General features: G+C 43.7%; 1 protein-coding gene and 1 long non-coding RNA gene across 3 annotated transcripts; one reads left to right on the forward strand and one right to left on the reverse strand.

Annotated features, from left to right (window-relative positions):
* Window positions 1–5,733: 5,733 nt before the first annotated feature.
* On the reverse strand, window positions 5,734–41,833 carry LOC140496632 (uncharacterized). Of its 2 annotated transcripts, none has more exons than XM_072596653.1 (6): window positions 41,703–41,833; window positions 40,858–41,011; window positions 40,683–40,765; window positions 17,689–17,815; window positions 17,177–17,272; window positions 5,734–12,573 (listed from the first exon to the last, which is right to left on the reverse strand). In XM_072596653.1, the coding sequence occupies exons 2-6, from the start codon at window positions 40,940–40,942 to the stop codon at window positions 9,173–9,175; spliced, it is 3,792 nt and encodes a 1,263-aa protein (XP_072452754.1). In that variant the 5' UTR covers window positions 40,943–41,011; window positions 41,703–41,833; the 3' UTR covers window positions 5,734–9,172. The 2 variants fall into 2 exon arrangements, with proteins under 2 accessions (XP_072452754.1, XP_072452755.1); XM_072596654.1 differs by lacking the exon at window positions 41,703–41,833 and adding an exon at window positions 41,611–41,633.
* A 215-nt stretch (window positions 41,834–42,048) lies between these two features.
* Window positions 42,049–49,463, forward strand: LOC140496633 (uncharacterized). The gene is made up of 2 exons (XR_011964353.1): window positions 42,049–42,423; window positions 44,583–49,463. It is a non-coding gene; the product is annotated as an uncharacterized lncRNA (long non-coding RNA).
* Window positions 49,464–59,568: the final 10,105 nt, after the last annotated feature.

Raw genomic sequence — 59,568 nt, forward strand, 5'->3', positions numbered from 1 at the left:
CTTCTCCTGCTCACTTTACAGATGAGGAAACTGAGGCAAACAGGGTGAAGTGACTTGTCCAGGGACACACAGCTAGGAAGTGTCTGAGGATAGATTTCAACTCAGATCTTCCTGACTCCAGGCCCAGCACTCTATCCGCTGCCCAGTTAGTGATTAAAAATGGGCCACAAGCAGTGTGGTGAAATCACTAGCTCGTTAGAAGTTCAAGGAAACTCTGGATTAATTTATGCATTTGATTATTTCTGGACCAGTTTTTTCATAGATGAGATGACTAAACCATGAGAATTAGGGCTAAGAAATCAGAGGGCCTCCCCCCATTCTGATTCAATCTTGGTGGGGGAGGGGGAAGGGGGAGAGTGGGAGTTGTGACCCTGGCTCAGCCCCCCACTCTTGAACCAGCTGTGGCACCTGAGACACATCATTCAAGCCTGTGACTCCAAGCCTGCTCCACAGCAACATGGCCTGAGCAGAAAGGAGGGTCAGCTGGTCCCAAGGGTCCTTACTTTCAGCAAGGCTTCACTCCTGGGAGGTCCACACTTGAAGTCTCCTAAGCTACTAGCTCTAAGCCTCCTCACTCAACTGCTGAGCCATGTGGTCAACCTCATTAAGTACTCCAGACTGGGGTGGGAGGGAATGGGCCTGAGGACAGGAAGGACATGTGTTCTGGAGCAGACCCTGGTCCAGCCAGAGTATTGGGCTTGGTTCAGGGTCTTTTGATTAGGGAAAGACATTGATTAGCTGGAAATCATTCATGAGCTGGCAACCAGATGGCCTTGGGCTGGGGACATATAAGGCAGGGTTGAGGGGCAGGGGCTGGTTCTTTGTTTATTAGTGGGAGTCAAGGGCTGGGTGGGGCCACAAGTGAGGCCCCTGACAGCCAAGAGGCAGCAGGAAGGCCCCGGGGCCAGGACAGAAGAGAGTAACAGAAGGTTAGCTGGGGAAACACTGCTCTGGTATTGAAGTGTGGCAGAGACTCTATTTTACACTAGGTCAGATGTACTCCCAGGCCTTCAGCTGAAACCTGACAAGCGTTATTGCCTCCCCTGGGAGCCTTGAGTGCCAAAATCACTGCAGTGACTTCTTGCTCATTCCTTCACCTCCCTGCCTCATAAATTATTCTATTTAGTGACCTTGGATTCTGCACCTGTGTCCATACTGTAATTAGCAAATCAAACAACTGATGGAAAAGCATGTTTGGAAACTTCAGAGTGTCCCTCATGGGAGGACAGGCAGGACTGCTCTCGGGGGGAGCAGGATGGGATTTGGGGGCTCTCCTTCCCTTCTAATGTCAATGAGCTCTCTGGGGTTGCTACATCTAGAGGTGGCAGCTGGCAGGGAGTCCCTTGACTTCAACTCTTAGAGCATGGAAAGCCAAATCTCAGGAGAATTCTGAGGAGTCCCAGAGAGCAGTGCCAGACTTCACTGGCTTCATGGAACAAAGGAGAGTCCATGTTTCTGTTCTCCCTGGTGATCTCTGGTAGAAGCAATACCAGCCAGCCCACACTGAAGTCCAATACTGCTGTCAGTCGAGTGTGCCCTGTCAGTCACACACCAAACCTCACAGAGCCCAGCAGCTGCCAAGAAAGGTGATTTGTGACAACCAGATTTTTTTCTGACATCCATTATGTTGTATTTGTCATTAGGCAGAGGGAGGCAGCAGGGCACTGAAAGGGAGTTACAAAAGCCTGTGACAAAATCCTCTCTCAGACACTTCCTAGCTGTGTGACCTTGAGAGAGTCACTTCCCCTCTGCCTGCCTCAGTTTCCTCACAACGCTGCTATGATGCAGGAGTTACTACACAGTTCCTCTCTGGGCTGGGCTTGGAGGACCAAGAGGTAACCGAGGCATCCCCGAGAAGGGAACAACTCTCTGGCAAAAAGGGGGAGGTGAAAATGTCTAACCAGCCACCACAGAAGGCAGAGGGAAGTCAGGATTTGGTATCTTCTTGCACCCCCCAATGGGTCCCAGAGAGGGGAGGTTATGGCTAGTGGGCCAGAGGACACAGGGTTGGAGGTACTGGTCTGAAATGAGGATCAATTCTACAGGAAATGTCCTCATCTGTGTTGTAGCTGTGGACTAAATCTCCACCTGACCCCACATACAAAAGGAAAGAAACCTGGTGAGTCCTGAACACTCAGCTGACCCTGCAGCTGGGGGCAGCTACCAGGTCCAGGGTGAGGGGCTACTGGGTCATGAGATTTGGGGCTGGAAGGGACCTTGGAGGTCACCCAGGATCACACAGCAAGGTCAGCTAGCTTAGCCCCATCACTTTATGGAGGGTGCGGGGAGTTGAGACTCATGATGATTAAATCCCTTGCCTAGGGTCCCATAGCTAAGCTAATTCAGGTCCTCTGACTGCAAACACACAATGCATTTGGTACACTGGAAGGACAGACAAGCCGACTGCCCCATCTTGGGGATGTGGACTCCAGGCCTCTGATCAGCAAGGGTCCTTTCCTGAATTCTGTCATCTGTGATCATGCAGGGTCCCAAAAATGGAATCTGGGGCTGCTGTTTCCCAAGAAAGAACCCACAGGGCCCAAGACCTGCTCTGTGGATGATCCATGAGGATGTAGTTTTGGGCCAGACATGCAGATATACCATGCCACATTGGCCCAAGTCTGTGGGCATCACCATAGTGCACATTCCCCACACCTGGAGACTAGCACCAATATTTGGTTCTCTTTGTCCAGAGTGATGCGGGCTGCTCCAGGAGGCTGACATCTCCCCACTCCCTGTGGGTGCCCAGGCTAACCCTGTGGGTGGATCAGGGGACTCCTGGAGGCCCCAGCCTCATCTCAGAGAGGCCATGAATCAGCCCATGCTCCCCTCTATCAGCATGGATAGATGGGCTTTGGTCTTGTTTGTTGTAAGGATAGTACCAGTTGTACATCCAAACCACAGTGCCCATCCTCAGCTGCAGGGTTCTGACAAGGTCACTGAAGGGTGACTCACCTAGGCATGAACATCTTCATCAGGCCTCAAGCTCTGAAAATGGAGGGCCTTCATTTACTAGCACTTCCAGGTTGCAAAGTGCCATCCATGTATTACTTCATTTCATTCTCCTAAAATACAACCCTATGCAGTAGGTGTAATTATTAAGCCTGTTTTACAGATGAGGAAACTGAGGCAAACAGAGGTGAAGTGACTTTCCCAGCGTCAGTTAATAAATGTCTGAGGCAGGATTTGAATTCAGGTCTTCCTGGCTCCATGTTCAGCACCCTAGTTATTGAGTAATTAATTGTCTAGGGCCCCAAAGGATGAGTCCCACCAAAGAGGAATTTTCTTACACTCTAATAACAAGCTCCAATATTTTCCCTTTTGTGAAGGGTCTCATCCAGGGTAATACTATAAGTCTGGTTAAATGTACAGGTCTTTGGTGAAGGAAGAGATACCAGATAGAGAAGGGACCTTAACTTGGATGTTTATACAATCACCTGCATCCTTTGTGCTCTTTGATGGGTTATAAAAACCCCATCTGGTGTTCGATATCTTGTCAGCCTCATCTCTTTTACTTCTCAGCAAGAGTGAGTGTAAAACCTACCTGGTCACTATTAGCCAGCTAGCCATCAGCCTTGCCTCTACCTTCCTTCTCCTCAGCCTCAGGTCCAGAGATGATGCCTTCCTCCCTCTGCCTAGGACTGGAGCTGTCTGGAGTTTGATGAGTGGGTGAAAGCAAAGCCACTCAAGCCACTATGATCCAACTAGCTCAAGACTAGGTTTCATCTCCACCCACATGAACATCTTGTCATCTGCCTTGTGACACACCTCCACTTCCCTTTGTTATCTCCTGTCACTCAAACAGAACTTCTTATGATCTTGTAGGGTTTTTGAATTTCTGTCCTGGGTGCCTTGCACATAGTAGATGCTTAATGTTTGTTATACTGAATACAGGCCCATAAACTCTGGGATTCTAGGAAGTGGAGTGTATCCCCTAAATGTGAGTGTCCCCCAAGGTTTTCCTGGACTCACATCTTTCTCACTTGGCATCTCATCAGCTCCCATAAGTTCAATGATCACCTCTATGCAGATGATTCTCAGATCCATTTATCCAGTCCTAACCTCTCTCCTCATCTCCAGCCTCCAATCACCAACAGCCTTTTAGACATCTTAGACTCACTCCACATATCTAGTCTGCTGTTATCTTGAGGATTCTACCATCACATATCTCCTGTTCTAGCCAGTCCTTTCCCTCCATTGACACAGATCTCATCATATCTCACCTGGTTTACTGTCCTAGACTTCTCAATGGTCTCCTTTGTCTCCCTCTCCCTCCCTTCCTATCCCCCCCATCTTCCAATCCACCACCACTCAGATGCCAGTGATTTTCCTAAAGCTCAGATCTGACCATATCACACTATTTCCCTCTTATTCAATAAACTCTGATGGCTCCTGATTATGTCTCTAGGACTGAATACACAATCCTCTGGTTTCTAAAGTCTTACAGTTCGACCCCTCCCTACATTTTCAGTCTCTTTACAAACTGTACAATTCAACTATACTGGTGACTTGCAGCTCCTGGCCCCCAACACTGTCTCCTGACTAGCTGCCCTCTATACCTGGAATGGTTCATTACCCCCTCTCCATTTCTTTCACTTCTCAGGCTTCCTTCAAGAGACTGCTTAAATCCCACCCTCTGCAGGTCATTTCTGGCACCTTACCTCTGAGATTAGCTTTTAGTCACACTGAACATCTCTCAGATGTGAATTAGGATGAGGGTTTCATGTCTCTGACACTAAAACATGAACTTCCGGAAGGCAGTTTTTGTCTTTCTCTGCACCCCCAGCACTTGGTACTCTGCCTGGCATGTTGTAAGCACCTAATAATAAATGCCTTTTGACCAACTAGTCCAATGTATTTAATCCTTTGAAACAATGGAGCAGGGGCAGTAAGGAAGGAATTGGCTGATAGTAAGTATCTAAACTCTGATGAACCCTGTCTTCTCAACCACTTCTAATGAGAGAACAGCCTGGGGAGGTCATTTTGTAGTTTCCTTCGGGTTGGTTGCTGAACTTCATTCTCGAAGAGGACCAACAAGATATCACCATGATAAAGTGAAGTCTCAGTGTGTCCTGCTGTGGCTGATCAGACCAATAAGAGCTCAGAATGCTCTACCAAAGATTGGGCACAGATAGTCCATGCGAATATTTGGGGTGATTATTCCAAAAGGAATATATATATATATATATATATACATATATATATATATGTGTGTGTGTGTGTGTGTGTGTGTGTATGTATGTATGTATGTGTGTGTGTACGTATGTATATGGAAGGAAAGGAGTATAATATATAAGGAAGATAAACTCCCAACTCTCTAAGTATAGGTACTGGTCCTTCCAAAACACTGATGATCAGTACCACCTGAAGATGTTCCTGGATTCCACATGAAGAATTGAGGCTTTTGATGCTATGCTGCTCTGAAGACATTGTGGAAGCCTACACATTCTCCCTGTAACTCAGAATCATTTACTGAGGCACCTTTGTTTATTCAGTCGTTGAAGTAAGCAAAATGAGTTGACTTTTTGCTTAGGGGTGACATTCTTAATCTTCCGTAGATCTACAGAGAACTGAAAGTAGAGGGCATCTCTCTAGTGCCCAACCCTGCTCCTTCCCCACACTCCCTGAGAATTCCAGATCAGTTTATATGAGAGTGTATTCTCTCAGGAAAGCAAGGAAGACATTCCCATTTCAAAACTTACAAGTTTCCTACAAGAACTAGACAAGCTAGTATATCCTTAAAGCAACAGGCCATTTATTACAGCACGTTAACTCTTTTGAGATGTCCAGAGGTAGGGGACAACAAGGGAAAAGTATAACCAAGGCAGCATGCTAACACCTCCACTTGGGTGCCAGGGAAGGGGTGACTAGGGCAGCTCAATAACATGGGCATGATCCAACTGTGCTTTATCCAGTGGAAACAGGTCCTTCCTGTATGGATCTGTGAGAAGCCACAATTCCTTTCCCCACCTACTATAAGAAGGTACAAATGAGTCCACTCATTTTGTCAACAGCTGCCAGGGCTGTTCTCCCACATCTTAGGAGATAGTTTCTGAGCCCTTTCACTTACTCTGCTTGCTTCTCATATGTATTCAGATGAGTATTGTGGAAAGAGGGATAGGTTTGTTGTCAGATATGGTACTTAACTTCCAGTCTCAGGCTTCCTTGTCTGCAAAAGGAGGAGGTTGAACCACATGCACATGGCCTCTGTGGCTCTTTATGTTTCTTTGCCTTTGTCCTTCCTCTTCTCTTCAGAGGCCAAGGGGTTGGTGTCAAATACTAGTGTTTCCATGGGTCCAGTACAAAGAATTTCCAGGTATCCACCTTCATGTGCTCTCCCCATTGGAAGGTAGGGGAGAAGGGAAAGGAATAAGCATCTACTATGTGCCAGGCATGTTAGCATGCTGTGCCAAGTGCATTTGATCCTCAAAACCATGGGAGGGAAGGTGCTCTTATTATCTCTGTTGAGCAAACATGCTAAGTGACTTGTTCAGGGTCACAAATCTCGTAAATGTCTGAGGCTGGATTTAAATTCAGGTCTTCTTGACTCCAGGTCCAGCACTCACTGCACCATTTGGCTGCTCTGAAGCATACTACAAAGCTGCCTAAGGTAGATGAGAAAGAGGCAGCTGGGACCCACTTTAATTACCACCCAGGTGCTCAGGGTAGGAATGACACCTGTCACTTCCATTCAACTCCTCCATTTAGCAGTCATATCTGGGCCACTCAGAGGTGGCTCAGCAGCACTAGACCTGGGTTTAGGTCATGACCCTACCTGGTCTGTATCAGCTGTCACCTGGATGGAGCCTATCAGCTCTCTGAGGGAGCCCATTTCCTCACCTGTAAAATGGAGATAACATCTGTAGTACTTTCCAGAAGTATGGGGCCCTGCAAACACCAAAATATGCACAGTAGCCCTTTTTATAGTAGCAAAAAAGATGAAAACAAAGAAGGTACCTGATTGGGGAAGAGCTAAACACACCATGGCATAGGAATGCAAGGGAATAGTATTGTGCTCTAAGAAACTCAAAATACATGGAATATAGAAATGTAATTGTTATGAATGGACTAAGGGGAAAGGAAGCAAAATCAAAGGAATAAAGCATATGGTGATAATCATAATGTAAATTTAAAAAACAAACCTAAAAGGCAAACTCTGAAAAATCACAACCAACCTCTTCCATTTCAGTAGAAAGGCACCTGCCAGGCATGGAATGTCTCTGTGTATACTGTTTGTGTATGTGTGTAAGTGTATATATGTATATGTCTATACATATACACATATGTATATATGCACACATATATACACACATACATATATGTATACAAATATGTCAAACATACTGTTTGAGCTATCATTGATCTCGTGATTTTCTTTGTTTGAAGAGCTTAATTGGGGTTTGGAAATGACTGTAGACTGAGAAAACAAAAGACATTCATAAAACCAATGAAAGTCAGACTCACAGGAGTTATACTCTTCAGCCTGGAGTCTTCAGTGGATTCAGATGTTGTGCATACTGCCTCTGAATTCCCTAGAAGTCAACAGTGCTACTGCTTTCTGGCTGTCCAATTACTCTGCCCCCTCCTGCAAAGGACTACTCTCCCTGGAAAGCACCCCATGCTAGAAAAATGACCTTCCCTGAGGTACTCTCCTCCATTAAACATTCCTTGGTGTCAGTGGGTGCCCATAGTAACAAAGTCTGAGAAACTTCCAGAGGACATCTAAGGGCTACTAGTCCTGTCCTTATCACCCAAAGTTGCTTCAGCCAGAGCCAGAGAGATATCAGACCTGTGTGATGGAGCAGCCTGAGCCTAAAGCTCTAGCAAAGATGGGGTAGTGGAGCAGTGATCCCACTGTGAGAGTTGGAAAGAATATTTGACCCTCCCTTTCACTGTGTCTCCCACAAGTTTCCCATGCTCCCACCTGCCTATTGGTTCTCTCATTTCTGCCACACCTCTAACAATTCTCCTCTTGCTGTCTCAGGCAGTGTCCCTAAAGGGACCCGAGGAAAGCACCCTACGCTTCTCCACTGCTGTTTGATTCTCTTTTATATAGGTGGTACTACAATTTAAATTAAAGACCTTAAACTCAAAATATCTCCCCTGCAAGCCTGAAATCTGAGGTGGAATCCAAAACATCACCAATGACAGATTCCTTCAACCCAACTGATTCACTGCCTGGAGAGATATGAGGCATGTCCCAATTTCATAGTTACTCTAACTGAGAAGGCAAATTAACTATGTCAATACATTCTAAGATGTAGTGAAGAAGGGGATAGGGAGATCAAGATGTAATTTGAAAGCCTAGAGCAGGGAAGGATTCTGGGGATAACTATGCATAAGGGCACCAAAAACTTTGGGATGGAGAGTGCCCCAGGAACCCAGAATGACTTTCTGTCTCATTGGTTTTCTCTCAGCAATCACTGTTAAGTAACTGTCAGAAAACTTCATTTTCATGAAGAGGCAGGCAGACAAACACCACTGACCCTTGAGGAAACCAGGTTCTGTGCTTCTGGAACAACTTCCCACCACCCTCCCTCTACATACTCCCAAATTATAAGATCCACATTCACACGCATCCCCAATATTCTTTTAGACCTTAATGAACAACCTGTCAATCAGGTCTCATGAGGACAGGCCATTGAGAATTGTCAGATGCACATCAATAAAAACTATGTGAAGGAGTGCTCACAATTAATAGAGCTGCTTATAAATATCTCAGTGGAAATTCTGGCTATCAACATCTTTCTATTTGCTCTGTCCCCTCATTAAAATGTTTTAAGGAGCATATTTTTTTTTTCTGTCCTAGAAAGCTCAGACGCTAAGAACTGCTAGGCCTCACACCTGTGAACCTCTTACTTGGACTTATGTAAGTATAATGCCCCCAGGTGTGTTGTAGAAAAGACGCAAATGTTCGGGAAAATCTTTTTTTCCTCTCAACTCCCAAATGAATAACTAGTTAACACAACACTTAGATACACAAGTTAACAAGTCTCCAGCTTCCTGGCATTAATCCCAACAGTTGATCTCTTCTGAGATGTCTCTGATGCCTGGACTAATCCAAAAGGCCCTTCTATATGCATCTTATTTGTAATATCTCTGTTAAGCATGACTTTTCAGATGCTAAATAGTTTTCCCATTAGGGGAAGGTTATACCATAAGCACTGAACTTCTAGAGTCTCTTTTCAGTATGAATTCTCTGATGCTGAAGAAGCCCTCTTCCCTCATTGAAAGCCTTTCCACATTCACTACATTTGTAGGGTTTCTCTCCAGTATGAATTCTCTGATGAACAGTAAAGGATGACCTGTGAGTGAAGGCTTTTCCACATTCAAGACATCTATGGGGCTTCTCCCCAGTGTGAGTTCTTTTATGTCTTGCAAGCGATGAGCTGGAGCTGAAAGATTTTCCACATTCACTACAGTTATAAGGTTTCTCTCCAGTATGAATTCTCTGATGATTTGTAAGGCTTCCCTGTGCACTAAAGACTTTCCCACATCCATTACATCTATATGGCTTTTCTCCAGAATGAATTCTCTGATGTACAATAAGGGATGAGCTTTCACTGAAAGCTTTGGAACACTCACTACATTTATAGGGTTTCTCCCCAGTATGAGTTCTCATGTGTCGAGTGAGTTGCATACTATAAATGAAAGATTTCCCACATTCATTACACTTATATGGTTTCTCTCCATTATGAATTTTTTGATGCTGAGCAAGACTTCCCTGCTGACTAAAGGCTTTCCCACATTCATTACATTTATAGGGCTTGTCTACAGTATGAATTCTCTGATGTAGATCAAGGGATGAGTTGTTGCTAAAGATTTTCCCACATTCATTACATATGTAGCATTTTTCTTCAGTATGAATTCTCTGATGTAGATTAAGAGATGAGTGATCAATAAAAATTTTTCCACAGTCATTACATTTATAGGGTTTCTCTTCCACATGTATTTGCTGATGTAGGTTAAGTGATGAGCTGTTACTGAAGGTTTTTCCACATTCACTACATTTATAGAGTTTCTCCCTAGAATGAATTATTTGATGTTGTGTAAGGCCTGAAGATTGGGTGAAGGCCTTACCACATATGTTACATTTATAAGGTTTAACTCCAGTATGAATTCTCTGATGCTGAGTAAGGTACATTCTCCGGCTGAAGGCTTTTCCACATTCACTACATTTATAGGGTTTCTCTCCATTATGAATTTTTTGATGTTCAGTAAGATGTCCTCTCTGACTGAAGGCTTTTTCACATGTGTTACATTTGTAGGGTTTCTCTCCTGTATGAATTCTCAGATGTACAATAAGCCCTGCACGACTGCTGAAAGGCTTCCCACATTCATAACATTCATAGAATTTCTTTCTACTATGACTTTTAGGATGTGGAATATGAGATGAGTTATTATTGAAGGCTTCTGAATAGTCACTAGACGTGGAAGGTACCTCTCTAGAATGAATTGTTTGATGCTGAATAAGACATGTACACTGAGTACTATTCTCACCACATACACTACACTTAAAGGTTTTCATCCCATTATGAAGTCTCTGGTGTTTAGTAAGGTATATTCTCCGACTAAATGCTTTTCCACATTCACTGCATTCATAGGGTTTTTCTCCACTATGAATCCTCTGATGAAGAGCTAGGGAATGGCCGCTTTGGAAGGCTTTGCTACATTCAGTACATTTATAACATTTCCCCCCAGTTTTAATTCTCTGACACTGAGGAAGGTCCACATCAAGAGGGACAGCTTTCTTACATTCACGACGTTTATGGGGCTTTTCTGTAGTATGGATTCTATGATGTAGTGTAAGCCGTGAACGACTGCTGAAGGCTTTGCTGCATTCATTACATTTGTAAGGCTTCTCCCCAGTGTGAATTCTTTGGTGTTCAGTGAGGTGACCTCTTTGACTGAAAGCTTTTCCACATTCACTACATTTATAGGGCTTCTCTCCAGTATGAATTCTGTGATGGAGAGTGAGGTGTGAGTGGTTGCTAAAAGCTTTACCACATTCATTACATGTGTATGGTTTCTCCCCACTGTGGGTTCTCCGATGTTCAGTGAGGTGTCCCCTCTGGGTAAAAGCTTTTCCACACTCGCTACATTTGTAGGGCTTCTCTCCATTATGAATTTTCAGGTGTTGAGTAAGGTGTCCCCTTTGACTGAAGGCTTTTTTACATACACTGCATTTATAAGGTTTCTCTCCAGTATGAGTTCTCCGATGTACAATAAGACCTATACACTGGAGAAAGGCCTTCCCACATTCAAGACATTTATAAGGTTTTGATCCTGTATGAATTCTTTGGTGTACAGTTAGAACTGAGCTGTTACTAAAGGCTTTCCCACAGTCATTACATTTGTAAGGTTTCTCCCCAGTATGAATTCTGTGATGTAGAATAAGAGATGAGGTATTGCTGAAGGCTCTTCCACACTCATTACATTCATAGGGTTTTTCTCCATTGTGACTTTTATGATGCTCACTGAGATGCCCACTTTGGCTGAAGGCTTTTTCACATATGTGACATTTATAAGGTTTCTCTCCAGTGTGAATTCTCTGATGCACCACAAGTCCTATGTACTGAAGGAAGGCCTTCCCACAATCATGACATTTATAGGGTTTGGTTCCAGTGTGAATTCTCTGGTGTACAATAAGGACTGAGCTGTTGGTGAAGCCTTTGCCACATTCATAACATTTATACGGTTTCTCTCCAGTATGAAATCTGCGATGTAGAATAAGGGATGATTTATTGCTGAAGGTTTTCCCACATTCAATACATTTGTAGGGTTTTTCTCCATTATGAATTTTTTGATGTTCAGTAAGATGTCCACTCTGAGTGAATGCTTTTTCACATATGTTACATTTATAGGGTTTCTCTCCAGTATGAATTCTCTGATGTTCAGTGAGATGTCCTCTTTGGCAAAAGGCTTTTTCACATACATTACACTTATAGGGTTTCTCTCCAGTATGAATTCTCTGATGTAGCATAAGGTAGGGAATCCGACTGAAGGTTTTCCCACATTCTGTACATGTATATGGTTTATCTCCGGGTCGAATTCTGTGATGTCGAGTAAGGTGTCGCCTCTGCTGGAAGGCTTTGCCAAATTCATCAAATGCATAGGATTTTTCTCTAGTGGCTACCCTGTGATATCGAATAAGGTCTGAATGGTAACTGAAGGCCTTGCTGCAAGCATTAATCATATGAGGTTTCCTTCCTGAGGAGATTCCATTATAACTATTCAGATCTGAAGACAATTTAAAGCTACTTCCGTGTGTGTCATATTTATGGGGACCCTTTTCTGAAGTAACATTCTTTTGCATTTCAAGAACTGATCTCTGATGGAAGTGTTTCTTAAATATACATTCATGCTCTCTTGACTTATTAGAAATTTTCTTTTCTTGCCTTAAGTCTCTCTTCTGGTTGCCCTGATGCCTGTTAACCCTCTGGCCATAACTGCCAACTTTTCCAAACTTAAAAACCTTGTGATGATCTCTTGAAAGTCTTTCCTGGAATGATTTTTCCACCAAAATGCCCTGCTTTAGAATTGTCTTCTTGATCTTTGGACTATCATTTTGGTCTGAAAGAAAAAGAAAGAATGTAAATACCTTATTGCCAATGCTGTGAGAAAGGAAATGGCTGAAAATACTCACTGTTTGTTTCACAGACTTCCAAGACATGCCAAATACCTGGGCCTTATTTCACCATGTATTTTTCCAGCCAATCTGGAAGATGCCAATATAGTATCTCTTATAACATGCTGGGGTAGGGATTGGGATCAGGAAGTGGTGGGGATGAAGAGGGAACGTTCTAACTGCTGGTAGAAGCTTTGTCTCTGCTTTGGTGGTAAATTTTGGGAGAGACGGAATTCCTAGGTTAGCTCCTGCCTTATGTATTTCTTACAAAGTTGCTGTCCCTGGTCTCAGATTTTTTAACCAATTTCACTGCTGCCCTCTGAACAGAGGTAACATGTGTTTGCTAATATTATCTACTTCAACTTGCAGAAAATAAAAGTACAATAATAAAGAGATAGATACAGAGTCAAGGGTCCATAAAATCTCATCACAAGACATTACTCAGCTGAAGTGAGCAGAGAGCAAGCTCTGGGAAGGCTTTGAGTGTAATCCTGGAAACAAATCACACCTGCTTCCTTAGGAGCAGCCCAGTTGGGTACAGAAGGACTGACCACCAGCAGATTGTCCACTTGGGGATAAAAGAACAAAAGAGACCTCAGTTCTCCATGGTTCCTTCCTATTCTGCATTGGCAATATAAGAGTAAAGGGGCATAATGTATTAAGAATCAGAGTTGTAAGATGATCTACAAACAATAATTTAGCTAGTTATATAATGTGAGATCCTCATTCAATGATCAGTAAGTAAACATAATGCAGGAACTAAATCATACCAATCCTGACATTGCTGCTATAAAAGAAAGTAGAGGACAAAAGGAAGTTGTGGACAAATGGAAAGATGGCTCACAGGGTCTCCTGGAACAGGGGTTCTTAATCTATTTTGTGCGTCATGGCTCCCTTTGGTAATCTGGGGAAGTTTATGGACCTCTTCTCATAATCATGTTTTTAAATGCAGGCTTAGAGAAGAAATCAAATGTAATGAAACAGTTATTGAAATATATTTTTAAAAAGCCAAGTTCACATTTTACAAATTAAGGAACATTGCCACCCCCCACCCCCACCCCAAGAATAATTAAATAAGGGAGCTATAAGATTTGGTTTTATTGTGTATTCATAGGCAAAGAATCATACTATAGTGCTCATATCTGCAAAAAGATTACCAGATAAGTAATTTCAATTTCTGTGCAAATATCAGTTGCAAATTATGGGGAGGCACAGTATTCTATGAAGAACTCAATGAGCTACTCAAAATTAAGGTAATATAAATATATATTTTGCTACTTAGTAATTTCTAAGCAAGGGTGGTCATAGGGGAGGCAGCAAAAAATGTCAGAAAATATGCTTCCAAAGAAACACAAGAGGCCAGGGGCCTATGATCCACAAAGAAGCTTCATGCCTACACAGCACAACTACATTCTGTGAGAAAAAATCCTGGAAGACCTGAACATGGCAAGCAGAAAAATAAAACTGATTACATGTAATAGACAGGAAATGACTCACATGGGTCAATCCAACGCCAGGTATGCACAGTCAGATTACCAACTTCTTAGAGCAAAAATCACACATGATAGAAAATTAGAAGAATAAAAGTGAAAAAAGATACGATGGGCAATTAAAACAACTTCAATCTGACCTATTTTTAAAAGCTTTTGGCACCAAAAATGGGTAACAATTGGAGAAATGGACACCAACATAGACTTAGAACATTTCCTGGATAAACCAAAAGGAGGAGACCCCGTGAGCTTAGAGAGCACCAGAATCAGCAGACTTGACTTCCCTACCAGGTGTGAGACATGGCAGTCCAGGCTAGCACTGGTTTAGAAAAGGAACTTTTCCCAGCAATGTTCTGATGATTTCTGAGCTCTGGAAGGAGAGCAAAAGGAGGGAAAAAAGGAAAGGCCAGTGAGAAATCTGATAAAATCTCTTCCTTATTAAGGACATTTGTCCTTGGAACATCATGGTCTCCCATGGACTGAGAAGGCAGCAGGAGCAGTGGTGAAGACAACTTGGCCCTGCCCAAGGGGAAGTGGAGGAGGTTCACACTGGAGGTCACAAATTGGGAGGGCACTGAAGGAGAAATTATGGGGAAGATAAATATTGAGGGGAAAGCTGGACATCATTGTCAACTGCCTTCCCTATGTGGCCTCTCTATGCCTCCCAAACATGCCTCGAAGGATTCCTCAGGAAGAAGAGGGGACAGGCAGGCTCTGCTAATCAATACTCTACTCAGAGCTTGGTCTTTGCTGTCACACAACTGACTACAAAGAGAATGAATATAAGAGCCCAGGGTGCTGACTATAAAAAATGTAATCTGACAGTAAAATGCCAATGCCACACCCTCCTCCCGTTCAAATGATCCAACATCCTTTGAAAGATGTAACAGAGATAATTCTGTTCAGCAGACTCCTCATGTCTGGTGAGCCACAACATGGGAGCTGTGTGCTTGCCGAATGCTTCTGTCACCATCTTTGGGGCATCCAGCATAAGGACCCAATGGGAGAGGGATTCCCTAGTGTGGGAAGGTCCTTCAGATACTGGGGCTGGTGCAGGACACTGTGGATAGCATCAAGCAGCTCATAAGCATGTATTTAATAAAGTCTTGCTGACATTACAGAATCTCCTAAACGGGATCCATAATCACAACAGAGTTCAGTCTATTAATGCACGCAGGAAAAGCCAACTCAATAAGAAGGCTTCTTGGCCAGATACGCTGAGAGCTGCTCAGAGGGAGGGGAGAAGTGATATGAGAGGTTCAAGGAGATGACTCAGTTGGGGAAGAATACAAAGCCTGCCCTATAAGCACAAGAGTCCAGTTAAGCCTGGACACAACAGATCTGAAGCAGACTCACATAGCGGGACTGGGCAGACTTCTCTAACCCAGGGCCCAGAGGCCTGAGTTGAGGAAATCATGAGTGGAAATAGAAGGGATTTTAGGGCAGAGGACAGCAAAGGGCTGAGCTGACCCCTCGGGCAGTCAAGACTACTGAGCAGAGTAACTGCAGGTCACAGTAAGGATGGTTAAGCCAGTCCCACGGTGGTGGCCTTGGCTCCTGTGGGCTCCATTGCCTCAATGCACGTGACTCCATGATTGGCATCTTTGGCCTGAGCTGCAGTCCTTCATCCCCACTTCTGGATTAGACATTCCAAATGGAACATCCAGGAGCATCTCATTCTCTCTCTTTTGAAGTGGTTTTCCCACTATGAGTCTCTGCCCACCCCAGTCTATCCTGCCACTGCTGCCCTATTTGAACTTCCCAACTGCCCTTCTAATAAACTACAAATTCCATCTTGGCATTTAAAGACCTTTACAAATATGGGGTGTTAGAGAGCACAGAGTATCTGCATGAGTTCAAATCCAGCTTCAGACACTAGCTGTGTAACTCTGGACTTGCCTCAGTTTCCTCATCTGTAAAATAAGATGGAGAAGGAAATGGCAAACCCTTCTCTTATCTTTGCCATGATAACCCCCATTGGGTTCACAGAGTTGGACATGTTTGAAATGACTGAAAAACTGGACCCTAAACTATAATTCCATCCTCCACTTTCCACACTGTACAGTCCAGAAAACCCCTTCTGGATAACTCTTACAGAATCTTCCAGTTCCCATCTCTGTGCTGGTGTCCTGGCAGGCCTCATGCCTGGCATGCCCTCCCATTATTTCTGTGAAGCTGTGCTCAATATTTACTTTCTGCCTGCAGACCTCCCTGAGGGCAGGGAGGGGCTTTTTCTTTATTTTGTGTCTCTAGTCCTGAACACAGGGTCTGGCATACAAAAGGCACTTCACAGATGCTCACTGATTGACAGGTAAGCTTTGCCAGAGCTCAGAGAAGAGTTTCAGAATTTTGGACCCAGGGGACTTCACACTTAGGTGTGAGATAAGATCATGGGCATGAACCTTCTTGTGGGCATGCTCATCAGGAGGTAATTTGGGGAGGCACCAACACATACATGGAAATCCCCAAGTATGAGGGTGAGGTCTGGAGACAAGAAGAATGCGGAGTCAGGTGGTGAGGATGAGGAGCAAACCAAAGGGGAAGAAAGCACGCTGAGATGAGCTGTGAGGCACCTGCAGAGCAAGAAGCTTGCTTGAAGTGTGAGAGCTGGGGCACCTGGTCCAGGGTGAGCTCAGACACGACCCCAAAGGCACAGGGCAAGGTAGGGAATGCCTCAGCAAGCCTGAGGGAGCACAGGAGACACAAGCAGACATTGTGTGAAAAGGGGGACAATCTAGGGGATTAGAACTGGAAGAAAGGTCTCATCTTTCCAATCCAGTGACTGGTTGGGAACAAAGTTTTCTGGAGTTTGTTTTAAGAACAGAGGAGTTCTGTGCACATTTTAAATCCCCTGGAAAAGGATCCAAAACAGCCAGGGATAACGCTAGAAAAGGAAGCACTCTGGCCCAGGGAGAGCAGAAGGGATGTCTGCCAACCACAACCTGGTTAGAGACCTCACCTGAGGTGCACACAGGGGAGAGGCTTGAGAACCTGCTGTGGAGGGCCCCCTTACCCCCCACACCAACAGCATCCCTGCCCACAGGTGACACTCTCTCACCTGCACGGGGGCTTCTTGGCTCTTCCTCCAACAGTGTCCATGGGCATTCCCCACACTCTAGCTGGGAGATCAGCTCTGGCTTGGAAACTGGAAGTCCTGCTCATGGGAGAGAAGGAGGAGCACCCTCCTGAGTCCATCCCAGCTCCTTCCTCTTCAGGAAGAGGTTGGCACTCTGGCAGTGCCTGCGGGGTGGGATGAGGCGAGGCCTCTGCTAGGCACTGTCCTGGGACCCAAGGGAGCCAGTCTGGCACACTGTGGGCACTTAATAAATGTTGGTCATGGGGACTCTGGGGCAGAATGCTCTACCTGGGGGACAGAATTTGGGCAGGGGCAGCCCAAGAAGGATGCCTGTTTCTGGTGGCAAAGCTCCACCTAGCCACAGGGGCACAGTCTCATGGCTGGAAAAGGTCAGACCTGAGCCCATACAACCTGCCACAGATTGTGCTGAGTGAGGCCATTGCAATGCTGGGAGGGGCAGGTTCCAAGTGCCAACAGGAAGCCAGGTTCCTTACCCAGGAAGACCAGGTGCCGATAGTTCTCCAGCATCACCTCCCGGTACAGGTTCTTCTGAGCTGGGTCCAGGTGTCTCCACTCCTCCTGGCTGAAGGCCACAGCCACATCCTGGAAGGTCAGGGATGCCTGAAATACCAAGCACACCTGCTCATCCACAGTTCAGCCCCTCCATACCCCTAGAAGGGGTTAGGGTTAGAGTGCATTTAGGGTTAGGGTTAGAGTTAGGTTCAGCCCCTCCATACCCCTAGAAGCCATGGGGAAGTGGCAGGATAGAGAGGGGACCTCAGCTCAGGCTCTCCCAAGCCCAACAATGACCAAGAGTAGCCCTCTTTACCCCCACATGACATAAAGTGTGACTGAAGTCATAGAAACACTGACCTCTACAAGCTACTCTGTGGCACCCCACACCAGACCCAAGTCAGACCCTAAGGGGTTTTCCACGAGTTAAGAAAAGAAGGCTTCCTTAGTTCTAGCACAGAAAGGCTACACACCAAGGAAGGGACAGGCAGAGGGCAGGCTAACCCAGATGACCAGGAAGACTCATCAGTACCACCTCAGGCCTCCAGGAGGAAGCCTACTTGGGCCTTCATCCCAAGCCCATCAAGTCATGAGGACAGCTTTTTAACTAACTTGACTCCCCAGGATGGCAAGATACATGTAAACTTGTATCCCCTGGAATGACTGGCTTTCTCACTGAGTGTGATGGCTAGTGAAAACTTCTCAAGAACTTAAATCTGAAGCAGATCAGACTCTAGGCCTGAGTTTTAATTTCTCAGAAATCATATAATATGGGGAAACCTGAAGTTGTGAAGCCACCTGTTGCTCCTCTCCTCAGATTTGCTTAAGCCATTTCCTAATCATATTGTACATTTCCTAATCATATTGTACAATCTTGACCTTTTGCCAAATAGGGTAGATGTTTATTCAGTCTCGTCCTCAATTCCTTGTGTCTGGGGAAAATTTCTGAAAATAAGTTGCTTGCTCAGGCTCTTGACCAAAAGGGTAAGAGGGGGGAGGGGGTTTGTGGTTTTGTGCTACATAACCATGTGGCTGCTTCTGTACTCTGCCTCCCTTCTTTAGACTGCCTAGTGAAGGTGACACCTGCTTCTCGTGAGAACTGAATAAAGGACTGTTTTTATCTCGAGATGCCTCTGAGTAGTCAATTTGAGTAGGGGTCTCAGCATCCCATACAGTTTCTGGGGGCTCATCTGGGATCATGTCACTTCCCAGAGAGACAGCTGGTGCTTTGGTTCAAGGGCAGGCACCCATTGAGAGATTTTCTCCAATGGTCCCGTGGAACTGAGTGCCAGACCTCCTTCTCTGCGAAGTAACAACCTGAAGTGGAGGAACTCGGTAAAACAGGAAGTGTAGGGTCTCTGAAGCTCTGAAATTCTTTTATTTATTTATTTATTTATTTATTTAACTTTTAACATTCATTTTCACAAAATTTTGGGTTACAAATTTTCTCCCCTTTTGTCCTCTCCCCCCCAAAACACCTAGCATTCTAATTGCCCCTATCACCAATCTGCCCTCTCTTCTATCATCCCTCTCTGCCCTTGTCTCCATCTTCTCTTTTGTCCTGTAGGGCCAAATAACTTTCTATACCCCTTTACCTGTATTTCTTAATTCCTAGTGGCAAGAACAGTACTCGACAGTTGTTCCTAAAACTTTGAGTTCCAACTTCTCTTCATCCCTCCCTCCCCACCCCTTCCCTTTGGAAGGCAAGCAATTCAATATAGGCCAAATATGTGTAGTTCTGCAAATGACTTCCATAACAGTCGTGTTGTATAAGACTAACTATATTTCCCTCCATCCTATCCTGTCCCCCATTACTTCTATTCTCTTTTGATCCTGTCCCTCCCCATGAGTGTCAACCTCAAATTGCTCCCTCCTCCCCTAGCCCTCCCTTCTACCCTCCCCCCCACCCTGCTTATCCCCTTATCCCCCACTTTCCTGTATTGTAAGATAGGTTTTCATACCAAAATGAGTGTGCATTTTATTCCATCCTTTAGTGGAATGTGATGAGAGTAATCTTCATGCTTTTCTCTCACCTCCCCTCTTTTTCCCTCCCCTAATATGTCTTTTGCTTGCCTCTTTTATGAGAGATAATTTGCCCCATTCCATTTCTCCCTTTCTCCTCCCAATATATTTCTCTCTCACTGCTTGATTTCATTTTTTTAAGATATGATCCCATCCTCTTCAATTCACTCTGTCTCTATGTGTGTGTGCATGTGCGTGTGCATGTGTGTGTAATCCCACCCAGTACCCAGATAATGAATAGTTTCAAGAGTTACAAATATTGTCTTTCCATGTAGGAATGAAAACAGTTCTACTTTAGTAAGTCCCTTATGACTTCTCTTTGCTGTTTACCTTTTCATGCTTCTCTTCATTCTTGTGTTTGAAAGTCAAATTTTCTTTTCAGCTCTGGTCTTTTCATCAAGAAAAGCTTGAAAGTCCTCTATTTCATTGAAAGACCAATTTTTCCCCTGAAGTATTATACTCAGTTGTGCTGGGTAGGTGATTCTTGGTTTTAGTCCTAGTTCCTTTGACTTCTGGAATATCCTATTCCACGCCCTTCGATCCCTTAATGTAGAAGCTGCTAGATCTTGTGTTATCCTGATTGTATTTCCACAATATTGAATTGTTTCTTGCTAGCTGCTTGCAATATTTTCTCCTTAACCTAGGAACTCTGGAATTTGACCACAATGTTCCTAGGAGTTTCTCTTTTTGGATCTCTTTCAGGCAGTGTTCTGTGGATTCCCTGAATACTTACTTTGCCCTCTGGTTCTAGAATCTCAGGGCAGTTTTCCTTGATAATTTCATGAAAGATGATGTCTAGGCTCTTTTTTTGATCATGGCTTTCAGGTAGGCCCAGAAATTTTAAATTGTCTCTCCTGGATCTATTTTCCAGGTCAGTTGTTTTTCCAATGAGATATTTCACATTATCTTCCATTTTTTCATTCTTTTGGTTTTGTTTTGTGATTTCTTGGTTTCTCATAAAGTCATTGGCCTCCATCTGTTCCATTCTAATTTTGAAAGAACTATTTTCTTCAGTGAGCTTTTGAACCTCCTTTTCCAGTTGGCTAATTCTGCTTTTGAAAGCATTCTTCTCCTCATTGGCTTTTTGAACCTCTTTTTCCAATTGAGTTAGCCTATTTTTCAAGGTGTTATTTTCTTCAGCATTTTTTTGGGTCTCCTTTAGGAGGGTGTTTACTTGTTTTTCATGCTTTACTTGCATGTCTCTCATTTCTCTTCCCAGTTTTTCCTTCACCTCTCTAACTTGATTTTCAAAATCCTTTTTGAGCTCTTCCCATGGCCTGAGCCCATTGAGTGGGCTGGGATACAGAAGCCTTGACTGCTGTGTCTTTCCCTGATGGTAACCATTGTTCTTCCTCATCAGAAAGGAAGGGAGGAAATACCTGTTCACCAAGAAAGTAACCTTCTATAGTCTTATTTTTTTCCCCTTTTCTGGGCATTTTCCCAGCCAGTCACTTGACTTCTGAATATTCTCTTCACACCCACTTTGCCTCCAGATCTGCCCAGCTAGCACTTGGGGTCTGAGATTCAAATGCTGCTTCCCAGCCTCAGGGCTTGGGGCGGGGGCAGGGCTGCTATTCAGTGTGAGATTAAGTTCAGGTGCTCAGGTGGGGGCAGGGCCGCCTCTCGGGGCTCAGTTCCCTCAGGGGGTTTATGCAGAGACCTTCAACAATGGATCCAGGCTCCTGCCTGCTTGGGGAGCCCTTGTCTGCTCCTGCCTCCGCTGCTGTCTCCTGAGGGGGCCTGAGTTATGGGGGCACCCCACTCCCCTCTCAGCAAGCCGAGAAGACCCTCTCACCAACCTTTGGGGCCCGTGGGTGGAGGGACCCGCCTGGCCGCTGGAGATTCTGTCCCTGAAGCCTGCTCGGATCTGCTCCTCTTGGTGCCTCACGGCCAAGGCAGTACTGGGCTTGGCTCCAGGTCCGCAGCACGACGGACCTTTGGTGTCTGTTTTCAGGGCTCTCTGGAACAGAAATCTCATCTGCTCTGTTGTTCTGTGGCTTCTGCTGCTCCAGAATTTGTTGGGAGTTCTTTTTTACAGATATTTTATGAGCTATGGGTTCGGAGCTAGCATATGTGTATCTTTCTATTGCGCTATCTTGGCTCCGCCCCCCAGGAACCGAAATTCTGACTGGTCAGTGTTTGAGTCTGCCAGTCAGGTAACTTATGCGTGCATAACCCAGTGGTAAGCACTCATGGGTCTGGGGGTTACTTGTTGAGTCTTAGACTCAGGGAGACTGGTGACAGCTTCTATTCAAATTGTAAAAGTTTAAATCCCAAGGCAAGGACCCCACTGAGAACACTTCCGGGTGACTGCTGGTTGGGGGCAACCCCACTGTGCGGGAGGGATCAGGTGCTCATCTTTATGCAAAATGGGTAAGGAACAGTCCAAACCCTGCACTTCAGAGCATAGTCAGAGTATACTGGTAAAAAGTCCCTTGGGAAATAAAATTGGAATGGGGTACCAAAATACAAAGTAAAAGATAAAAAGAAAATGATCAAGTATTGTTGTTTTGTATGAGGTGATAAAGATGTCAGAGGGGGTACAATCTGGTTAAAGCATGGATCCTCTGAGAATTGAACAGCCTGGAGGAAATCACCTATGTAGGATTCTTTTGATTTGATAAAGCAGAACAAAAGTCCTGTGGGGGACACCCTACAAGCCCGCCTAGACTCAGCACCTGAGAGGATGAGGAAATCAAAATTCAAAATTGAGCGAAAATGATGTTAAATGCTTTGTCTGCATGTGTTGTGTGTGAATGAAAGTCTGTGTCTCTGGTTTGTGTCTCTGTCTTCCCCCACACTTTGTGAGGCAGCGAGCCAGTAAGAGCAAGAAGGCTGAGGGGAACTTATCTCCCCTTCTCAGACTAAAAGAAAGGCAGGTTAACTAGCATCTAATCATTTCCTGCCTTACCCACAATAAGACATGAACTGGAAAGCCTTTCCATTTGTTTGTGAATGCAGACAAGGCTTGACTCAAATAAGAGGGCAGAAAGTTTTCTTGTAAGTAGCAAAAGTGTTTGATTATAAAAAATGTTTATCATTAGTGATTACAAAATTCAGGTTTGATATAATTTCAAATTAAAATTTGTCCTGAAGGAATAATAAGCAGCATCTAAGAATGATTTTCCTATCAGGATTAGATAGAAAATGATATTGTTATCTGGCATTTATGATTGCAAAGGGTAGGTGTTAGATGTAATATTAATTTAATGCAATTGCTATATATATATGGATTGGGGATTTTAAAAGGATGTGATAGAAATTTGATAAGTAAATGATAAAAATGCTGATGTTCACTACATAATGGCAGAGTTAACTTCTTTGCTTTAAGCTACAAGGGGATTATAGTGCAGAAAGTTATAGTTAAAGATGTGATGGAACTAGATAATCTGAGTAATGGGAATGAGAGACTTGGGAACCTGAATGACTCTAAATGGGTCAGTTTCAGAGGTTTTCAGTAAGTACTGAGGGTGTGAGGAAGTATTTTAAGAAGAGAGAAAAAAAATCACTTAACTTGATTTAATATAGTTAACAGCTCAATCAAATTTAAGATGACTTTATCTGATCAGGGTGATAAGAGTATGCCCACATAGTAAGGTTTTTGTGCAAAGTAATGTGGAGATACATTCAACTGAAGGGGTAATGGTTCATTTAAAGTTTTAAGTAAACTTAAATAGTTTAAATTTTTAAGTGAATCTAAATGTTATATTAGAAATTGCATTGTTAACTAAAATTGGTTTTTGCTATGAATCAAGCATATTTACAAAAGTGTGTAAAAAGGAAGCTTATGGCCAAATGTGAAAAGGCCTTGGTTTTAGGTCTTGTAATTCTTGCCAATTAGGTTCATGAGGATTTTGTGATAAATTGTAAATTATTCTTAAAAGAGGAAAATATTTGTTGTATGAATCTTTTGTATGATTTTTGAAAGGCCTGCTTACCAAATTTTTATTTATATTTGTAAGCTAATTTGTACTTCAGGTTTCATGCAGGGTTGAAAGATGAGGGACAAGATAATGGAGACCAAGAATTTTAAGACAAAATGCCTCCTGGCCCCCCCCCCCCTTTCCTTTTGAAATCCAGTCACTACAGAGGGACTTCTTAAGATCTAATCTGAACTGGAGATGCTCAGAGAAGGGATGTTAACTTTTCTCCTTTTAGGAGAGGAGCTGGCCCCATCCCCACCCAGGAGTGGCTAAGATTTAGGAGAGTTTAAAAAAAATCATCCAAGTTGTGTGGCCTTTCACTTTGTTAAAGTTGTAATCTCTATGTAAAATGTAAGCTGCCTACGGAGTCCCTAAACCAGGGATTCGTTTAGGTGATAACCTCTAGTGATTGGTTTTTAGGACAAATTTAAAATTTAAGATGTGTAAAATTTTTGATTAGTGAAACCTATTATCTCATGTACAAACCTCAGGGGACAATTATGTCCTCAGCCTGGGATGGAATCCTTCTGGCTCAGTTTCCCCATTGTTTTCCTTGGAAAAGGAATACTTCTTTTAAAGTTTCCCACTTGGCTATTTCTGAGTCTTAAGGTGGAGATGAAACCACAGTATAAATGTGATGTTGTTTAAAGTTGAATTGTATCTTATCCACAGAGGGACTGAGGAAGGAGGCCAGGATGGCCCCAGGTGATCTAGGGATTCCCAGCATGGTCTTGATGGAAGTGGCCAGTAACATGGAGGTTTGGATTGATAGGATTAAGAGTGGGAAACAGAACAGACATTTGAGCATAGTGATAGAGTAGGCCTCAGGGGAGCCAGTTCATGTGAGAAAAACCAAGGAATTTTCAAGGTGAGGTTTTCCAGGACCTTTTAGACAAATGGGACTAAAACTCTTTGGGGATGATGGACAAAGGTTCCAACTTGGGAATAAAGTCTTTACTTGTTGCAAAGACCAATTGGGTAAATACTATTGACTTAATTAATTACTGAGACTGAGACTAAATCAGAGACATCTTTAGTTTGGGGAAAAGAATTCCAGTCTAAGTTTCTTAGAGGCAGGTAACCTCTGGTAAAATTTGGCATTGGTGGAAAAGTTAAATGCTTCTGTTTTGATATGAATTCATTTCATGAACATAAGTTGAAGGTGGTGTTTGAACTCATCATATGTGTAGCTCATTCTTTTAGACTGAGCAGGGTTAGAAAGGGACAGGGTAGTTTGGGAAACAGATGTAAATCTATTAGAGCAATAACTTAAGGTTTTAATGGTAATTTAGATTTTATGATTGTTATTTAATCAGGAACTAGGACATGCATAGAAAGGTATGTAAGCCACTTAAGACCTGCTTCAAAGGATGTTCCTTAGCCAATGTGAAATTACAGTCATATCTAAAACCTAATTATTGGAACTTGCTATTTTAAGATTTTATGGGACTATTAACTGACTTCTTCTGAGTCTAACTCCAAGTATGGATAGCAAGAAAGGCAGTCTGAACCACTGATCCATGATGTCAGCAAACCTGTGAGATGCTGGTATGAACTGCAAAAGGTGATCTCATGAGAAGGTTAGGAGAGCGGCTGTTCAGCATGGGCTGAGGTGGGATTCTCCTGACTCAATTTCCCCACTGACACTTGGCAGCCTTTAAGCCTGGCTGAATGCCAGTTGACAATCTGCTCCTGCCTGGAAGTGATATGAAGTTAGGGAAATATTGTTTCCCTGCAGTGTCCCTACTTTTAGTAGCAATCTCCTGTAATCAAAGGTTTTGTGGGCTTAGTACCAGATCTATTAAGTTATGGTTGTTGGTAGGGGAAAATCTGAGGTTAAGTCTAAAATTAAGCTACTAGGCTTACAACTTTATAACAACAACAGTAAGTTAGGGTTCCTTAATTCTTAGTAATACAGTGGAGACAATCAGGTCAAAGGTTTGTGAGGTTAGCATATATACTCATAATTATTTTTGTCTCAGTTGGTTAATGTTAAAAGAAAAATGGTTTGTGGTCTATATTGTAAATGCTTTAGAAGAAGTATCATATGACCAGAAGCTGGAATTGTTTTCTGATGTGATATGTACTGTGTTAAAAATGATTATTTATTGTATTTATGTAAGTACTGGAGCCTATTATTAACTCCTTAGCGAAATCTCATCTTCCTGATGGGGGAATGTAAAATGTAAAAACTGGGTTCTAATGTGAATTTCTTAAACATGACCATTGGTCAAAGTTCCAGATTTGATTTTGTAAGAGTGATAAGTGTATAAAGCTTAGAAATGGTCACCTAAAATAGTATTAAGGTCAGTTTTGCTGGAGAGTGGACACCCAGATTTGTACAAGAAGATAAAGGAAAGAAGATGCAGAGATGCTGTGCTGAAGATGGCCTGAAGGAGCATCCAGACCAGAAAACTGCATCAGACGATGTTCCTCCCTAGACTGTTGTATGAGATGGAACCTCTGAATGGATAATTCATTCATCGACCTTTGTATTTTGAATCTCTGTATCTATTTAGGGAGATTGCCCCCTTGTAATTTGTCAATGCTTCGGTCAACTTTGCTCCCTCCCTATATTCATATAAAGGGGGATAGATGAAGGGAAGAATTCATAGGGGAAAGAATGTTAGGAGGTATTTATTGATTGGATTTAGGTGTGGAAACAAGAATTTTAAAGATTGCCCATGTTCCTGTCCAAACATGGTGTTCTCCTTTTAATACATCCTGGTGGTCATGGTTTGGGAGTAGCTGGTGGAAACAGACACTGTGGTTTGTGCTTGTCACATTGAGTGGAGTTATTCTTTTACCAGTTTGCTTACCCTGTATGGTGCAGTCAACTACTAAAATAGTACAGAGTACCATATCAAAAAGGATCACCATCAAAACATCATTAACTAGAACAACTGGCATGAGGTTATGAATGGACAAAGATGAATCCCTGGTAGACATAGAGGAAAAGGATGACAGGAAAGATTCCTTAATTGAACACATGTATTAAGAGTGGTGTGAGATGTTTTCAAAGGGATAAAATAAGAGGAGGGATTGAGTGTGATGGCTAGTGGAAACTTCTCAAGAACTTAAATCTGAAGTAGATCAGACTCCAGGCCTGAGTGTCAGTTTCTCAGAAATCATATGATATGGGGAAACTTGAAGTTGTGAAACCACCTGTTGCCCCTTTCCCCAGATTTGCTTAACCCATTTCCTAATCATATTGTACAATCCTGACTTTTTGCCAGATAGGGGAGATGTTTATTCAGTCTCTTCCTCAATTCTTTGTGTCTGGGGAAAATTTCTGAAAATAAGTTGCTTGCTCAGGTTCTTGACCAAAAGGGTAAAGGGGGGGTTTGTGGTTTTCTGCTACATGCTTCATGCATCTGCTTCTGTATTCTGCCTCCCTTCTCTTGATTGCCTAGTAAAGGCAACACCTGCTTCTCGTGAGAACCGAATAAAGGACTTTCTGTTTTTATCTTGAGATGCCTCTGAGTAGTCAATTTGAGTAGGGGTCCCACCATCCCACACATTACAAACCACCCCTGTACTGGATCCACTCTCCTCTGGCCCACCCTGGCCTTGGCCTCCACTCCAGCCCCACCACCTTTCCTCCTCCTCTTGGCTATAAACTCATGGGTATCATCCATACTCTCCAACTTCATCATTCACCTATTTGCTCTTAATTGCCAAATCCAATTCAACAAATGGCCTTTCCTCTCTGCGGCCTCTCACAAGGCCCCACGTGCATGACCACTGCTTCTCTGAATGTATGTCCTGGGCTCCCTTCTCTGCTCCCTCTGAACAACTTCACTCAGCCACCTCAGAACTCCCATGTGTTCAGTTATTCGTGTGATTTATTTACTTGTCCCTCATCTCTCCCCTGATGCCCAGTCTTCAAGTATTCATTGCTCCTTAGACATCTCACACTAGACATCTCGTGGATGTGCCTCACTTGCCACATCCACAGCCATCTTTCTCTCCAATTTTCTCTCCCTCTTTCAGACTACCCCTATTCTACCACCCTCCGAGGATGGGGCTTTGGCACCATGATTGAAGAGGTCCAGCCTCTCAATATGGCACAGGGGAGGGCCAGGAACACAGCCCTGCCCTCAGGGATCAGAGCACACATAAAGTGACACACAAAACTGCATAAGGGAGGTAGGTAGTCCCTGCCCTAAGGGAACCATACACAGGGAGCTTGGAGGAGGGAGGGGGAAATGTAGATCAAGGTAGATGGAAGGTTCAGTGTGTGCAGGGGATACTGGCCAAAAGCCAGACTCAGAGAGACTTAAAATACTAAAGCAAACAGTTCTATAGCCTTCTAGTGGAGAGAGGGAGCTGCCCAGTGCGACAGAGTCAGAGTTTTGGCAGCTGTGAAGGGGGAATGTGGACGAGGGGAAAGCAAGCAGAAAGGTGGAGAGGCCATGTGGCCAAAGAGTGGGACTGATGCATGACCTGTCAACATGGTGGCCAACTGGCTTGGAAGGTGAGGGTGAAGAGGGTCCAGGATGGACTAGGGTGAGAACCCTCCACAGAAAAGGGGGAATGAGGAGGAGGCAGTTAAGGAGGAGGGTATTTGTGGGGCTCCTTGCTGGAAGGGGCCAACAGGCAGTGGGAGCTGTGGAAGCAGAGGAAATCTTTGGCTTGGTATCACTTTGTGACTCTCAGAGCTACCTCAGGGCTGCCTCTTTTTCCTTTCTTTTTTTTAAGAAAAGACTGCATGTGTTTGATGTGTTAGGATGGGGATTCCTTTCCCACATGTGCTGGACTAGAGGCCCCTGAGGCCAGCCCTCAAGTTCTACCACTTCTGTGGCTCAAGAGAGAGACCAGGGTCAGTAAGAGGATCGTTAGCAGAAAGATAACAACTGGACCTAGGGGCCCTGAAAGGAATTGCTAAGAGGGCAGGTGTAGACAAAGCACTCCCAGTTCTGGCAAAGGCTGGCAAAGACAACTCCAAGAGATTTCCCCTTTCTTATGTGGACGTTGTATTTCCTGGAAAGAATTTGTGAGAAAGGTATGAGGCAAACCCTTCTAGGGCCCCCATGGCCTATTCTCTCCAGGCTGTACCAGAAGCCTGCCCCCATTAACCTCCTTACTCTCTCTCTGAGCTTCAGTCTCTCCTTCCCTAATGGAAAGTGATACCGAGGATAACCAAAAAGAAAGGTCTTGGATGAATCCAGGTGCCCTGCCCACATGAGCACCCTTGGGTCCTGAAGAGACCAGCAGAAGGGCAAATGTCCCTCTGTTAAAACAAAACAAAAGCAGGGATGGGGAGAGGGAAGAGAACAGTCTGCTGATACCAGGCTGGGGAGCTTGACTCTGATTCCTAGGCTGGGGAACAAAGAGTCACCGAGGACAAATGATGTCAGATCAGCCTTGTGACCTTTTCTGACCAGATGCTAAGCTAGTAGAGGAGGGGAACTCTGGTACAGACAAGTGTTGGCTATGATATCTCTTGTTATTCCAAAAGAGAAGGTGAACTAAGGATCAGAAACTAAAACAATCAGGGGATGTAGCCAGTTCTCCAGCGGAGTGTCCCAGGGATCTGCTTTGCCCTCTCCTGACATATTTTTTCTATCAATAATTTGGGTATAGGCAACATATTCACCCAATCTACTGATGACACCAAGCTGGGAGGGATGGCTAGCACACTGGATGCCAGAGTCAGAATCTAAAAGGATCTTGGCACGCTACAGCAGTGGAGCGATCAGACAAAATTCACTAGGGATAAGTAAAAGGTCAACCTCAGCAGACAACCTCAGCAGATGGGGAGGCCTCGTTAGAGAGCAGCAGTCTTGAAGAAGATCTGGGGATTTTTGTGGACCACAAGCTCAGTGAGTCAGCCGGGGAAATAAGCAAGCCTCCCTGTGGAAGAGGGGCCTACCATGTTCCATTTGGAGCCCTTGGGCAGAACCACAAGGTATAGGGGTCAGTTGCCAAGAGGAGGCTCTAAGATGAATGTCAAGAAAAGCTTCTGGGTAACAAAGCTTTTCCAAAGTGGAAGGGACAGCCTTGAGAGGCAATGGCTCATGAAGCTGAGACAGGAGGAGCCCGTGGCTGGGATGGACCAAATAGCTGTGAAGGCCTTCCCAGCATGCCTCAGTAGCCCAGCTGCCCACAAACAGGCTCAAGTCTCCCCTCCTCCATTAAAAGCACCGCCCTCCATAAGATGCCAGGTGTCATCTGGTGCTACTTCTTCCACTGTGTACACCAGATACCCCTCTTCCTCTCCTCTCCCCATCTGAAGCTTCCCTCTTCCCCAGAGTTACCAACAATCCCTGAGGCTTCCCAGTCACCCTCTGCTGTTGCTACCCTCTCCACTACAGGTTTTCATGAGGTGGCTCCCTCCTGGTTCTCTGCCAGCCTGTTTAGAATAGCTTGGGACTACTGGTCACAGGGACCCTCTTTGAGAATCACATCATCACCATGAAGATGATTCCCTCCCCAGATGTCGATAGCCAGCCCTAGTCCTCCTCCCGAGCTCCAGCTCCACCACCACCAGTCACCTTTTGGGCATTTCAGAATGGACTCAATGTGTCTAAACAAAACTCACTCTCTTTTCCCCAAACTTTCCTGTTCCTGCTGGAGGCACCACCAGCCTCCCAGTCTCTGGGCTAGTAGCCTTGGTGTCATCCTTGACCACTTGCATATTCTCCCCACATGGTTAATTCATCACCATCACCACTTCTTATCCATGGCACCTTCCCCTTCTCTCTATTCATACTATGTTCCTGGGCCATTACATGACCTCTGGTCTCCACGAGGCCTCCAAAGTGGTCCTCCTAACGTGCACCTCTGGCCATGTCAGCCTTTTCTCGATACAACACTCCTTTTCTCACCTTTCTAGTCTTCTTCACTTGCTGCCCACCCCACCATGCCCTGTATGAACCAGCTTCACTGCCCAATGTGTAATTCCTCATTTCCAGACTCTGGGTCTTTGCACTGGCTGTCCCTCCTGCTGGAATTCCCTCCCTTCTTATCTCTGACTCCAGATTTCCTCAAATTCCCCAAATGATAAATGATTAAAGAAAAGGAAAAGGTAGTTTTCAAAGGAAAAAATGAAAGCTACCAACAGCCATATAGGAAAACAGATGCTCCAAGTCACTAATAATTAGAGAAATGCAAATAAGAGCAACATTTGATTGGCAGAGGAACAGAAGGGGTGATAATAAACTCTGGTGAAGCTGTTTGTGGGGGTCCTTCTGGAAGCTGCTGGGACCGACAATACAGGAAGGCACAAGGCACACAGGTACAAAGAGACTGATGGTGGCTCTTTTGGTTTGGCAAGCACCTAAAAGCTGAGAGATGCCCAGCAATGGGTGAGTGGCTGAGCCAGCAGGCCCCAAACACTGGGAAAGTGAGAAGCCTGGGATGTCAGGGGCACCAGCATCCCGGGAAGGAAGTAAAGCAGCAACAATCAGCACACACAACTACCACAGAGAGGACAAACAAGGAAGCCCAGGGAGGCAGAGGCAGCAGCTGTCAGAGATTTTACCAACTCTGCTTCAGACAAGGTTTGCTATTCTCTTGTCCAATGGGGAGGAGAGAAAAAGAAATGCTTTTAATGGAATATACACATACATGCGTGTAAAGACCACGCACAAACGGGCTTCAAGATAAATTACTGTTTTAAAAGGATATCCTGTGGTTTAAGAAAAGCCTGGAAAGACTTCCATGAACTGATGCAAAGTGAAGAGAAGAGAACCAGGAGAACACTGCACACAGTAACAGAAACGCTGTAACAACAATGAACTGAATGACTTAGCTCTTCTCAGCAATACAATGACCAAGACAGTTCCAAAGGACTTATGATTAAGCCTACTATCTGCCTCCAGAGACAACTGATATTGACTGAATACCGGCTGAAGGATGCAATTTTTCACTTTCTTTCATTCTTTTTCTTTTGTGTCTTCTTGTACAAAATGACTAATAGGAAATGTTTCACATCATTGCACATCTATAACACATCAAATTGCTTGCCATTTCAGGAAAAGGAGAAGGGAAGGAGGGAAGAATAGAATTTAGAAATCAAAACTTTAAAAAATTTGTTTTAACATGCAATTGGAGGAAAAATAAAATATATATTTAAAAAAGGCATCTTGAATACCTTTCTGCAGCCTCTTCCCCACCAACTTCCTTCCTCATCCTCTTCTCTCCCATCACAATGTCCAACTTCTCCCATTTACACTAGGAGTTCTTATCCAAAGGTATGGTGGCAAATGTTTAACAATCAGCTCTCTGGTAGCAGGATATACTTTTACGATTAATATCTGAACTATTCTCATCCTCTCCATAATTTTCTTAATTCTAGGGTAGGGGTGGGGAACCTGAAGCCTCGAGGGCATAGGTTTCCATAATATTGCTGATACTGTGTACAACATTCCCCTAGTTCTGTTCACTTCACTTTGCATCAGTTCATATAAGTCTTTCCAGGTTTTTCTTAAAGTGCATGGTGTCTTTTTAAAAACAATAATTTATTTTGAATCCCATTTGTGAGTATTCTATGTATATATATGTGTATATGTGTACATTCAACTAAAAGCACAGGTCTAGGCAACCAACAAAACAAGAAATCAAGTCCTGATTTGTAGCACTGGCTGATTTCTAAGGGGTCAATACTCCCACCGACAATTTAACAATCAGCTCCCTAGGGCCAGTACAAATTAACTCCAGCACCCAACTGAATCTCCACCTTCTTTGGTTTCATGGAACCCCTGGACAGCTTAGTGAAGCTGACAGGCCCCTTCTCAGAAAAACAACTTTACTGAAATGCAAATCAAGATCAGATTGATGCCATCTCTACCTTCACCTAGAATTGTTTTCATGCTGTCTCCCCAACGTGAATGTGAGCTCTTGGGGTGGGGGTAGGGGTAGACATGTTTTTGTCTTCCTTTGTATCCCCAGTATTCACTTAACACAGAGAATGGCACATAGCATTTCCTTAAGACATTGCTGGTGACCGACTGCCATGTTTCTCCACATTCTATGGCACCTCAACAAAAACTAGGTGTGTCTGACAGCCCAGAAACAATCTCCTCTACAAATGCTGAAGAGTGGCAAGATTAAGGACATCCTTTCATGGATCACACATAGTAAAAATTATAAGAAGAGGAATCTGAAGAAATCCTTCAGACCTAAATGGAGATAAGGAATAAAGGGGTCACAGGAAGGAAAGATAATGTTGTCAAACAGCATAACAATGAGGCAGTGTATGAGGACTTTGGGGATGCAGCCCATTAAAACATACATTTCCAAACACTGTCACAAATAAACAAGAGAAATAAAAGATCAGTGAAATGCATACACAACTAAAACTATTCACAACAGCAACAAATCAAAACTAGCAAATAAGTTCAAAAAGAGAAATTATAAAGATCAAAGAAGGAAGAAAATATAAAAAAAGAAATTAATATCAAAGTAGGAGATCTTTTTTAAGAGACCAAGAGAAAAAAAGCCTCTTTGTAAAGGGTCTATAAAAGACCTGATAAATAAAAGTCAAATTTACAAAACCAAAAATGAAAAAAGAAGACAACCCCAGAAACAACAAAATCATTAATACCGTTTTGTCTATCGTATGCAAACAAAAATAACTTTAAGAATAGAGAGTTTAGGGGAGAAGCCAAGATGGAGGAGTAGAAAGATACACATATGCTAGCTCAGAACCCACAGCCCATAAAATACCTGTAAAGAAGAACTCCCAACAAATTCTGGAGCAGCAGAAGCCACAGAACAATGGACTGGAGGAGATTTCTGTTCCAGAGAGACCTGAAAAACTGACCTGAAAGGTCCGTCGAGCACCAGACCCGGAGCAGAGCCCAGCCCTGCCTTGGCTGAGCAGCACCAAGAGGAGCAGATCCGAGCAGGTTTCAGGGACAGAATCTCCAGCAGCCGTGCAGGTCCCTCCACCCACAGGGCCAAAGGTCAGTGAGAGGGTCTCTTCAGCTTGCCGAGAGGGGAGCAGGGTGTCTCCATAACTCAGGTGCCCTTGGGAGGCAGCAGCAGACAAGGGCTCCCAAAACAAGAAGGAGCCCGGATCCACTGTTGAAGGTCTTCACATAAACCCCTTGAGGGAACTAAGTCCCAAGTGGCAGCCCTGCCCCAACCTGAGCACCTGAACTTAATCTCACACTGAATAGCAGCCCCACCCCTGCCAAAAGCTCTGAGGCTGGGAAGCAGCACTTGAATCTCAGCCCCTAAGTGCTAGCTGGGCAGATCTGGAGGCCAGGTGGGTGTGGGGAGGAAACTCACAGGCTGGGAAAATGCCCAGAAAGTCAAGTCACAGGCTGGGAAAATGCCCAGAAAAGGGAAAAAAAATAAGACCATAGAAGGTTACTTTCTTGGTGAACAGACATCTCCTCCCATCCTTTCTGATGAGGAAGAACACTGCTTACCATCAGGGAAAGACATAAACGTCAAGGCTTCTGTATCCCAAACATCCAAAATAAATATTCAATGGGCTCAGGCCATGGAAGAGCTCAAAAAGGATTTTAAAAATCAAGTTAGAGAGGTGGAGGAAAAACTGGGAAGAGAAATGAGAGAGATGCAAGAAAAGCATGAAAAGCAGGTCAACACCTTGCTAAAGGAGACCCAAAAAAATGCTGAAGAAAATAACACCTTGAAAAATAGGCTAACTCAATTGGAAAAAGAGGTTCAAAAAGCCAATGAGGAGAAGAATGCTTTCAAAAGCAGAATTAGCCAAATGGAAAAGAAGGTTCAAAAGCTCACTGAAGAAAATAGTTCTTTCAAAATTAGAATGGAACAGATGGAGGCCAATGACTTTATGAGAAACCAAGAAATCACAAAAGAAAACTAAAAGAATGAAAAAATGGAAGATAATGTGAAATATCTCATTGGAAAAACAACTGACCTGGAGAATAGATCCAGGAGAGACAATTTAAAAATTATGGGCCTACCTGAAAGCCATGATCAAAAAAAGAGCCTAGATATCATCTTTCATGAAATTATCAAGGAAAACTGCCCTGAGATTCTAGAACCAGAGGGCAAAATAAGTATTCAAGGAATCCACAGAACACCGCCTGAAAGAGATCCAAAAAGAGAAACTCCTAGGAACATTGTGGCCAAATTCCAGAGTTCCCAGGTCAGAAAGAATATATTGCAAGCAGCTAGAAAGAAACAATTCAAGTACTGTGGAAATACAATCAGGATAACACAAGATCTAGCAGCTTCTACATTAAGGGATTGAAGGGCTCAGAATATGATATTCCAGAAGTCAAAGGAACTAGGACTAAAACCAAGAATCACCTACCCAGCAAAACTGAGTATAATACTTCAGGGGAAAAAATGGTCTTTCAATGAAATCGAGGACTTTCAAGCATTCTTGATGAAAAGACCAGAGCTGAAAAGAAAATCTGACTTTCAAACACAAGAATGAAGAGAAGCATGAAAAGGCAAACAGTAAAGATAAGTCATAAGGGACTTTACTAAAGTTGAACTGTTTTCATTCCTACATGGAAAGACAATATTTGTAACTCTTGAAACTGTTCAGTATCTCGGTAGTTGGTGGGATCACACACATACACACACACACACACACACATACATACACACACACACAGAGCACAGAGTGAATGGAATAGGATGGGATCATATTTTTAAAAAAATGAAATTAAGCGGTGAGAGAGAAATATATTGGGAGGAAAAAGGGAGAAATGAATGGGGCAAATTATCTCTCATAAAAGAGGCAAGCAAAAGACTTTTTAGTGGAGGGAAAAAGAGGGGAGGTGAGAGAAAAACATGAAGTTCATTCTCATCACATTCCACTAAAGGAAGGAATAAAATGCACACTCATTTTGGTATGAAAACCTACTTACAATACAGGAAAGTGGGGGACAAGGGGATAAACAGGGTGGGGGGGATGAGGGAAGTGAGGGCAGTGGCAAGAGGGAGCAATTTGAAGTCAACACTCTTGGGGAGGGACAGGATCCAAAGAGAGAATAGAAGCAATGGGGGACAGGATAGGATGGAGGGAAATATAATTAGTTCTTACACAACACTACTATTATGGAAGTCATTTGCAAAACTACACAGATTTGGCCTATATTGAATTGCTTGCCTTCCTAAAGGGAATGGGTGGGGAGGGAGGGATGATGAGAAGTTGGAACTCAAAGTTTTAGGAACAACTGTCGAGTACAGTTCTTGCCACTAGGAAATAAGAAATACAGGTAATGGGGTATAGAAAGTTATCTTGCCCTACAGGACAAAAGAGAAGATGGGGACAAGGGAAGGGAGGGATGATAGAAGAGAGGGCAGATTGGCGATAGGGGCAATTAGAATGCTCGGTGTTTTGGGGTGGGGGGAGGGGACAAATGGGGAGAAAATTTGGAACCCAAAATTTTGTGAAAATGAATGTTAAAAGTTAAATAAATAAATTTAAAGAATAGAGAATTTAAACAACCTGTTCTCAGAAAAAGAAAATGAAAAAGACCTGAGTTCCCTTTGCCCCTTCAAAAAAACCCCAGGTCCAGATGGATTTACAATTGAATTGTGTCAAACTGTTGAAGAATAATGAATTCTGCCATAGCATAAATTAGTTCCATAAATACAAAAAAGGCATCTCCCAGAGATCTGGGACACAAACATGCTCCTGATACCCAATGACTGAGAAAACAGAAAAAGGTAATTTATAAACAAGTATGTCTCATGAATACAAATGTAAAAATGTGGAATAAAATATTATCAAAGAAGCTACAGTAACATAATAAAAAGATTATTCGCTGATCAAAAAGGCCTTATATCAGAAACACAGAGTTGGTTCAGAAAACTATAAGCATAACAGTCCCTACTAATAAAAAAAATAAAAGTCATATGATTATATCAAGATAAAGAAAGTTTTTGTTAAAACAACACTCAATTGAAATACTAAAAATTCTAGAATTCTTAAGGATAAATGGACTTTTTCTCAAGATGGTAAATAGTGTTTATTTAAAACCAAGCATTGCCTGTATTGGAGAAACACTGGAGGCCTTTTCAATATGATCAGGGTTAAAGCAGGTATGCACATCATCACCCCTACCATGTGGAATAAAAATAATTCTAACAGACAAAAATAAAGATAAAAATAAGTAAAGATAAAAAAAACCAAACTATTGCATTTAGAGATATGATGCTTTACTTAGAGAAACTCGGAGATTCAAGTAAAAAAACTCCACAAGCTAATTAAAACAATAGCTTCAATAAGGTAAATAATATAAAATGAACCCACAAAAGTGATTAGTTTTTCTTTACATTATTAAAAAATTTGTAAAAATTCAAAACTCGGCAAGAGAAAAAATAAAAAGGAATTCCAATTAAAATGGCTCTAATATGTATAAAGCAGGTGAAAATCCATGTATCAGAAGACCCATCAAATACTTTTAGACATAAAAAAGATTTGACTAGATGGAGAAATCTTCATTGTTCTTGGCTAGGCTGTGCTAACAAAATACAAAGGCTATTACCTAAATTTAGTGGAATCCCAAATAACTAAGGGTTACCACACAAGAGCAAAGTTTATAAGCCCTGACAAAATAGTAAATATCATGTAGAGGAAAACATAGTCAAGAAAGTCCAAGGAAGGGGTGGAAGCCAAGATGATAGAGCAGAGGGATGGACCTCTAAAAGCCCACAAAATGCCTGTAAAAAATGACTCTAAACAAATTCTAGAGCAGCAGAAGTCACAAAACGACAGAGTGAAAGAGATTTCCAGCCCAGAACAGCATGGAAGGCCAACAGGAAAGGTCTATCACACTGGGCTCTGAGTGGAGTACAGCTCAGTGTGGGTAGTGCAGCAGGGACAGGACCTGAGCAGGCCTCATGGGGTGGTATCTCAGGCAGCAGCTGCGGTTCCCAAATTGCTCAAACCAGAAAAGTCAAAGATAGCTTCAAAGGTCAGTGAAAAAACTCTTTCACCTGGGTGAGAAAGGAACTTGGTCTGTCTCCGCTGGCAGTAGCTACTGCAGCGGCAGAATCCATTTTTGGAGCCCTCGGCCTAAAGACCCAGGGGAATGGAGCTACTGATCTGGATCTCAGCCCTGAGTGGCAGCCCTGGGGTGAGGAGTGCTGGCATGGTGGAGCTGGAGGCAGTTTTGGAGAGGGAATTCTGCTAGCAGATCCTGGGCAGAAAACTTTTTGGTTGCTCCAAGGTCAGTGCAAAGGTCAGAGAGAAGAGTAAATTCCTCTCCCTTGACTGTGCCACCTTGGAGGAACTGAGAACTTACAGGTCCCTAGCATATACCCTCCTCTTGACAAAGGATTCAAAAGTCAAGTAACTGGCTGGGAAAATGCCCAGAAAAGGGATAAAAAATAAGACTATAGAAGGTTACTTTCTTGGTGAACAGGTATTTTCTTCCATCCTTTCAGATGAGGAAGAACAATGCATACCATTAGAGGAAGACATCAAAGTCAAGGCTTCTGCATAAAAAACCTCCAAAATAAATATGCAATGGTTCCAGGCCATGGAAGAGCTCAAAAAGGATTTTGAAAATCAAATAAGAAAGGTGGAGGAAAAATTGGGAAGAGAAATGAGAGAGATGCAAGAAAAGCATGAAAAGCAGGTCAACACCTTGCCTAAAGGGGAAGTAAAAAATGCTGAAGAAAATAACACCTTGAAAAATAGGCTAACTCAATTAGAAAAAGAGGTTCAAAAAGCCAATAAGAAGAAGAAAGCTTTAAAAAGCAGAATTAGCTAAATGGTAAAGGAGGTTCAAAAGCTCACTGAAGAAAATAGTTCTTTCAAAATTAGAATGGAACAGATGGAAGCTAATGACTTTATGAGAAACCAAGAAATTACAAAACAAAACCAAAAGAATGAAAAAATGGAAGATAATGTGAAATATCTCACTGGAAAAACAACTGACCTGGAAAGTAGATCCAGGAGTGACAAAAATTATTGGACTACCTGAAAGCCATGATAAAAAAAAAAAAAGGAGGGCCTAGGCATCATCTTTCATGAAGTTATCAAGGAAAACTGCCCTGATATTCTAGAACCAGAGGGCAAAATAAGTATTCAAGGAATCCACTGATCACCTCCTGAAAGAGATCCAAAAAGAGAAACTCCTATGAACATTGTCACCAAATTCCAGAGTTAGGTCACAGAGAAAATATTGCAAGCAGCTAGAAAGAAACAATTTGAGTACTGTGGAAATACAATCAGGATAACACAAGATCTAGCAGCTTCTATATTAACAGATCGAAGGGCATGGAATAGGATATTCCAGAAGTCAAAGGAATTAGGATTAAAACCAAGAATCACCTACCCAGCAAAACTGAGTATAATACTTCAGGGGAAAAAAAAGTCATTCAATGAAATAGATGACTTTCAAGCATTCTTGATGAAAAGACTGGAGCTGAATAGAAAACCTGACTTTTAAACACAACAGTCAAGAGAAGCATGAAAAGGTAAAGAGAAAAGAGAAATTACTAAGGGACTTATAAAAGTTGAACTATTTACATTCCTTCATGGAAAGATCATATTTGTAACTCTTGAAACTTTTCTCATTATTTGGGTAGTTGGAGGGATTACACACATATATAGACAGAGGGCACAGCGTGAGTTGAATAGGAAGGGATGATATTTAAAAAAATAAAATTAAGGGGTGAGAGATGAATATATTGGGAGGAGAAAGGGAGAAGTGGAATGAGGCAAACTATCTCCCATGAAAGAGGAAAGAAAAAGCTTTTTCAATGGAGGGGAAAAGGAAGGAGATGAGAGGGAAAAAGTGAAGTTTACTCTCATCACATTTGGCTTAAGAAGGGAATAACATGCACTCTCAATTTGGTATGAAAATCTATCTTACAGTACAGGAAAATAGGGGAGAAGGGGATAAGTGGGGTGGGGGGATTATAGAAGGCAGGGCAAATGGGAGGAGGGAGTAATTAGAAGTAAACACTTTTGGGGAGGAACAAGGTCAAAAGAGAGAATAGAATAAATTGGGGGCAGGATAGGATGAAGGAAATATAGTTAGTCTTACAAAACATGACTATTATGGAAGTCTTTTGCAAAGCTACACATACATAGCCTATATTGAATTGCTTGCCTTCTCAATGGGGATGGATGGGGAAGGAGAAAGGGAGAGAAGTTAGAACTCAAAGTTTTAGGAATCAATGTTGAGAACTGTTTTTGCATGCAAGCAGGAAATAAGAAATATAGTTAATAGTGTATAGAAATCTATCTTGCCCTACAAGAAAAAAGAGATGATGGAGATAAAGGAAGGGAGGGGTGTGACAGATGGGAGGGCAGATTGGGAGAAGAGTAATCAGAATGCATGGTGTTTTGGAACAGGGGGAGGGGAAAGACGGGGAGAAAATTTGGAACTCAAAATTTTGTGGAAATGAATGTTGAAAATTAAAAATAAATAAACATTAAAAAAAAGTTCAAGGAAATAATGAAAAATTATCAGAACGAAGGTGGTTGAGAAATAACAGGTTTCAAAAATATTCTACAACAGTAACCACTAAAACTATGCCAAATTTAAGATATATGATTCAAAAATGAAATGATTAAAAATGTGCCAAAAAAAACCTCCTCAGGAAACAAACGAGGAATTTGGTTACTGTGGCATTAAATTGATTATACCTGTCAAAAAGAGCACAGTCAAGTTTGTGACTCCTTATACAATTCTCTTTTTGGTTGTTTTCTAAATAGTGAAAAGTTCTTGCTTGCTGATGATTCCGAAACTCATCATCATCATCATCATCACTGAAAGAGCCTGGAAGGCATGTATGAAGTGCCTACACTGTGTGCACAGTGTTGGGTGGAACCCTAAAGGACCATGCATGGTCCCTGCCCTCATGGAGCTGAGAGTGAATGACAGATCCCTCTTATCTAGTACTGTCAGATAGTCCCCTTGCCCTCTAGTGGTGGCTGATCATGTCACCATTCTGTGCCTCAGTTTCTCCCTGTCAGGGACAGGGCAAAGCTGGCTGACCCCCAAGCACCATCCTGGTTGTAGGGAGGTATGGACTCTGTAACCACCCCACTTTGGTGCAGGGACTTGAGGACCCCAGGGGAACCCACACTCCTCCAAGAACTGTCTACTCACCGGGGAGCTGGGGGCTGCTGAGAGCCCAGAGGTTGCTCCTGCCTCGCGCTGACCTGTGTTCATCTGTCGGGGGTGAGCAGAGTCTGGGGGAGAAGAAGCGGGTAAAGTGGGAACACTCAGCTCTACCCCAGGTCCCTCCTGCCTGGACCCCATCCAGTAAGCCTGTCACGCTCACCTTTGTCCTTGGTCCCTGGGGCCTCTGTCCCTCTCTCCATGGTCACCTTGCCTGGGTCCTCTTTTTCAGGGCCTTCTGACTGCATGCAAGTCCTGTCTTCCAGACCTGAAGGCCTCAGATTCTGCTCCTCATCCTCAGCCACTGCCTGGGAGGTCTGGGGAAAGGTCCCAACAGGTCAGATTGCGCCCCCCCCCCATGCCCCAGCCCCAAGGGGGACATGAACAAGATTGGGAAGCTGGGCCCTCCCCAAGGGCTGCTCTCCATCTCAGACCCAGCCTCAGCTCCCAGCAGGGAGAGAGACACAGAGAGGACAGAGACAGAGAGAGAAAAAGCAGAGACACAGAGACATGGAGAGGAGAAACAGAGAGAGAGGAGAGAGAAAGGACAGACACACAGAATGAGAGAGAGAGAGAAGAGAAAGGAAAGAGAAAAGAGACAGAGAAGAGGGAGACAAAGAGGGATGGAGGAGAGAGACACAGACGGAGGGAGGGAGACAGGGCCCAAGGAGAGAAACAGACGGGCAGAGACCCAGTGGGGAGACAGCGGGGCCTAGAGTCCAGAAGCCCCAAGTTCAAACCCAGCCTCAGACACGCACAAGCTGCGTGATCCTGGCTTAGTCACTTCCCTTTGTCTGTCTGTCTCTGTTTCCTCCCCTGTAAAATGGGGATGGCAGCCCCTCCCTCCCTCCCTCCTAAGATCGCTCAGAGCACACAGTAGGACTTCGGTCAGCCACGACTGCTGTAGGAGACGGACCCAGAGGCGGATCTCTCGCAGAGACAGAGACAGAGAACACCCCAGAGACGCCCTAAGGTTTCCGAAAGAAGCGAGCCAAACCAAAGACTCACCTCCACACCCAGGAGTGCGCGCACGCGCGCAGGGCGCGCGGGCACCGCCGGGCACGCGCCTCTGGGCCATCCGCGCTCCCCGAAACTCCTGGGCCAAAGGGAAATTGCACAAGCGCGCTGAAAGTACTCAACGGCCACTCCCACAATGCCTTGAGCTCCACACCACCTGACCCCGCACGGCCTCCTGGGAAATGGAGTCTAGGTAATGCGAAGATGGAAACTGTGGGCGCAGGGCGGACGCGCAAGGATTCTCTTCCAACAGACAGTGGGAGCCCACGTGACCGCGTAGAGGACAAAGAGGCGGGGCCCGGAAGATACTGGAGGAGGAGGAGGAGGGGGAGGTGCGGGCTGAGCAGCCTCGGGAGGGGGCGGAGCTTCCGAAGAAGGTAGCAGCGTCTCCCCCAGGACGCCGGCCCCTCCTTAACCTTGCCCCCCCAGGACTCTCTCTGTTTGGCAGATCGCAGCCCATCACTGATGGCCACAGGCTGTGTGTGTCTGCAGGCCATTTCTCAGCCCCGCAGGAGGCCATCGTGCCCCGCGTGCTTGTGCTCAGACGTGAAGACCCGGTTTTCTATACGGGTTTAGGGCCCGTACCCCGCGACCAGCAGTGCCTGTCAGCCTTGGCGGAGCGAACTGTGAGCAACGAAGGAGGCGGGAGATCGAGATGGTGAACAACTCCGTTTCTTCCAGCTAGCTCGTGCACTTTTATGGCCTTAATTACGTAAGCAGCTCGAGCAAGTTTTATGCCAATTTAAGCAAGTTTTTACGCCTACTTTCCAGGAAGTATCGTTTAATAAATGGGCGGAACCCTTCCTCCCAGCGCCATCTTGTCCATGCCTTACCAATCTCCCCTCAGTTTACCTGAGCCGTGACTGGTGTAGGCCGTCCAAGAGGGCTGAGGGTTGGCAAATCCCTTACAGTTTTCCACTGTCTTGTCTCCTGAATTCTTTATATTTTTATTTTTTACCAACCAACATAAGGATAGGCAGATAGAGAGGTTGACACAGGACAGGTAGATATATGACTGATGGATGGGTGGTTATAGATACATGACTGGTAAATGGATGGATAGAGACATAGATGATCGATGGATATAGATAGATGGATAATGGATGGATAGTTCTATAGATGATAGCTACAGTCAGATGATGGATAGAGATGGTTGATGAATAGATGATGGATAGATAAGTGATTGAGACTTGGATATAGATAGATGATCGCTGGATATAGATAGATGGATAGCTACGTAGATGATAGCTATAGACAGATGAATGATGGGTGGATACATAGAAATAAATAGATTCCTCCAGGACACAGACATTACGTAAGACCAAATACATCTGGGAAAGGCAGAGGTATTACATTGTGGTGAGAAGAGCACTCAGCTTAGCACCCAAAGGCCAGAGTTGGAGTCGAAGCTCTACCACTACCTAGCCATGCGACCTTAGGCAAGTCATCTTGTCCTGAGACTTTTCTCTCCATGAAGTTGGGCCAAGGATACAAGCATTAGCTACTTCATGAGATTGCCAAATTACATTAAACAGACCTTAAATGCTCTTAGGCTCAAGGCACTTTGCTGGGCACTTTGTTTGAATAAAATAAGAGAATGTAACCCTCAAAAGCTTCATGAACATATGATCACAGAATGGCCTTCCATCTTTAGAAGTGCTACCATTTGGGTCTGTTCGTAGGCCTGAATTATAAAGCTTATCTTAGAACCTTGCCCTAGATCTAAGTGTCTACTTCTTGTAGTGTTTACTATTTAAGTCATGACTGGAAATGAACTGTGCTACTGGGTAATTAATCAATAAGCATTATCTTAAGCACGTGTTGGTTATGTGTCAGACACTGTGTTAGCTGATGGTGACACAAATGAAATAGTCTGTGCCCAGCAGGGGCTTGTGTTGTACAAGCCCAAGTCTGTATTTAGTGGGTACAAAATGACTACAGGGTGATTTTGGACAACTGGGCACTCTTCTTTCTGCCAAGCCTTCTGAACCCCTTTCTCTCTTGTCAAGGAGAAAACAATACACACAGTTTTTGTGACACATTTGCCTGTGTCTTATCAAAGCTGTGTTTATGTGTGATAAAACTCTGAGTCCCCATGGGGATTAGACTCTCCTTTGTAATCCAGCTTTGAATTGGCAGTCATCTTTTGTACAGTGGGTAGTAATAAGAGGGTATGGGGTGTTCAGGAAAGACAAGCGCATTTAGGGTTAGCACCTTTGGTGGGAGGACTGCTCATCTGCCTTTGGTGTCCACCTGTCACCCAACTCTCAAGTGTGGCTCCAAGAAGCTGTAGCATGCACAGTGGCCACACCCTGATAAAACCATCTCTGCATTTTCAGCAATCACACAAGCCTCTTTTTACACCAGTAAATGCATTCTGGAAAAGCTTTCATCCAGAGGGGAAACCTTACTGAACATCAGAAGATTCATACTGGAGAGAAACCATATAAATGTAACATGTGGCAAAGCTTTCAGTCAACGAGGATGTCTTACTGCAATCCAGCTAAACCAGGTTGATCTTTCCACAATATCACACCAATGCTGTTTCATACATACATAAATATATATATATTATATACACATATATACATATACACACATATATACACATATACATACATAACCAGGTAGGACCCATCCAACCCCCAACCTCATTTGCTCTCCCTGACACCTCAGAAGACAGTATAATGGAAACCTCCAAATCTTGTTGAAAAATACAATGATCTGGTTTTTAGTATTTTTTCAGTATCCTTACACATATGGAAACATATTCTACTGAAGACTCAGTAGAGTCAGTTTCCCTTCTTCCTATCCAGGAAATAGAAGGCATTTACTTTCTTTTCTTTCCTTTTCCCCCTCATTTCTTCTCAGAAGTTGAAGCTAGGCTAGAGACCCAGAAGACAATTCAGAAGAAAGACATTTCTGTGGAAGAATCATCCAAGGACAGACTTAGAACGGTTGATGCCTGGGAATCTCAGCCTGGAGAAACCTGCTATTGTGATATCAAGTTTGATAGACATCAGTGCAACAAGGAGAGAGATTTGAAGCCAGAAACAATCATTTGGGAAACAATTCCTAATGAGGCAAGAAGACATGAATATAATAAATTTTGGGAAAATTTCAGTTCACAGTTTTTGGTTTACACAGCAATGTTTTTTTCAAAAAGAGGCTCCACAAATATGATACACATGGAAATAACATCAAACCATCTTCAGACCTAAGTAGTCATGATGGAATCTCAGGAAAGAAAGCTCACAAGGACAATGAACGTACTAAATCCTTTAGTGACTGCACAAACCTTATTCAGGATCACAAAATAACTACTAAAGCAAAACCTTATACATGTACTGGATTTGGCAGAGCTCTCCACCAGAGGCAACACCTTACTCTATGCCACAGAAGTCATCCTGCAGGGAAACTTTCTACCTGTAGAGATTATGGGAGAACTTTTAGACAGCTGACATACCTTATTCCACATCAGGAAATTCAAGATGGGAATAAACCCTGTAATTGTAGTGACTATGAGAATTCCTTAAGCAAGAGCTCATCCCCTATTCTGTGTCACACAATTCATAGTGGACAGAAATTCTATGAATGTCCCAAATTGCTAGGAGAGTAGACCTGTCCTTTACCCTTCTTTGTATCCTGAATCTTCAGTTCCTGGCACGTGGTGGATGCATAATAAGTGTTCATTGACCGACTGACTGAAAGCCAATCTCTGGTCACAGACTTTTATATTCTCCTAGGGTGGGGAGAGATAAGGGTCCAATGGAGCAGGGAGTTATGGAGGCAGAGGGCCCACACCAAGTGCCTGGGAATACCTGTGTAAAGGGGAGAACAGTACTCAGCTAGGGAGGCTGGAAAAGGCTTTAAGGATTCCTGGCAGTGTGTAGGCTTTGTGAGGGCAGGGGCTGCTTCCTTTCAGCCTTTCTATTTCCAGTGCCCAGGGCAGTGCTTGGCACTCATCTGGCATGGAGCCTGAGCTGTGTCCTCCAGGAGCAGACAAGGGGTGGGGGGAAAGGCCAAGGTGGCATCTTGTCACTGGGGAGCTGCAGGAAGTCCAGGATTAAAGAGAAAGTAAGGCCTTGGAGGTGGGAGGGTGTGGGGCTCAGAGTCCATCCCTCAGCTGTTGGAGTACCCTGGCCAACACCTTTCACCTCTTAGAGGTGCGTCCATTTCTTCCTCTGTAAAATGAGGATTACAAACGTAGGGGATGTGGGGATCCCATAAGATGAGGCAGGTAGTGGTCCCTGTGTGTGAGCGCCATTACACCTCACAGAGACTGAGAGAAGGGAGGGAGCATGGAACGTGCTGAGGCGGCCCCTCAGTGCCAGCCTGGGATGGTCCAGGAGGCCCGCCTGCTTGCTGGTGACCCTCTCTCACCTGCACAGGGGCTTCTTTGTAAGGGGCGCTGACCGCCACACCATCTGGACGCCACACTGATAGACATCAGGTAAACTGAGTCTGGTGCAGGGAAGGGTGAACAAGATGGTGCTGGAACGGATGGCCCCACCCCTGGTTTGTGTTTGTTACTATAGTTCCAGCTTGTGTTCATTACTATAGTTTTGGGTTTGTTTGTATGTGTTACCATGGTTCACTGGGCTGGCTGGCAGAGACTATATAATCAGAGTGCTTGCTTGAATAAATCGGAGTTGCTTCATGACCTGCGCTCCCACCTCATTCTTTTACTCGTGAGCTCCACAGGAGGACAAGCAGCCTGCTAGTCAGGCATAAGACTTGCTCCTCTCGATAAGCTATGCCGTCACCATAGCAACTTGACGCCCAAACTGGGGCAACAAGCAGGGAGAAGGAGCAGGAAGCTCAGCCAAGGGAAATCAGGTCCCTTAAGAAACTCAGCCGAGGGAAGTCAGGTCCCTCAGGAAACTCAGCTGAGGGAATCAGGTCCTTCAGTACCCCCCGGAGTGAGTCAGGCTCTCCAGAAGCCTAGACAGTGTACAGGAGCTATCAGGACAGGGTCAAAGGTGGATACCTGAGCGCGACAGGAAACCGTAGCCTGTCTGCCTCACTGAGTTCCTCCAGAAGCGAATCCAAAAAGCGGACGCAGGAGAAGACGTGCGCATTCAGCTCGAGTGAGACAAGGTGTAACCGTGAGTAAGATTGAAATGGGGCAAAGCTCGCAAAAGTTGAGTCAGGGTCAGTACACATTCTTTCTATATAACATGCTGAAGAATGTGTTCATAGAAGATGGTGGCAAGGCAGTGCAAATGAGAACATTCATCACATCCTCACAGACAGCCCCATCAGAGTCAGAGAGTAGTACAAGGGACAATAGCCCAGAAAGGCAGCCAGCACCCATATATCTAAACTTAGAAGAGAGAGATGGAAGAACAGACAGATGGTGCAGGATTTGCAGGACAGTGTTAAAGAGCTAACTGATAAATTGAGAAACCTACTGAAGAAAGAGAAAAGACACCTCAGAGATAAGGCTTTGAAACTCCCAGGTGAAAAGGAGAAGACTTGGCGCCGCTGGACTTTGTTCCAGAGTCTCCCTCACTTCCACTTGCAGTTTCACAACTTTTTCTTTAAAAAACATTTTTAAGGAGTGGCCACAGATGTGAAATTTTCTTGAGTAAAAGTTAGAACCATCAAGATTTTTATTTTACTCTATAATCCAGAAATGGTGTTAGAGAAAGCAATTTGTAATCTGAATTTTGTTGAAACTAAAAGATGTTGGAAAAGTTATGTTATTTAGACAACCAAGTATTTTCACCTTTGCCTATTAAAAGAGCTACAGCTAAAAAGCTGCTGTTTTAATGCTAAACCTAAAATTGTTAATGGATTACTATGTGTGGAAAGAAATGAATGGAGTAATAATTTATTTAGACTGGTTCTGCCCATTCAGAACAGTCCTCCTATATGTTTGGGGTTGGCAGGCATGGGATCCATGCCAATTCCTTTTATTTTGTAAAACTGCCAAGGCTCCTTTCATGTGGACACGGTCATCAGTCCTAAGAAAATTGTTTGGCTTGTATAATTCATAAATAATGAATGTGACTTGCTCAAAAGTTGCAACAATTGACTTTTATATCAGGACAAGTTTTAAATTTGAGAAGGAAGGATCTTAAATGAAATCTCTTATGTACGTGAGTCCTGTTAATGTGCATTGCTGATTTCAACTCCATGGGAATACAAATAACTTGTACTGGGCTTTAAGTTGGGATTAGTGAAATTTGCTGCTTAAGGTAAAAGCATTTGGGACCACAAATAATTTTGTTTAAGTTTGAATTTGGGTATAGTCGTCTGCATTAAATCAGTATCTGAAAGAATATGCCAGAAGTTACTCAGAGAGACTGTGATCCTTCATCCTGTAGTGTTATCAGGTGAAATTTGTATCTGGAGAGGAAACACCAAGGGGACAATTCTAGACTCAATCTAGGATGGGATCCTCCTGGTCAGTTTCCCCACTGCGTCCTTTTATAAAGGAATGTTTCCCACCTGATTGTTCCTGAGTCTGGCTATGATACAGATACTGCATGACTGGAAAATTTCACTCCTATCTGAATTCCAACAGAGTCAGATCAGGCAGACCATCAGATGATTTTAAGAAAAGATTGGAATGGACGCCTCCAGCCATGGGACAGACGGCCATGTGGCCAGATCAGGAAGGGCAATGGCATGGACCACATACCATAATAACTTGGGGCAAGGGTTATGCTTGTATCTTTACAGGAGACAAGGAGATCTGGGTACCAATGAAAAGACTACGGGTCGTACAGCACCAGGAAGAAATCACAGGGATTCCGCCAGAGAAAGAAGAAGAAACTACAACACCTGAGCCATGAAATTAGTCAGGGGCATCTTACTGCTTCTAACAGTGAGCCAGGCTGAGGACCAGTATTGGACCTTTGGACATTAGTAGACATTTCAACTTTACAGGATTGGTGAAGGGCTATCCTTGGTGTTTGTACAAATAATGTATCAGTGGGATTTAGGGAACAATTGAGGATGGACCACAAATTTTATCAGGCCATTCTAATGTTAAAAAAAATGATGTAATAGCTATTGGAGATGAACTGCAGGCCATAAAAACACAATTGGCTTTAAGATGTGATTACAGATATCGTCATTTTTGCATGATGAACAAATTGTACGATGATACTGAATTTAATTGGGAAGAGATAAGAGCTCAGTTGCATGGTTTAACACTTGCCAAAGTTTCAAGTGAAATGAAACTGTTGGAAAAATTGGCATTGGATATAAATACTCAAGGGACAAAAAAGTTAATACCTGAAGATTTTGTTTCAGACATGATGCAACTTTTTGGTCATTCCACCTCATCGTTTAATTGGCTAGGTACATTGTTGTCAGGAGGTATTGTTATCCTGATTGTTATATGTCTTATACCAGCATGTCTCAAATATGCCCTACGAACTGTAAAAGATACTATGTGGATGCTTACTGAAAATCAATTCAAGCTAAGAGATGTACAAACCCGTGAAGGTCATCAGGTCTAAAACAAAAAGGGGGAGTTGTAAGGGGCGCTGACCGCCACACCATCTGGGACACCACACTGACAGACATCAGGTAAACTGAGTCCGGTGCAGGGAAGCGTGAACAAGATGGCGCTGGAACGGATGGCCCCACCCCTGGTTTGTGTTTGTTACTATAGTTCCAGCTTGTGTTCATTACTATAGTTTTGGGTTTGTTTGTATGTGTTACCATGGTTCACTGGGCTGGCTGGCAGAGACTATATTATCAGAGTGCTTGCTTGAATAAATTGGAGTTGCTTCATGACCTGCCTCCCACCTCATTCTCCCACCTCATTCTTTTACTCGTGAGCTCCACAGGAGGACAAGCAGCCTGCTGGTCAGGTATAAGACTTGCTCCTCTCGGTAAGCTATGCTGTCACTGTAGCACTTCTTGACTCTTCCTCCAACAGCTTCCATGGGCTTTCCCCACACTCCAGCTGGGTGATCAGCTCTGGCTTGGAAATTGGAAGTTCTGCTCATGGGAAAGAAGGGAGAGCACCCTCCTGAGTCCATCCCAGCTCCCTCCTCTTCAGGAAGAGGCTGGCATTCTGGCAGTGCCCATGGAGTGGGATGAGGCAAGGCCTCTGCTGGGCACTGTCCTGGGACCTGAGGGAGCCAGTCTGGTACACTGTGGGCACTTAATAAATGCTGGTCATGGGGACTCTGGGGAAAAATGCTCTACCTAGGAGACAGAATTTGGGCAGGGGCAGCCTAAGAAGGATGCAGAGTTCCACCTAGCCATAGGGGCACAGTCTCATGGCTAGAAAAGGTCAGGCCTGAGGTCAGCTGAGCACATATGTGGACGGGCCACAGCTTCTGCTGAGCGAGGCCATCGTGATGCTGGGAGGGGCAGGTTTCAAATGCCAGTAGGAAGTCAGGCTCCTTACCGAGGAAGACCAAGTGCTGGTAGTTCTCCAGCATCACCTCCCAGTACAGACCATTCTGAACTGGATCCAGGTGTCTCCACTTCTCCTGGCTGAAGGCCACAGCCACATCCTGGTAGGTCAGGGATGCCTGAAACACCGAACACACCTGCTCACCCACAGTCCAGCCTCTCTGCGCACCAAGAAGCCATGGGGAAGCAAGGACTCAGAGTTAATGTTCCAGAATCTCAAATCTGATGGAGACTGGGTATAGAAGACAGGTCTCCCTCTTTCACCATTCCTGTCACCCACCCCTTTGGCAGTCTGGAAAATCCTTCAGATCCTTCTCAGAGTGTTACTTTTTGTTTTGAATCAAAAATGCCAGGAAACAGTACATTTCAGCAGGAGTGTAAGGAAAGTAAAGGCGCAATGCTCTGTTTTCAATCCAATTTCACAAACTCTCTGTTGGTTGAGAACCTGTTCTGAGCTGAAGCAGTGGAACAAGGAGATAAAGGACTTAAAAGAGCAGGCGGGAAGCACTTAGTATTTCAGGACTCCCGGCCTGGACAGAATAACATCTTGAACTTGGACGTTGTGGGGGTGGGGGAGAGGGGAGGCCTGATTGGAGATGCCTGAACAAACAGGGGATAAGAAGCGGTGGCAATCTGGAGAAAGATGTGTGTGGGGGGAGGAAATCCAAGGGAAAAGAGAAAGGACACATTCTGAATTGGAATCTACTTTCTCCTTCTTCTCCTCCCTCTCCCCTTTCAGCTAGGGGAGAGCCACAGAGACATGGGCCTGGATTCCTGGACAGCTGAATTCAAATGTTGCTTTGTATGGGCCCTAGCTGCGTGATCCTGGGCCAGTCACTTCACTGCTGCCTGTTTCCCCAGCTGAAATAGGAAAAATAATACCACCCTTCTCTCAGAGTTGTGGTGAGAATTGAGTTAGGTGATATTTGTAAAGTGCTTAGGACCTTGCAGGCATTTAATAAATGCTAATTTCTTTCCTTTGCCCTTCCAAAAAAAAAAATCCTTGTTAAAAATAGGCAAAGTTAAACCAAAGAAATTCCTATACTGATGCAGTCCGAAAGATCTAGGTCTGCATTCCATCTCCTGGGTCCTTGTGCTCTTCTCCTTGTGTCTGAGAGAACACCTGGGAAAGCTGCTGGGGAGGGGCTGGAGGAGAAGGGAGAAGGGAGGGAAGGAGAAGGAAGGGGGAAGAAGGGAAGGAGGAAAGAGGAGGGGTTTCAGAAACAGAGAGACCAGGAGCAGAAACAAACCTGTAGACCCTGGCGCGCGCACGTGCACACGCACGAACTTAGGGAGCGTGCATGTGCCTCCCTCCTGTCCTTGCTGCGCGCTCCAGCCGACAAGGTCTCGGAACTGAAAGCCTGGGTCCAAAGGAAACTGCGCCTGTTCTCTGAGAGCACTCAATGGCAACTCCCACAAAGTCGAGGGCTCTGTCTCTCCGATCCCGCACGGCCTCCTAGCAAGTGGAGTCCAGACACCAGGAAGAAGGGGTCCGCCTGTGCGATGCATCCTGGGAAAAGGAGTTCTGTGACGGCTAGGGGCGCATGCGCAGTGCTTTCCGAGGCCTCTTGAGAGGACTCACGTGACCGCCCGTAGGCTCCGATGGGGTGCAGCGTTGAGCCCTTGAATGTCGCCGTCCTCTGCCCCTCTATCGAATGGTGCTTTTAGGGATAATTTCTGCTTCTTATGTCACTGCAGTCGTCATGCCCCTCCCTGCTTCCTCCTCTCCTAGACCTTTGCCTTTGGCTCCCTGTGCCGCTCCCCTCCAGGCTCTCTCCCTGCCGCATCCCCAGGTGTCGCCATCCTCCCTCTCGTTTCCTGATGGCCCCCGGGGTATCCGCTTTGTCGATGGCCTCCTCCGGGGTGAGGCGACCCTCTGGTTCAGAGGGTAGGGGCATTCCAGTGCCTGGCACACCTAGCTTTCCACAGCCCCTCCAGCGGGTGCCAGGGGAGTCGCTTGGGTTTGCATTTCTCTTATTGTTAGGGATTTGGAACGTTTTTTCACATATTTGTGAAAATTTTGGAGTTATTCTTTCAAGAATAGTTTGTTCATATCTTTTGACCCTTTATCTCTCGGGGAATGGTTATCAATAGGGCCCAGCCCTATCTAGCGCAAGGCTAAGAAGAATCTGTTATTAGGGTTTTTGCCACTACTGGAAGTACAGGCTTTCTACTATTAGTCTGTTGTAGCCCCTCTGTCTGGAGCTGGGATTGGTTCGGCGGCAGCCTCCCTGAACCCCTCCCACCCCATGTCTGCCCCTTCCCTCATCATGCATCCCGAGCAATGAGCTCATTAAACAAGCGTCGTGAAGAAAAGTCTTGTCCCGGTCGGTTTAGGCTAGTTTCCAGTCTGGCCCCCTTTATCAAGAACTTGAGTTTAGGTTTAGGGTTAGGGTTGTCGCTAGTGCTTGTTATCTTATACCACCTTGAAACGGTAACATCTTGTGGAAACCATACACACATATATACAGAGACAGAGATAGAGAGACACAGAGGGAGGGGAGGGGGGTTTGAGAGGGAGAAAGAGAGAGAGACAGAGAGAAAGTTGATATATTTTGGATACCAAACCATTGTCAAAAAAAATGAGGTACAAAGATCTTTTTTCCCCATTCAACCACTTTCCTTTTCTGTGTATGTTAATGTTGTTTGTGCAGAAGCTTGTGTTTCGAGTAATCAAATATATCTTTTGTGACTCATATCTCTTCTTTGGATTGAGAATTCATCCATTTCCCATAGCTGTGAGAGGTATATGATCTGTTTCTCTTCCAATTTATTTATAGTATAATCTTTAAGGTCATATATGGAGTGTATTGTAGATTATAATGTAAAGTAAGCCTAATTTCTGCTGATCTACTTTCCAATTTTCTCAGCTATTTTTATCAAATAGGGAATTGGGTACTTTTTCATCTAGGAACCTAATGATTTTCACTTTGGCAAACACTGGGTCACTGAGTTTTATGAAGCTCACTTGTCTAGTCTGCTTGATTGATTAATTTTTCTATTCTTTAACCAATACCTGATGGTTTTGATGACTACTGCTTTATGATAGAGTTTGAGGTCTGGAAGTGCTAGTTTCCCTTCCTCCCTACTTCTTTTCATCATTTCCCTTGATATTCTAAATTTTTTGTTTTCCTAATAAATTTTATTATTTTATCAAATTCTGTAAAATATCCCCTTGTAATTTGATTGGTATAGCATTAAAAGGGTACTTTGTTGGCACAGTGTAGAGAGTGATGGGTCTGAAGTCAAAGAAGACTCATCTTCCTGAGTTCAAATCTTCTCTCAAACACTTCCTGACTCTAACCCCGGGCAAGTAATCCTATTTACCTCAGTTCCTTATCTGTAAAATGATCTGGAGAAAGAAATGGCAAATCTCTCTTTGCCAAGAAAACCCCAAATAGGGTCACAAAGAATGGGACATAACTGAACAACAATAGCATTAAAATGTTAATTAATTTTAGTAGTATCGTCATTTATATTTTATTGGCATGGCTTAGTCATGAATACTGAATATGCCTCCAGCTACTTACATGTAATTTACTTCTTTAAGGATCACTTTGTGATTAAGTATATACAAAAGTCTTTTGTATGCCTTTGGAGGTTGATCTCAAGCTTTTATGTATTTTGTAATTATTTGAAATGGGATTTCCCTTTCTATTATTGATTTTTGCTATTACTATTATGAAATCAATGCTTTCAATTTTTGAGGATTTATTTTGTGACCCATCTCAGCTCCTGTGTCTCTTTAAAGATTGTTTCTGGATTGGTATTTCTTTGGAGGGGGGAAGACAAGGCACTTGGGGTTAAGTGACTTGCCCAAGATCACACAGCTAGTGTCAGATGTCTGAAGTGGGATTTGAACTCAGGTCCTCTTGAATCCAGGGCCAGTGCTCTATTCACTGTGCCACCTAGCTGCCCCTGAAAATTATTTTACTTGGATTCTCTTTAATTTGTAAGAAGTAGAAAATCTCAAATTGATGTCACTATGTTTATGGAAACTTTGGGGTTAATATAAGACCCTTGGTCATTAGGAATACTTCCTGGATTGGATTTAACTCTTCCTGAATCCTCTCCATTCCCAGAGTTTTCATGCAGCTGCTCCCTACTGGCCCTGCTTCTCCCAGCCCTCTCCTTCTCCAGTCCATTTCCTAGAGCAGGAGCCATGTCTTACCTTTTTCTATGAGTGTCCCTTGGAAACCTTCTCTTCTTTCCCCAAACCCTCTCTCTTTTTGATCATCTCCCATGGGTTTAATGAGCATCTCTTTACAGCCCTAAATGTATAAATCCAATCTTCCTTTCTTGAGCATAAATCCAATATTGTTAACTACTTGATGCACATTTGCACTGTATGTCCCATAAGCTCCACATGTCTGATATAGAATTCATTATCTTTTCCTCAAAATCTACACCACTTCATTAGTGTATTCCATTGAGGCTACCACAAACCTTCCAGCAAGTGTTAGTTATTGAAATGCTGGCGAGTCATAATCACTGGCCAGGCCTTAGCTAGCCAGCATTTCAATAACTAACACTTGCAAATGACTTTACATTTTATCTAAATTTATCCTCAAAATACCTACTAAGCAGTGCAATTATTTCCCCCATTTTACAGATGAGGAAACTGAGGCTGAGAGTTTAAGTGACTTGCCCAGGGTCAGCCAACTAATAGGTAAGCGTCTGAGGCAGGGCTTTGCTGGGTCAAAAGGTATGCACATTTTTGTAGCTGTTTCGGCATAATTCCAAATTGCTCTCCAGAATGGTTGGATCAGCTCACAACTAGAGGATTTTTTTTTTTGCAAGAGCTGTTTATTTGCGTACTTTGATCATTAACCTACTGGGGATTGGATCCACAAGAGATTGCTCTTGATTTTGCTAGATGTTAGCATTTCCCATTAAATATTTTGTTCTGAATGTGTTTGTGTGTTTGTTTGTGTGTGTGTGTGTGTGTGTGTGTGTGTGTGTGTGTGTTTATATTGCATATTTATTTCAGTGGGTCACAGAGTCAAAGAAGGAATACAACTCAAAGGCTGTTTCACTGAACCCCTTCATTTTACAGATGAAGAAATGACATGAAATGAATTGCCCAAGGTCACACAGGTAGTAAGCCTAAGGGTGGGAATTTGAATCCACTTCCTCTGGCTCTGGAGTCAGTCAGCTTTCCATCATACCCACTTTCTGCGTACATGTTATTTCTTCTAGGGGAACATAAGCCTGGTTTTCATTTTCTCTTTGTACCAACAGCACAGTGCCAGTAAAATATACCCTTACACACAGACACCAAATTATTTTTTATCTTCTTGTTTAATCATTTTTCAGTTGTGTTCAAACCTGTTACCCCACTTGAGGTTTTCTTGGCAAAGATACTGAAGTAGTTTGCCATTTCCTTCTCCAGCTCATTTTATAGATGAAGAAACTAAGGCAAACAGGGTTAAGTGACTTGCCCAGGATCACACAGCTAGTGTCTGAGATCAGATTTGAACTCAGGAAGGGGAGTATCCTTGATTCCAGGCCTAGCACACTGCACCATCTAGCTACCCATTTCAAACAAACAAACTGCTACACAGAAATCTTCTTACAGTACTCTTATTAAAGGCCTAACCAGTTTCTAAAGGAAGAGACTTGCTCAGCTTATGAAGGAGTCCTTCCTGAATTAGATGCAGGAGTGGGGAACCTGTGGCCTCAAGGGTAACGAACAGACAAGGAGGAAGAACACTTGAATATTTCAATACAAATATGTCTTGAGTTCACATTCACCAGTCTGAAAGGAGAATCCTTAGGGCAGGGGTTCTAATTTCAGGGGGTTATAAACTTGCATGGGAAAAAAAAATTACATCTTTATTTTCACTAAGCTGTAACTTAAGCTTAAAATTTCTTCCAATTAGGATTTTTTATATCAAATCGTTCCAGAAAGGGGTCCATAGGTTTCACCAGACTGCCAAAGGGGTTTATGACACAGAAGAGGCATAAATACCTAGCATAAAGGGACTGGTTAAAGACTAGTTGAATGTTTTAGGATGATTCTTTAATTTTCACAGAAAGTTAAGTGACTGTAGTTCTGCTGGGGGGCTCAGTGGATACACAGCTAAGTCTGGAGTCAGGAAGATCTAAGTTCAAATCCAGACTCAGACGCTTACTAGTTATGTAACTCTGGGTAAATCACAATCTTCAAACTCATCAACTGTAAAATGAGGACAAAGGGCAGAATGTGAGGCCTTCAGGTCTGGGGGAGCGGGGGACAGGATGTGTGTCCGGTTGGAAGGCCCCAAAAAGGATGACCCAGGTGAGGTGACCATGGAGACTGGGACAGAGGCCCCAGGACTGAAATGAGAGTGACAGGTGGGATAGGGATAGTGAGGGCAGGGTCTGGGCAGAAGGGACCTGGGGCAAGGTCAGGCATTCCCTCCTGACCAGAGTCACCACAGACTCTGCCCTCCCTCAAGAGGTGGAGGAGGTTTCCAGGGCCCATACTCCATCACTTAGCACAGTGCCTGGTACATGATAGGCATTTAATAAATGCTTGCTTCCTCTCTCCTCCCTCTGGGCTGAGGGGAGAATACAGTGTCTGGACAGGTCAGAGAAGGGGGGGTGGTTGGATTTGGCAGTAGGGCACATGAGATGCCCATGCTGGCAAGTACCTTGTGTCCTATCTGGAAAGGAGTAAGTACTTTACCTTTTTCCTAATCTAAAATGCAGAGGTTGGAATAGATGAGACTCTATGGTCCCTTCTAGGACTAAATCTTTGACCCTGATTCCTAGTGACTGTCTTAATGTACTTCAGGGACAGGCTAGGACTAGACTTTCTGATTACCTCCATTGGCATTTTCTTGTTGGCATCTTCTCACATTTCAGTAAGTTGCCTTTTCCTATTACATTTATAAGATTTGTGTACATTATGACTTTTATGATGCAGCACAAGGAATGAGTGACAAGTCACCCAAGGTTTTTGTGTACACAATTTCTAGGGTCTTTTCCTTCAGTATACACTTTCATTAAAGGGTGATTCACATACCTTGCCTTTTTAGAGTTTATTTCTGTGGGTAACAAGGAAGAGGTTCTGTTTCCACATTTTGAGAGATCAGATTTGTGACCTAGCACGGTCAGGTTAGAGGTAAGAAACTTTTGCACAGGCTTGATAAGGTATTTGAGGGAAAACCTATCAGAGAGGAGAACATGAAATCATGTGGCAGTGGATGATGGGGCGGGACGTTCAAAATACAGAACAGTATAAGAAGCTTCCATTTAGACCAAACACATTGCAGTCTTCCAGCAACCTCACTTGGAAGCTACCTGTTCATTCAAGGGGAATAAAAGCTTTCCTGATTTCACAAGTACTGGCCATTGTTTAAGGTGAGCATGTTTCTCACTTGGGGGCTTCTTAATTGGGCTCATTTCTCACAATTTTGGGACCTCGTCTGGGGGTTTTTAGCATCAGAAAGGAGGCTTGCTTGTGGGGGATGCCAGCGCGCCCAGTGCTTTTCAATGGCCAAAACATCCACTGTCAATTTTACCCTCTTCTGACTGCTAACTTCTACAGGACTGGTTGGAATCCTTGTGAACCCAGGAATGCAGGGCCCGGAGGTAGTGTAAGTCAGGGAACCGAGTAACTATGGGAAAATATCAATGGCTAAGAAGTGCTTTGTCTGTCTCAGGATTTTAGGCATGAATAGTTCTTCAGGGACCTTCAGAGTATAAGTCCAAAGATAGGAAGTGAGCGCTCTGAAGATAATGGTACCAGGAAGGGGATGCTCGAGAAAGAGCAGAGAGGAGGAGGGGGAAGGAGGCAGAATACAGATTCTGGGAAGGAGCTTTTTAAAATTGGCTAGAAATAAGTGAGAGTGAATTATAGCTCTTGAGTTTTTGACTGGTTTAAATTTGGAACTCATAATTGATGTGCATTCTATAAATGCTTTGTTATATGTCTGTGTGTGTTTGTGAAGTGTTTCATAAAATTATATATAGCCAGTTAGCAAGGAATGCCTTCTCTTTATTTCCTCTTCTCCTCTCCACCCCCAGTAGTTTCTGAGAAGTGAGTGGGGCAAGGGAGAGAGAAATTTTTTTTTCTATTTGTCTTGGAGTTGCAGGAATGGTGTTTAGCAGAGTTTGAAAAAAATCTTTCTGCATTCTAAACTTTGACCAAGTTTTTGAATGCTAAAGGAAAGACAAAGGAAAGGAAAGCCTTTTTCCCTCAGATCGCTCTTTGCAGAGTATTCAACTTAAAAAAATGTGGTTGTCTTGATATGTAAATCATGAGGCTCTTAACTTCTAAGGTCTCTATCTTTAAGGAACAAAGGCTGGGAGAGATTGGTGAGTATTCAAGTAAACCAAATAGTTTATTTCAAATGTAAAGGGAGAAAGATTTGGGTGGGACAGAAGAATATCTACTTGCTCCTAGGACCTTGTGTCTAAGGGGAAGTTACTCCCTTCCCCCCCTCATCCCACTTCAGAAAATGTTTAACCTGATTGGTAAACAAATAGACAAAGTTATGGAAAGTTATTGGATTTAAAAGTTTAAAAATTGTTTCCTGTGATTTGTAATTATTACTATTAGTAATAAAGCTCCCAAGCACCATGTTTGGAAGCCACACCTTGTCATCTTTGATTCAAATTACTTAGTCCTTTTGTAGGCTCTTTAGTTAATCTGATTCAAAAGTTTTTTTTTTGTAGGAACTGGGAAGGTCTTTCCCCTTAGGTCAGAAAGGAGCAGACAATTCCCTACCTCACTGAAAGGAGAGTCTCTTTTGTAATGGAAATTAAAATCGCAAAAAAACAAAAATTAATAAGGATTTTTCTGTCTTTTGACATTTCACTCACTCTTTTCTATTATACCCTTAAATGTTATAAGAATTTCTCTCCAGATTCTGAAAGATGAAGACAAGGAGGGTGAATACTTAGGCAGTCAATTATTTAATCTTTTGAAACTATGGGAGCTTCTGCCTGGGGAGACTGGCAATGCCCTGCCAGTGTTAAATTAAGTTCCTTAGGTCTCTGCCTGGATCCAAAGCCTAATCTTAGAATATTGGCGTATTTTAAGTTAACCTGAGGAGAACAGGTGTGATTTCAAACTTTTTGTAGAACTTTATATGTTTTTCCTAGTATATAATCTGAAATTCCCAAGGGAGTTGGAATAGGAAGCTGGAATGGGATTAGGAGAGCTCCTTGTCTGGGGAGCCTTGGAAAGGGGAGGGGAAACTGGAGACAGGGTTTCAGCTCTTCAAAGAAGTAGAGTAAAAAAGGAAAAAGCTTTTCAGAGTTGAAAATGGCCACCATGTGTTCCTTCAAGGGATTATGTGAAGTTATCTATAACGTTTTGTTTTTTTTTTAAGTTGCGAGAGTATTTGACTTAAACAAAGGTTAAAATGTTTATAGTTAGTATAGTTAGTGATTATAAATCCCCATTTCATATGATTCAAGTCAAAATCTGTCCTGAAGGAATACAGAGCAGCATCTGAGAATGCTCTCCCTATCAGGATTA

The sequence above is a fragment of the Notamacropus eugenii genome, chromosome 3, assembly GCF_028372415.1.
Source record: "Notamacropus eugenii isolate mMacEug1 chromosome 3, mMacEug1.pri_v2, whole genome shotgun sequence".
NCBI lineage: Eukaryota > Metazoa > Chordata > Mammalia > Diprotodontia > Macropodidae > Notamacropus > Notamacropus eugenii.

Bases quoted from the DNA above. Each gene is read 5' to 3' on its own strand.
- LOC140496632 (XM_072596653.1), bottom strand. From the start codon at position 40,942: ATGCAGTCAGAAGGCCCTGAAAAAGAGGACCCAGGCAAGGTGACCATG. The intron at 40,766-40,857 runs GTGAGCGTGACA...CTTCTCCCCCAG, and splicing joins CCCAGGGACCAAGGACAAAG to ACTCTGCTCACCCCCGACAG. The intron at 17,816-40,682 runs GTGAGTAGACAG...TTGGTATTTCAG, and splicing joins CAGCAGCCCCCAGCTCCCCG to GCATCCCTGACCTTCCAGGA.